The sequence below is a fragment of the Rattus norvegicus genome, chromosome 16, assembly GCF_036323735.1.
Source record: "Rattus norvegicus strain BN/NHsdMcwi chromosome 16, GRCr8, whole genome shotgun sequence".
In the NCBI taxonomy this organism is placed as follows: Eukaryota; Metazoa; Chordata; class Mammalia; order Rodentia; family Muridae; genus Rattus; species Rattus norvegicus.
Window position 1 is genome coordinate 23,205,940 of NC_086034.1, and position 72,089 is coordinate 23,278,028.

The window sequence follows — 72,089 nt, forward strand, 5'->3', positions numbered from 1 at the left end:
CTCAGCTGAGATTTCTCTGTTTAGTTCTATATCCATTTCTCTAATAGGATTATTTGGCTCTCTGGAGTCTAAGTTCTTGAGTTCTTAGTACATATTGGATATTAGACCTCTATTGAATGTAGGATTGGTAAAGACCTTTTCCCAATCTCTTGGTTGCCGTGTTGTCCTAAAGACAGTATCCTTTGCCTTAGAGAAGCTTTGCAATATTATGAGGTCCCATTTGAAAGTCCTTGAGCAGAAGCCATTGGTGTTTCTTTTCAGGAAAATTTCCGCAGAGTCCCTACGTTCGAGGCTTTTCTCCACAGTTTCCCCTCTGGCTTTGAGTGTTTTCTTTTTATGTGGATGTCCTTGATCCACTTGCCCTTGAGCTTTGCACTAGGGAAGAAGATGAATATGCATTCTTCTGGGTGCAAACTTCCAGTTGATCCAGCAACAATTATTGAAAAAGCTATCTTTTTTCTACTGTATGGTTATATTTCCTTTGTCAAACATCAAGGGACCATAGGAGTATTTGTTCATTTCGGTGTCTTCAATTCTATTACATTGATCTACCTGCTTGTCTCTGTTTTTAATACCATACAGTTTTTAAAACTATTGCTCTGTAATACAGCTTGAGGTCAAGGACGGTGATTCTATCTTTTATTGTTATTATTTCTTTATGTTGAGGATAGTTTTCTCTATCCTTTTTTTTTTTGTTGTTATTCCAAGTGAATTTCCAAATTCATCTTTCTGACTCTATGAAGGATTGAATTGGAATTTTGATAGATTGTATTGAATCAGTAGATTGCTATCAGCAAGATAGCCATTTTTTATTTATTTACTTTTACACTTCAGATTTCATTCCCCTCCCAATCCACCCCCTGACAGTTCCACATCTAAATATTGCATACCTCCTCCCCCTACCCCTTGTCTCCTCCACAAGGATATCCCCAGCCCAGCAACTCCACCATATGTATAAGCTTCCTGGAGCCTCTAGTCTCTTGAAGGGTAGACATCTGCTTTACCTGAACCCAGACAGGGGTGTTCAATGACTCATGGCTGTCTGTGTACAAAATTATGGACAGATGCTTAATTACGTTTCCCAACCTATGAGCCTTTGAATACTGTTGCAGATTTCATTATTGCTTTACCTCTATGGTGTATTAACTCCAAATCTGTGTCGGTGAGGGCTCAAGCTGCGCTAATGTTGATGACTGTGCTGACCTACATGGCTCCTTTATATTGACCTATTAAATTAATGATGGATTTCTAAATGTCATTAAAGAATCGTGTTGGTATTCTTAGGGGATTGCACAGACTATCTAGATGAATTTTTGTGTTATGGCCACTGTCTTACGTAGGACTTTAGTTGTGTGAACAGACACCATGGCCAATGCAACTCTTAAAAGGAAACCATTTCATTAGGGCTGGTTTACAGCCTCAGAGGTTCAGACCTGTTATCATCACAGCAGGATCACTGCAGCCACCAATCAGACATGGTGAAGGAGGATCTGAGAGCTGTAGATCTTCATCTGGATGGTCCTGCAGAATACGGCCTTCTAGGCAGCTAGGATGAGTGTGTTAAACCCCTTACACACAGTCGCACACCTACTCCAACAGGGCCACTCCTACTCCAACAGGACCACGCTTCTAATAGTGCCACCCCTGAGCCAAGGAAATATAAACCATCACATCCAACTCCACCATATTAATCCTTCTGACCTAGGAGCATGGGGCTTTTCCATATTACTGTATCTTCTTCTGTTAATTTACATTAAGTTTAGAGTTTTTACTGTACAAGTCATTCAATTCCTTGGTTATATTTAATCTATAATGTCTGTGAGAATCTGTTAGTTTGCTTATTTGCAGAGTGTGCTGGGTATTTGGATTTAGGAAACTAACTTGGTTTTATGCATTGCTTTTCCTCTAATACAATGCTGAATAATTGAATAGCTGCAGGGGAATTTTGGTGGAGGCTTTAGAGTCTTTTGTGTATATCAACCACCCAGGCCTAAATAAAGTGACATTGGCTTCATTCTTTCAAGGGTGTACATCTATCTCATTCACTTGTGCTGTTATTCTAGCTAAGACTTCAATGATTTTATTGAACAGGGGAAGATCAAATATACTTTTCACATTTCTGATTTCTGATTTAGTGTGAATGCTTGGCATAAATATTTTAGAATGATATTTGCTGTGTACCATTCTTATCTTGTCTTTATTATATTGAACTGTATCCTGGGTCTGATGGTTTGTATGTGTGAAGCCGAGGAAGTAGCAGTATTAGAAGTTGTGACCCTGTTGGAATAGGCATGTCACTGTGGGTGTGGGCTTTAAGACCCTGATCTTAGCTGCATGGCTGTCAGTCTTAAACTAACAGCCTTCACGTAAACATGTAGACTACTCAGCTATCAAAAAACAATGACTTTATGAAATTCAAAGGCAAGTGGATGGAACTGGAAAATATCCTGAGTGAGGTAACCCAATCACAGAAAAACACACATGGTATGTATGCACTCATGGATAAGTAGATATTAGCCCAAATGCTCGAATTACCCTAGATGCATAGAACACATGAAATTCAAGAGGGATGACCAAAATGTGAATGCTTCACTCCTTCTTTAAAAGGGGAACAAGAATACCCTTGGGAGGGAATAGGGATGCAAAGTTTAGAACAGAGGCTGAAGGAACACCCATTCAGAGCCTGCCCCACATGTGGCCCATAAATATACAGCCACCAAACTAGATAAGATGGATGAAGCAAAGAAGTGCAGGCTGACAGGAACCAGATATAGATCTTTCCTGAGAGACACAGCCAGAATAAGGCAAATACATTGGCGAACGCGAACAGCAAACCACTGAACTGAGAACAGGACCCCCGTTGAAGGAATCAGAGAAAGGACTGAAAGAGATTGAAGGGAATGAGACGCCATATGAACAACAATGCCAACCAACCAGAGCTTCCAGGGACTAAGCCACTACCCAAAGACTATACATGGACTGATTCTGGGCTCCAACTGCATAGGTAGCAATGAATAGCCTAGTAAGAGCACCAGTGGAAGGGGAAGCCCTTGGTCCTGCCATGACTGAACCCCCAGTGAACGTGATTATTGGGGGGAGGGCAGTAACAGGGGAAGATGGGGAGGGTAACACCCATATAGTAGGGGAAGGGGAGTGGTTGGGGGATTTGGCCCAGAAACCTGCAAAGGGAATAACAGTTGAAATTTAAATAAGAAATACCCAAGTTAATAAAGATGGAGGAAAAAATACTGAATAAAAGAAAGGAATGTAAACCATTGAGGCACGTTGTAAACCTGTCACTAGAATTCATTAATTAAATATTAATTCTATGTGCATATTGTTTAAACATCTGTGTTTCTTTCTTTTTTTTTTTTGAAATTTCAAAGTAGTTTTTATTTGCATTTCCTTGATGCAAAGGATATTGAATGTTTTTTTCTTTCTTTTTTATTTTTTTCTTTTTTTTTTTTTAATTTTTCTTTTTTTTTTATTAACTTGAGTATTTCTTATATACATTTCAAGTGTTATTCCCTTTCCCGGTTTCCGGACAAACATCACCCTCCCCCCTCCCCTTCCTTATGGGTGTTCCCCTCCCAAACCTCCCCCCATTGCCACCCTCCCCGCATAGTCTAGTTCACTGGGGGTTCAGTCTTAGCAGGACCCAGGGCTTCCCCTTCCACTGGTGCTCTTACTAGGATATTCATTGCTACCTATGGGGACAGAGTCCAGGGTCAGTCCATGTATAGTCTTTAGGTAGTGGCTTAGTCCCTGGAAGCTCTGGTTGCTTGACATTGTTGTACTTTTGGGGTCTCGAGCACCTTCAAGCTCTTCCAGTTCTTTCTCTGATTCCTTCAACGGGGGACCTATTCTCAGTTCAGTGGTTTGCTGCTGGCATTCGCCTCTGTATTTGCTGTATTCTGGCTGTGTCTCTCAGGAGCGATCTACATCCGGCTCCTGTCGGTCTGCACTTCTTTGCTTCATCCATCTTGTCTAATTGGGTGGCTGTATATGTATGGGCCACCTGTGGGGCAGGCTCTGAATGGGTGTTCCTTCAGTCTCTGTTTTAATCTTTGCCTCTCCCTTCCCTGCCAAGGGTATTCTTTTTCCTCATTTAAAGAAGGAGTGAAGCATTCACATTTTGATCATCCGTCTTGAGTTTCCTTTGTTCTAGGGATCTAGGGTAATTCAAGCATTTGGGCTAATAGCCACTTATCAATGAGTGCATACCATGTATGTCTTTCTGTGAGTGGGTTAGCTCACTCAGGATGATATTTTCCAGTTTCCATTTGCCTACGAATTTCATAAACTCGTTGTTTTTGATAGCTGAGTAATATTCCATTGTGTAGATGTACCACATTTTCTGTATCCATTCCTCTGTTGAAGGGCATCTGGGTTCTTTCCAGTTTCTGGCTATTATAAATAAGGCTGCGATGAACATAGTGGAGCACGTGTCTCTTTTATATGTTGAGGCATCTTTTGGGTATATGCCCAAGAGAGGTATGGCTGGATCCTCAGGCAGTTCAATGTCCAATTTTCTGAGGAACCTCCAGACTGATTTCCAGAATGGTTTTACCAGTCTGCAATCCCACCAACAATGGAGGAGTGTTCCTCTTTCTCCACATCCTCGCCAGCATCTGCTGTCACCTGAGTTTTTGATCTTAGCCATTCTCACTGGTGTGAGGTGAAATCTCAGGGTTGTTTTGATTTGCATTTCCCTTATGACTAAAGATGTTGAACATTTCTTTAGGTGTTTCTCAGCCATTCGGCATTCCTCAGCTGTGAATTCTTTGTTTAGCTCTGAACCCCATTTTTTAATAGGGTTATTTGTTTCCCTGCGGTCTAACTTCTTGAGTTCTTTGTATATTTTGGATATAAAGCCTCTATCTGTTATAGGATTGGTAAAGATCTTTTCCCAATCTGTTGGTTGCCGTTTTGTCCTAACCACAGTGTCCTTTGCCTTACAGAAGCTTTGCAGTTTTATGAGATCCCATTTGTCGATTCTTGATCTTAGAGCATAAGCCATTGGTGTTTTGTTCAGGAAATTTTTTCCAGTGCCCATGTGTTCCAGATGCTTCCCTAGTTTTTCTTCTATTAGTTTGAGTGTGTCTGGTTTGATGTGGAGGTCCTTGATCCACTTGGACTTAAGCTTTGTACAGGGTGATAAGCATGGATCGATCTGCATTCTTCTACATGTTGCCCTCCAGTTGAACCAGCACCATTTGCTGAAAATGCTATCTTTTTTCCATTGGATGGTTTTGGCTCCTGTGTCAAAAATCAAGTGACCATAGGTGTGTGGGTTCATTTCTGGGTCTTCAATTCTATTCCATTGGTCTATCTGTCTGTCTCTGTACCAATACCATGCAGTTTTTATCACTATTGCTCTGTAATACTGCTTGAGTTCAGGGATAGTGATTCCCCCTGAAGTCCTCTTATTGTTGAGGATAGCTTTAGCTATCCTGGGTTTTTTGTTATTCCAGATGAATTTGCAAATTGTTCTGTCTAACTCTTTGAAGAATTGGATTGGTATTTTGATGGGGATTGCATTGAATCTGTAGATTGCTTTTGGTAAAATGGCCATTTTTACTATATTAATCCTGCCAATCCATGAGCATGGGAGATCTTTCCATCTTCTGAGGTCTTCTTCAATTTCTTTCCTCAGTGTCTTGAAGTTCTTATTGTACAGATCTTTTACTTGCTTGGTTAAAGTCACACCGAGGTACTTTATATTATTTGGGTCTATTATGAAGGGTGTCGTTTCCCTTATTTCTTTCTTGGCTTGTTTCTCTTTTGTATACAGGAGGCAACTGATTTATTTGAGTTAATTTTATACCCAGCCACTTTGCTGAAGTTGTTTATCTGCTTTAGTAGTTCTCTGGTGGAACTTTTGGGATCACTTAAATATACTATCATGTCGTCTGCAAATAGTGATATTTTGACCTCTTCTTTTCCAATCTGTATCCCCTTGATCTCCTTTTGTTGTCTGATTGCTCTGGCTAGAACTTCAAGAACTATATTGAATAAGTAGGGAGAGAGTCGGCAGCCTTGTCTAGTCCCTGATTTTAGTGGGATTGCTTCAAGTTTCTCTCCATTTAGTTTAATGTTAGCAACTGGTTTGCTGTATATGGCTTTTACTATGTTTAGGTATGGGCCTTGAATACCTATTCTTTCCAGGACTTTTATCATGAAGGGGTGTTGAATTTTGTCAAATGCTTTCTCAGCATCTAATGAAATGATCATGTGGTTCTGTTCTTTCAGTTTGTTTATATGATGGATCACGTTGATGGTTTTCCGTATATTAAACCATCCCTGCATGCCTGGGATGAAGCCTACTTGATCATGGTGGATGATTGTTTTGATGTGCTCTTGAATTCGGTTTGCCAGAATTTTATTGAGTATTTTTGCGTCGATATTCATAAGGGAAATTGGTCTGAAGTTCTCTTTCTTTGTTGGGTCTTTGTGTGGTTTAGGTATAAGAGTAATTGTGGCTTCATAGAAGGAATTCGGTAGGGCTCCATCTGTTTCAATTTTGTGGAAAAATTTGGATAATATTGGTATAAGGTCTTCTATGAAGGTTTGATAGAATTCTGCACTAAACCCGCCTGGACCTGGGCTCTTTTTGGTTGGGAGACCTTTAATGACTGCTTCTATTTCCTTAGGAGTTATGGGGTTGTTTAACTGGTTTATCTGTTCCTGATTTAACTTCGATACCTGGTATCTGTCTAGGAAATTGTCCATTTCCTGAAGATTTTCAAGTTTTGTTGAATATTGGTTTTTATAGTAAGATCTGATGATTTTTTGAATTTCCTCTGAATCTGTAGTTATGTCTCCCTTTTCATTTCTGATTTTGTTAATTTGGACGAACTCTCTATGTCCTCTCGTTAGTCTGGCTAAGGGTTTATCTATCTTGTTGATTTTCTCAAAGAACCAACTTTTGGTTCTGTTGATTCTTTCTATGGTCCTTTTTGTTTCTACTTGGTTGATTTCAGCTCTGAGTTTGATTATTTCCTGCCTTCTACTCCTCCTGGGTGTATTTGCTTCTTTTTGTTCTAGAGCTTTTAGGTGTGCTGTCAAGCTGCTGACATATGCTCTTTCCTGTTTCTTTCTGCAGGCACTCAGCGCTATGAGTTTTCCTCTTAGCACAGCTTTCATTGTGTCCCATAAGTTTGGGTATGTTGTACCTTCATTTTCATTAAATTCTAAAAAGTTTTTAATTTCTTTCTTTATTTCTTCCTTGACCAGGTTATCATTGAGTAGAGCATTGTTCAATTTCCACGTATATGTGGGCATTCTTCCCTTATTGTTATTGAAGACCAGTTTTAGGCCGTGGTGGTCCGATAGCACGCATGGGATTATTTCTATCTTTCTGTACCTGTTGAGGCCCGTTTTTTGACCAATTATATGGTCAATTTTGGAGAAAGTACCATGAGGAGCTGAGAAGAAAGTATATCCTTTTGCTTTAGGATAGAATGTTCTATAAATATCCGTTAAGTCCATTTGGCTCATGACTTCTCTTAGTCTGTCTACATCTCTGTTTAATTTCTGTTTCCATGATCTGTCCATTGATGAGAGTGGGGTGTTGAAATCTCCCACTATTATTGTGTGAGGTGCAATGTGTGTTTTGAGCTTTAGTAAGGTTTCTTTTACATATGTAGGTGCCCTTGTATTTGGGGCATAAATATTTAGGATTGAGAGTTCATCTTGGTTGATTTTTCCTTTGATGAATATGAAGTGTCCTTCCTTATCTTTTTTGATGACTTTTAGTTGAAAATTGATTTTATTTGATATTAGAATGGCTACTCCAGCTTGCTTCTTCTGACCATTTGCTTGGAAAATTGTTTTCCAGCCTTTCACTCTGAGGTAATGTCTGTCTTTGTCTCTGAGGTGTGTTTCCTGTAGGCAGCAGAATGCAGGGTCCTCGTTGCGTATCCAGTTTGTTAATCTATGTCTTTTTATTGGGGAGTTGAGGCCATTGATATTGAGAGATATTAAGGAATAGTGATTATTGCTTCCCGTTATATTCATATTTGGAAGTGAGGTTATGTTTGTGTGCTTTCATTCTCTTTGTTTTGTTGCCAAGATGATTAGTTTCTTGCTTCTAGGGTATAGCTTGCCTCCTTATGTTGGGCTTTACCCTTTATTATCCTTTGTAGTGCTGGACTTGTAGAAAGATATTGTGTAAATTTGGTTTTGTCATGGAATATCTTGGTTTCTCTATCTATGTTAATTGAGAGTTTTGCAGGATACAGTAACCTGGGCTGGCATTTGTGTTCTCTTAGGGTCTGTATGACATCTGTCCAGGATCTTCTGGCCTTCATAGTTTCTGGCGAAAAGTCTGGTGTGATTCTGATAGGTCTGCCTTTATATGTTACTTGACCTTTTTCCCTTACTGCTTTTAATATTCTTTCTTTATTTTGTGCGTTTGGTGTTTTGACAATTATGTGACGGGAGGTGTTTCTTTTCTGGTCCAATCTATTTGGAGTTCTGTAGGCTTCTTGTATGCCTATGGGTATCTCTTTTTTTAGGTTAGGGAAGTTTTCTTCTATGATTTTGTTGAAGATATTTACTGGTCCTTTGAGCTGGGAGTCTTCACTCTCTTCTATACCTATTATCCTTAGGTTTGATCTTCTCATTGAGTCCTGGATTTCCTGTATGTTTTGGACCAGTAGCTTTTTCCGCTTTACATTATCTTTGACAGTTGAGTCAATGATTTCTATGGAATCTTCTGCTCCCGAGATTCTCTCTTCCATCTCTTGAATTCTGTTGGTGAAGCTTGTATCTACAGCTCCTTGTCTTTTCTTTTGATTTTCTATGTCCAGGGTTGTTTCCATGTGTTCTTTCTTGATTGCTTCTATTTCCATTTTTAATTCCTTCAACTGTTTGATTGTGTTTTCCTGGAATTCTTTCAGGGATTTTTGCGATTCCTCTCTGTGGGCTTCTACTTGTTCTCTAAGGGAGTTCTTTATGTCTTTCTTGAAGTCCTCCAGCATCATGATCAAATATGATTTTGAAACTAGGTCTTGCTTTTCTGGTGTGTTTGGATATTCCGTGTTTGCTTTGGTGGGAGAATTGGGCTCCGATGATGCCATGTAGTCTTGGTTTCTGTCGCTTGGGTTCCTGTGCTTGCCTCTCGCCATCAGATTATCTCTAGTGTTACTTTGTTCTGCTATTTCTGACAGTGGCTAGACTGTCCTATAACCTGTGTGTCAGGAGTGCTGTAGACCTGTTTTCCTGTTTTCTTTCAGCCAGTTATGGGGACAGAGTGTTCTGTTTTCGGGCGTGTAGTTTTTCCTCTCTACAGGTCTTCAGCTGTTCCTGTGGGCCTGTGTCTTGAGTTCACCAGGCAGGTTTCTTGCAGGGGAAAAATTGGTCCTACCTGTGGTTCCAAGGCTCAAGTTTGCTCGTGGGGTACTGCCTAAGTCCTCTCCGCTGTGGCAGCAACCGGGAAAATCTGTGCCGCTCCTTCCGGGAGCCTCCGTGCACCAGGGTTTCAGATGACGTTTGGTGTTTTCCTCTGGCGCCTGGATGTGCACAGAGTGCAGTCTCTTCTGGTTTACCAGGCGTGTCTGCCTCTCTGAAGGTTCAGCTCTCCCTCCCACGGGATTTGGGTGCAGAGAACTGTTTATCCCTTCTGTTTCCTTCAGGTTCCGGCAGTGTCTCAGGCGCAGGGGTCCTGCCGCTCCCGTGCCCTCCCCTACGGGAACCCAGAGGCCTTATACAGTTGCCTCTTGGGCCAGGGATGTGGGCAGGGGTGGGCAGTGTTGGTGGTCTCCTCCGCTCTGCAGCCTCAGGAGTGCCCACCTGATCAGGCGGTGAGGTCTCTCTCCCACGGGGTTTCCTGTGTTTCTTTCAATGGTAAAATGTGATCATATTCACAATGAGGCATTTCCTTTCATTTTACTGACGTTTCTTGTTGCTATTGTCAATATAATTGAAATAAGGTGAGGTTGGACTCTTGAATGTACACACAAGGCAGGGCCTTGTTTTCACATTACACACTCTTCTGCTTTATCAGGAGCTCTGAAGAATTAGCTACCGTATGCAGAAAAACCGTGGACTAAACCCTTCTGAAAATGTGCTGTCAACAGAAACAAAATCCTGCGCTTCCTTCACTACATGATTTTTATAAAGCTATTAGAATAAATTGATGAAGTTCCTCATCACAAACATCTCCCCATTTGATTTCAAGCAGGCATGGTAACAGGATCGGCTCTGCATGGCAAACCTGAGGTCTGAATGATGTAGGAGGAGGAGCCTGAGGCAGAGATGGATCTTTGCTCTCGGCATGATTTATTGTGTGCTGTCTCCAGGTTTATCATGTCCCTATTTATGATATCAGTGTGTGAGGGTTGTGGATTTTGGAAATTTTTCTGTTTAATCTTAATTGAATACTGTTGGATAATTGAAAGACTGTGTGAATTTTCTCTTGATAACTGACACACTGTTGAAGATTCCTATGCATGATTTACTGGTTGTGTTCATTTCCTTTGTATGCATGACAGGCACTTAGCTTTTCCTATGGATGACTCTCACGCAATGTATGTGATCTGTGGATGACTGACAGACTGTGCGTGTTTCTAATAGATGACTGAGAGGCTGTTGACTTTACTGTGGCTGTTTGAAAGGATATTGAAATTTCTTATAAATGGTTCTAAGGCTATGGGCAATTCCTATGGGTTATTGATAGGATGTAGATTTTTCCCCCAGATGACTACCAAGTTGGGGGTGTGCCATGTAGCTGACAAACAGGCAACTCTTTCCTACACATGATTGACAGGTTGTTGGTTTTTCCTATGAATGCCTTACAGGTTGTGGGTACTTTCTATGGATGATTTCATGTAGCAGTCATTTACCATGGAGGACTGACTGAAAGTCTGTGCATATTTGTTATGCATACTGAACAATGGTAGATACATACTATGTATGGTTGACAGGCTTTGGCTATTTCTTATCAATGATGGACAGGGTGTAGGTATTTCCTATGAATGACAGATAGAGTGTGGGCTTGTCCTTTGGACAAGTGACAAAGTTGGTATATGTTTCCTGGGGCTGAGTGATAGGCTGTTGACACTACCTATGAATAATCCACAGGCTTTGAGATATGTTGTGAAAGACTGACAGGCTGTGGGTCTCTCCATTGAATGACTGGCTATGGGAGTTTCTAATGTATGACTGACCGGCTCTGAGAGGTTTGTATATAAGTTAGTCGCCATGTCCTGTGGGTGATTAACAGACTATGGCCATTTGTTATGTCTGATTGACAGACTGTGATAATTTCTTCTGGATGACTGACAGGTTTTGTGAGTTGCTGGTAGGTGATTGACAGGGTGAGGGGATTTCCAGTGAATGACTGACAGGACATGGGCAATTCTTATGGATGGTAGCCAGGCTGTGGGCTTTTACTTTGGATGATGTAGGTGTTGGGGACAGATTTTTGATAAGCTGTATGACTTGTGGGTGACTGATATGTTGTGCTTCTTAAGCTAGATGATTGATACATCATAGGCATGACCTACAGATGCAGATCTGCAGACCAATTGTTTCACTGTAAATTTTATAAACAAATGAAAATTGAAATCCCCAGTCACCAATACTTTGACTTTTTCAATCCAAATTTCATTTTTTATGCCCATGATTAAGCTTTCTATATTTGCTACCATTAGGATCACAACATATTGCTTAGGTAATAAATAAAGTATCCATGTTAACCCGGGAGCAAAAATGTAGCAAAGCAGGACCTTGCATTTTGTTTTAAAATGGTCAATGTATCCCTGGACTTACACTAAATTTGGTAAATATAAGTAGAAGGAGATAAACTATGGCATCCAATCTCCTATATATGAGATTCAAAAAGGTTTCAGCAAAATGAAATGAGAGTTCCAAAAAGCAAGGGTCATTTCATGCTATATTTACATTTATATGATATAAGGAAGCTTGACTGAGCAAAGAAACATAAAGGTTTAAGAATGGGAAGACCTTGAGTTATATTTTTTTTTCGGAGCTGGGGACCGAACCCAGGACCTTGTGCTTGCTAGGCAAGGGCTCTACCACTGAGCCAAATCCCCAACCTGACCTTGAGATATATTAAAATGTGTATTATACACAATAGACATTTAATTACATGTGAGGAATAAATGGACTGACAGAATGAAAAACTATATTTGGACAAATCAGAGTTTGAAGAAAATATTCAATAAGCATAAGAATATTTTCAAACTATAATTCATTCTTGGATTATTTATATGAAGCTATACCTTAACAACTAATAAACACCTTAAAATAACAAAATGATTAAGAAGCATGTGGACTTCGGAAAATATGCTGGTGTGCCATCAATTCCCCTTCAAGCAAAAAAATATGAAATACGAATGAGGGCCTAGCCCATCACACTGCTCCCTGATCTCAAATCCCATGGAAAAGAGATCTAAACACCAAGAAGTATGGAACATCCTGAGACCACAGGACAGACAGACACATCTGTCCACTTTCAATACCACATTCTCATCAATGGACAGATAAGAGAAACAGAAATTAAACAGCGACATAGAGAAACTAACAGAAGTTATATACTAAATGGATTTAACAAATATTTATAGAACATTAAATAATAAAACAAAAGGATTTACATTCTTCTCAGTACCTCATAGTACCTCCTCGAAAATTGACCATATAATTTGTCAAAAAAATAGGCATCAATAGATACAGGAAGATAGAAATAATTCTATTTGTCCTATCAGATCACCGTGGACAAAGGCTGGTCTTCAATAAAAACAATAATGGCAGAATGCCCTCAGATACATTGAAGTTTAACAACACACTACTCAATGAAAACTTGGTCAAGGAAGAATTAATGATAGAAATTAAAGATTTCTTAGCACTTCCTTCGGATGCAAGTTACTAGATGACTGCTTCTCGGCCTCGCCAGGAAACTATTTATTTCCTCTGGGATCAAATAGAATTTTATAAGAACATAATGGATGGAGAGGAGAAAACCTATGGTGGCTGTGAAGGCCCTGATGCCATGTATGTGAAATTAATATCTTCTGATGGTCATGAATTTATTGTAAAAAGAGAACATGCATTAACATCAGGAACAATAAAGGCCATGTTGAGTGGTCCAGGTCAGTTTGCGGAGAATGAAACCAATGAGGTCAACTTTAGAGAGATCCCTTCACATGTGCTATCGAAAGTGTGCATGTATTTTACCTACAAGGTCCACTATACTAACAGCTCCACTGAAATTCCTGAATTCCCAACTGCACCTGAAATTGCACTGGAACTGCTGATGGCCGTGAACTTCTTAGATTGTTAAATAAGATAAATTATAATAAACTGTTAATTTTTTTCAGTATTTAATACCTGTAGTTCAGTTAGTAATTTTTTCACATATAGCATGTTGCCTTTATGAAATTGAACGCTAAAGTTAATTGCTGAGCAGATTTCTTCTGTCATTTGCATAGCAGAGTTGAAATTTGTTTGCTACATCAACAAATTAAGGAAGTTTCACAAGCCAAAAAATAAATAAATAATGCCAGTTTAAAAAAAAAAGATTTCTTAGAATTTAATGAAAATGAAGATACAACACACCCAAACATTTAGGACACAGTGAGAGCAGTACTAAAAGGAAAACTCATAGCTCTGAGTGCCGCCAAAAGAAACAGGAGAGAGCATACTCAGCAGCTTGACAGCACATCTAAAAAGTCTAGAGCCAAAAGAAGTAAATACACACAAGAGGAATAGAAGGGAAGAAATAATAAAACTAAGAGCTAAAATCATCCAAGTTTAAAAAAAAAAGAGTACACAAAGAATCAACAAAAGCAGGAGCTGGTTCTTCGACAAAATCAACAAGATAGAAAAACCCTTAGCAAGAATACCCAGAGTGTATCCAAATTAAAAAACCAGAAGGGAAAAGGGAGACATAACAAAAAAAATCTGAGGAAATTAAAAATATCAACAAATCCTACTACAAAAGCATATATTCAACAAAACTGGAAAATCTGGAGGAAATAGACAATTTTCTAGACAAATACAAGGTACTAAAGTTAAATCAGAAACAGATAAACATCTAAACAACACCATAATTCCTAAAGAAGTAGAAGCAGTTATTAAGAGTCTCCCAATCAAAGAGAACCCAGGACTCCATGAATTTACTGCAGAATTCTATCAGGCCTTCATAGAAGACCTCATATCAATACTGTCCAGATTAGTTCCCAAAACAGAAATAGGCAGAGCACTACCAAATTCCTTCTTTGAAACGACAGTTACTCTTATAACTAAACCACACAAAAATCCAACAAAGAAAGAGAACTTGAGACCATTTACCCTTATGATTATTGATGTAAAAATACTCAATAAAAATCTTGCAAAGTGAATGCAAGAACACATCAAAATAATCACCCATCATGATCAGTTAGGCTTCAGCCCAAGGATGAAAGGATGGTCCAATATACTAAACGATAACCTGGGCAAGGAAGAAATAAAGAAAGAAATTAAAGACTTCTTAGAATTTAATGAAAATGAAGGTACGACATACCCACACGTATGGGACACAATTAAAGCTGTGCTAAGAGGAAAACTCATAGTTCTTAGTGCCTGCAGAAAGAAACAGGAGAGAGCCTATATCAGCAGCTTGACAGCACACCTAAAAGCTCTAGAACAAAAAGAAGCAAATACACCCAGGAGGAGTAGAAGGCAGGAAATAATCAAACTCAGAGCTGAAATCAACCAAGTAGAAGAAAAGAGGACCATAGAAAGAAACAACAGAACCAAAAGTTGGTTCTTTGAGAAAATCAACGGGACAGATAAACCCTTAGCCAGACTAACGAGAGGACACAGAGAGTGTGTCCAAATTAACAAAATCAGAAATGAAAAGGGAGACACAACTACAGATTCAGAGGAAATTAAAAAAAATCATCAGATCTTATTATAAAAGCCTATATTCAACAAAACTTGAAAATCGGCAGGAAATGGACAATTTCCTAGACAGATACCAGGTACCGAAGTTAAATCAGGAACAGATAAACCAGTTAAACAACCCCATAACACCTAAGGAAATAGAAGCAGTCATTAAAGGTCTCCCAACCCACTCCTGAGGCTGCAGAGCGGAAGAGACCACCAACACTGCTCACCCCTGCCCACATCCCTGGCCCAAGAGGAAACTGTATAAGGCCTCTGGGCTCCCGTGGGGGAGGGCCCAGGAGCGGCAGGACCCCTGCCAGAGACACCGCCGGACCCTGAAGGAAACAGACCGGATAAACAGTTCTCTGCACCCAAATCCCGTGGGAGGGAGAGCTAAACCTTCAGAGAGGCAGACAGGCCTGGGAAACCAGAAGAGACTGCTCCCTGCACACACATCTCGGACGCCAGAGGAAAAAGCCAAAGACCATCTGGAACCCTGGTGCACTGAAGCTCCCGGAAGGGGCGGCACAGGTCTTCCTGGTTGCTGCCGCTGCAGAGAGCCCCTGGGCAGCACCCCACGAGCGAACTTGAGCTTCGGGACCACAGGTAAGACCAAATTTTCTGCTGCAAGAAAGCTGCCTGGTGAGCTTGGGACACACGGAAGCAGAATTTCTCTAGAACCGGGCACGTTCTGTGTTTACTGGAAGTCCCACACCCGCGGATCCCGGCCCGCAGCAGCTCTCTGCTCCCAGACCCGGTGAGAGAGAGACCCAACCGCCTGGTCAGGTGGGCACTCCTGAGGCTGCAGAGCGGAAGAGACCACCAACACTGCTCACCCCTCCCCACATCCCTGGCCCAAGAGGAAACTGTATAAGGCCTCTGGGCTCCCGTGGGGGAGGGCCCAGGAGTGGCAGGACCCCTGCCAGAGACACCGCCGGACCCTGAAGGAAACAGACCGGATAAACAGTTCTCTGCACCCAAATCCCGTGGGAGGGAGAACTAAACCTTCAGAGAGGCAGACAAGCCTGGGAAACCAGAAGAGACTGCTCCCTGCACACACATCTCGGACGCCAGAGGAAAAAGCCAAAGACCATCTGTAACCCTGGTGCACTGAAGCTCCCGGAAGGGGCTGCACAGGTCTTCCTGGTTGCTGCCGCTGCAGAGAGCCCCTGGACAGCACCCCACGAGCAAACCTGAGCCTCGGGACCACAGGTAAGACCAAATTTTCTGCTGCAAGAAAGCTGCCTGGTGAACTCAAGACACAGGCCCACAGGAACAGCTGAAGACCTGTAGAGAGGAAAAACTACACGCCCGAAAGCAGAACACTCTGTCCCCATAACTGACTGAAAGAGAGGAAAACAGGTCTACAGCACTCCTGACAAACAGGCTTATGGGACAGTCTAGGCACTGTCAGAAATAGCAGAACAAAGTAACACTAGAGATAATCTGATGGCGAGAGGCAAGCGCAGGAACCCAAGCAACAGAAACCAAGACTACATGCCATCATCGGAGCCCAATTCTCCCACCAAAACAAACATGGAATATCCAAACACACCAGAAAAGCAAGATCTAGTTTCAAAATCATATTTGATCATGATGCTGGAGGACTTCAAGAAAGACCTGAACACACTTAGGGAAGCACAGGAAAACATTAATAAACAAGTAAAAGCCTACAGAGAGGAATCGCAAAAATCCCTGAAAGAATTCCAGGAAAACACAATCAAACAGTTGAAGGAATTAAAAATGGAAATAGAAGCAATCAAGAAAGAACACATGGAAACAACCCTGGATATAGAAAACCAAAAGAAGAGACAAGGAGCTGTAGATACAAGCTTCACCAACAGAATACAAGAGATGGAAGAGAGAATCTCAGGAGCAGAAGATTCCATAGAAATCATTGACTCAACTGTCAAAGATAATGTAAAGCGGAAAAAGCTACTGGTCCAAAACATACAGGAAATCCAGGACTCAATGAGAAGATCAAACCTAAGGATAATAGGTATAGAAGAGAGTGAAGACTCCCAGCTCAAAGGACCAGTAAATATCTTCAACAAAATCATAGAAGAAAACTTCCCTAACCTAAAAAAAGAGATACCCATAGACATACAAGAAGCCTACAGAACTCCAAATAGATTGGACCAGAAAAGAAACACCTCCCGTCACATAATTGTCAAAACACCAAACGCACAAAATAAAGAAAGAATATTAAAAGCAGTAAGGGAAAAAGGTCAAGTAACATATAAAGGGAGACCTATCAGAATCACACCAGACTTCTCGCCAGAAACTATGAAGGCCAGAAGATCCTGGACTGATGTTATACAGACCCTAAGAGAACACAAATGCCAGCCCAGATTACTGTATCCAGCAAAACTCTAAATTAACATTGATGGAGAAAACATGATATTCCATGACAAAACCAAATTTACACAATATCTTTCTACAAATCCAGCACTACAAAGGATAATAAATGGGAAAGCCCAACATAAGGAGGCAAGCTATACCCTAGAAGAAGCAAGAAACTAATCGTCTTGGCAACAAAACAAAGAGAATGAAAGCACACAAACATAACCTCACATCCAAATATGAATATAACGGGAAGCAATAATCACTATTCCTTAATATCTCTCAATATCAATGGCCTCAACTCCCCAATAAAAAGACATAGATTAACAAACTGGATACGCAACGAGGACCCTGCATTCTGCTGCCTTCAGGAAACACACCTCAGAGACAAAGACAGACACTACCTCAGAGTGAAAGGCTGGAAAACAAATTTCCAAGCAAATGGTCAGAAGAAGCAAGCTGGAGTAGCCATTCTAATATCAAATAAAATCAATTTCCAACTAAAAGTCATCAAAAAAGATAAGGAAGGACACTTCATATTCATCAAAGGAAAAATCAACCAAGATGAACTCTCAATCCTAAATATCTATGCCCCAAATACAAGGGTACCTACATATGTAAAAGAAACCTTACTAAAGCTCAAAACACACATTGCACCTCACACAATAATAGTGGGAGATTTCAACACCCCACTCTCATCAATGGACAGATCATGGAAACAGAAATTAAACAGTGATGTAGACAGACTAAGAGAAGTCATGAGCCAAATGGACTTAACGGATATTTATAGAACATTCTATCCTAAAGCAAAAGGATATACCTTCTTCTCAGCTCCTCATGGTACTTTCTCCAAAATTGACCATGTAATTGGTCAAAAAACGGGCCTCAACAGATACAGAAAGATAGAAATAATCCCATGCGTGCTATCAGACCACCACGGCCTAAAACTGGTCTTCAATAACAATAAGGGAAGAATGCCCACATATACGTGGAAATTGAACAATGCTCTACTCAATGATAACCTGGTCAAGGAAGAAATAAAGAAAGAAATTAAAAACTTTTTAGAATTTAATGAAAATGAAGATACAACATACCCAAACTTATGGGACACAATGAAAGCTGTGCTAAGAGGAAAACTCATAGCGCTGAGTGCCTGCAGAAAGAAACAGGAAAGAGCATATGTCAGCAGCTTGACAGCACACCTAAAAGCTCTAGAACAAAAAGAAGCAAATACACCCAAGAGGAGTAGAAGGCAGGAAATAATCAAACTCAGAGCTGAAATCAACCAAGTAGAAACAAAAAGGACCATAGAAAGAATCAACAGAACCAAAAGTTGGTTCTTTGAGAAAATCAACAAGATAGATAAACCCTTAGCCAGAAACGAGAGGACACAGAGAGTGTGTCCAAATTAACAAAATCAGAAATGAAAAGGGAGACATAACTACAGATTCAGAGGAAATTCAAAAAATCATCAGATCTTACTATAAAAACCTATATTCAACAAAATTTGAAAATCTTCAGGAAATGGACAATTTCCTAGACAGATACCAGGTATCGAAGTTAAATAAGGAACAGATAAACCAGTTAAACAACCCCATAACTCCTAAGGAAACAGAAGCAGTCATTAAAGGTCTCCCAACCAAAAAGAGCCCAGGTCCAGACGGGTTTAGTGCAGAATTCTATCAAACCTTCATAGAAGACCTCATACCAATATTATCCAAACTATTCCACAAAATTGAAACAGATGGAGCCCTACCGAATTCCTTCTACGAAGCCACAATTACTCTTATACCTAAACCACACAAAGACACAACAAAGAAAGAGAACTTCAGACCAATTTCCCTTATGAATATCGACGCAAAAATACTCAATAAAATTCTGGCAAACCGAATTCAAGAGCACATCAAAACAATCATCCACCATGATCAAGTAGGCTTCATCCCAGGCATGCAGGGATGGTTTAATATACGGAAAACCATCAACGTGATCCATTATATAAACAAACTGAAAGAACAGAACCACATGATCATTTCATTAGATGCTGAGAAAGCATTTGACAAAATTCAACACCCCTTCATGATAAAAGTCCTGGAAAGAATAGGAATTCAAGGCCCATACCTAAACATAGTAAAAGCCATATACAGCAAACCAGTTGCTAACATTAAACTAAATGGAGAGAAACTTGAAGCAATCCCACTACAATCAGGGACTAGACAAGGCTGCCCACTCTCTCCCTACTTATTCAATATAGTTCTTGAAGTTCTAGCCAGAGCAATCAGACAACAAAAGGAGATCAAAGGGATACAGATCGGAAAAGAAGAGGTCAAAATATCACTATTTGCAGATGACATGATAGTATATTTAAGTGATCCCAAAAGTTCCACCAGAGAACTACTAAAGCTGATAAACAACTTCAGCAAAGTGGCTGGGTATAAAATTAACTCAAATAAATCAGTTGCCTTCCTCTATACAAAAGAGAAACAAGCCGAGAAAGAAATTAGGGAAACGACACCCTTCATAATAGACCCAAATAATATAAAGTACCTCGGTGTAACTTTAACCAAGCAAGTAAAAGATCTGTACAATAAGAACTTCAAGACACTGAGGAAAGAAATTGAAGAAGACCTCAGAAGATGGAAAGATCTCCCATGCTCATGGATTGGCAGGATTAATATGGTAAAAATGGCCATTTTACCAAAAGCAATCTACAGATTCAATGCAATCCCCATCAAAATACCAATCCAATTCTTCAAAGAGTTAGACAGAACAATTTGCAAATTCATCTGGAATAACAAAAAACCCAGGATAGCTAAAGCTATCCTCAACAATAAGAGGACTTCAGGGGGAATCACTATCCCTGAACTCAAGCAGTATTACAGAGCAATAGTGATAAAAACTGCATGGTATTGGTACAGAGACAGACAGACAGACCAATGGAATAGAATTGAAGACCCAGAAATGAACCCACACACCTATGGTCACTTGATTTTTGACAAAGGAGCCAAAACCATCCAATGGAAAAAAGATAGCATTTTCAGCAAATGGTGCTGGTTCAACTGGAGAGCAACATGTAGAAGAATGCAGATCGATCCATGCTTATCACCCTGTACAAAGCTTAAGTCCAAGTGGATCAAGGACCTCCACATCAAACCAGACACACTCAAACTAATAGAAGAAAAACTAGGGAAGCATCTGGAACACATGGGCACTGGAAAAAATTTCCTGAACAAAACACCAATGGCTTATGCTCTAAGATCAAGAATCGACAAATGGGATCTCATAAAACTGCAAAGCTTCTGTAAGGCAAAGGACACTGTGGTTAGGACAAAACGGCAACCAACAGATTGGGAAAAGATCTTTACCAATCCTACAACAGATAGAGGCCTTATATCCAAAATATACAAAGAACCCAAGAAGTTTGACCGCAGGGAAACAAATAACCCTATTAAAAAATGGGGTTCAGAGCTAAACAAAGAATTCACAGCTGAGGAATGCCGAATGGCTGAGAAACACCTAAAGAAATGTTCAACATCTTTAGTCATAAGGGAAATGCAAATCAAAACAACCCTGAGAATTCACCTCACACCAGTGCGATTGGCTAAGGTCAAAAACTCAGGTGACAGCAGATGCTGGCGAGGATGTGGAGAAAGAGGAACACTCCTCCATTGTTGGTGGGATTGCAGACTGGTGCAACCATTCTGGAAATCAGTGTGGAGGTTCCTCAGAAAATTGGACATTGAACTGCCTGAGGATCCAGCTATACCTCTCTTGGGCATATACCCAAAAGATGCCTCAACATATAAAAGAGACACGTGCTCCACTATGTTCATCGCAGCCTTATTTATAATAGCCAGAAAATGGAAAGAACCCAGATGCCCTTCAACAGAGGAATGGATACAGAAAATGTGGTACATCTACACAATGGAATATTACTCAGCTATCAAAAACAACGAGTTTATGAAATTCGTAGGCAAATGGTTGGAACTGGAAAATATCATCCTGAGTGAGCTAACCCAATCACAGAAAGACATACATGGTATGCACTCATTGATAAGTGGCTATTAGCCCAAATGCTTGAATTACCCTAGATCCCTAGAACAAACGAAACTCAAGACGGATGATCAAAATGTGAATGCTTCACTCCTTCTTTAAATGAGGAAAAAGAATACCCTTGGCAGGGAAGGGAGAGGCAAAGATTAAAACAGAGACTGAAGGAACACCTATTCAGAGCCTGCCCCACATGAGGCCCATACATATACAGCCACCCAATTAGACAAGACGGATGAAGCAAAGAAATGCAGACCGACAGGAGCCGGATGTAGATCGCTCCTGAGAGACACAGCCAGAATACAGCAAATATAGAGGCGAATGCCAGCAGCAAACCACTGAACTGAGAATAGGTCCCCTATTGAAGGAATCAGAGAAAGAACTGGAAGAGCTTGAAGGGGCTCAAGACCCCAAAAGTACAACAATGCCAAGCAACCAGCGCTTCCAGGGACTAAGCCACTACCTAAAGACTATACATGGACTGACCCTGGACTCTGACCCCATAGGTAGCAATGAATATCCTAGTAAGAGCACCAGTGGAAGGGGAAGCCCTGGGTCCTGCTAAGACTGAACCCCCAGTGAACTAGTCTATGGGGGGAAGGCGGCAATGGGGGGAGGGTTGGGAGGGGAACACCCATAAGGAAGGGGAGGGGGGAGGGGGATGTTTGCCCGGAAACCGGGAAAGGGAATAACACTCGAAATGTATATAAGAAATACTCAAGTTAATAAAAAAAAAAATCAAAAAAAAAAAAAAAAAAAAAGGTCTCCCAACCAAAAAGGGCCCAGGTCCAGACGGGTTTAGTGCAGAATTCTATCAGACCTTCATAGAAGACCTCATACCAATACTATCCAAACTATTCCACAAAATTGAAACAGATGGAGGACTACCAAATTCCTTCTATGAAGCCACAATTACTCTTATTCCTAAACCACACAAAGACCCAACAAAGAAAGAGAACTTCAGATCAATTTCCCTTATTAATATAGACGCAAAAATACTCAATAAAATTCTGGCAAACCGAATCCAAGAGCACATCAAAACAATCATCCACCATGATAGGTAGGCTTCATCCCAGGCATGCAGGGATGGTTTAATATACGGAAAACCATCAACGTGATCCATTATATAAACAAACTGAAAGAACAAAACTACATGATCATTTCATTAGATGCTGAGAAAGCATTTGACAAAATTCAACACCCCTTCATGATAAAGGTCTGGGAAAGAATAGGAATTCAAGGCCCATACCTAAACATAGTAAAAGCCATATACAGCAAACCAGTTGCTAACATTAAATTAAATGGAGAGAAACTTGAAGCAATCCCACTAAAATCAGGGACTAGACAAGGCTGCCCACTCTCTCCCTACTTATTCAACACAGTTCTTGAAGTTCTAGCCAGAGCAATCAGACAACAAAAGGAGGTCAAGGGGATACAGATTGGAATAGAAGAAGTCAAAATATCACTATTTGCAGATGATATGATAGTACATTTAAGTGATCCCAAAAGTTCCACCAGAGAACTACTAAAGCTAATAAACAACTTCAGTAAAGTGGCTGGATATAAAATTAACTCAAATAAATCAGTACCTTCCTCTACACAAAAGAGAAACAACCAAGAAAGAAATTAGGGAAACGACACCCTTCATAATAGACCCAAATAATATAAAGTACCTCGGCGTGACTTTAACCAAGCAAGTAAAAGATTTGTACAATAAGAACTTCAAGACACTGAAGAAAGTAATTGAAGAAGACCTCAGAAGATGGAAAGATCTCCCATGCTCATGGATTGGCAGGATTAACATAGCAAAAATGGCCATTTTACCAAAAGCGATCCACAGATTCAGTGCAATCCCCATCAAAATACCAATCCAATTCTTCAAAGAGTTAGACAGAACAATTTGCAAATTCATCTGGAATAACAAAAAACCCAGGATAGCTAAAGCTATCCTCAACAATAAAAGGACTTCAGGGGGAATCACTATCCCTGAACTCAAGCAGTATTACAGAGCAATACTGATAAAAACTGCATGGTATTGGTACACAGACAGACAGATAGACCAAAGGAATAGAGTTGAAGACCCAGAAATGAACCCACACACCTATGGGCACTTGATTTTTGACAAAGGAGCCAAAATCATCCAATGGAAAAAAGATAGCATTTTCAGCAAATGGTGCTGGTTCAACTGGAGGTAAACATGTAGAAGAATGCAGATCGATCCATGCTTATCACCCTGTACAAAGCTTAAGTCCAAGTGGATCAAGGACCTCCACATCAAACCAGATACACTCAAACTAATAGAAAAAAAACTAGGGGAGCATCTGGGACACATGGGCACTGGAAAAAATTTCCAGAACAAAACACCAATGGCTTATGCTCTAAGATCAAGAATCGACAAATGGGATCTCATAAAACTGCAAAGCTTCTGTAAGGCAAAGGACACTGTGGTTAGGATAAAACGGCAACCAACAGATTGGGAAAAGATCTTTACCAATCCTACAACAGATAGAGGCCTTATATCCAAAATATACACAGAACTCAAGAAGTTAGACCACAGGAAGACAAATAACCCTATTAAACAATGGGGTTCAGTGCTAAACAAAGAATTCACAGCTGAGGAATGCCGAATAGCTGAAACACCTAAAGAAATGTTCAACATCTTTAGTCATAAGGGAAATGCAAATCAAAACAACCCTGAGATTTCACCTCACACCAGTGAGAATGGCTAAGATCAAAGATCAAAAACTCAGGTTACAGCAGATGCTGGAGAGGATGTGGAGAAAGAGGAACACTCCTCCATTGTTGGTGGGGTTGCAGACAGGTACAACCATTCTGGATATCAGTCTGGAGGTTACTCAGAAAATTGGACATTGAACTGCCTGAGGATCCAGCCATACCTCTCTTGGGCATATACCCATAAGATGCCCCAACATATAAAAAAGACACGTGCTCCACTATGTTCATAGCAGCCTTATTTATAACAGCCAGAAGCTGGAAAGAACCCAGATGCCCTTCAACAGAGGAATGGATACAGAAAATGTGGTACATCTACACAATGGAATATTATTACTCAGCTATCAAAAACAATGACTTTATGAAATTCGTAGGCAAATGGTTGGAACTGGAAAATATCATCCTGAGTGAGGTAACCCAATCACAGAAAAACACACATGGTATGCACTCATTGACAAGTGGCTATTAGCCCAAATGCTTGAATTACCCTAGATGCCTAGAACACATGAAACTCAAGACGGATGATCAAAACGTGAATGCTTCACTCCTTCTTTAAATGTGGAACGAGAATACCCTTGGCAGGGAATAGAGAGGCAAAGATTAAAACAGAGACAGAAGGAACACCCATTCAGAGCCTGCCCCACATGTGGCCCATACATATACAGCCACCCAATTAGACAAGATGGATGAAGCAATGAAGGGCAGGCTGACAGGTGCGGGATGTAGATCTCTCCTGAGAGACACAGCCAGAGTACAGCAAATACATAGGCGAATGCCAGCAGCAAACCACTGAACTGAGAATAGGACCCCATTGAAGGAATCAGAGAAAGAACTGGAAGAGCTCGAAGGGGCTCAAGACCCCTTATGAACAACACTGCCAAGCAACCAGAGCTTCCAGGGTCTAAGCTACTACCTAAAGACTATACATGGACTGACCCTGGACTCTGACCTCATAGGAAGCAATGAATATCCTAGTAAGAGCACCAGTGTAAGGGGAAGCCCTGGGTCCTGCTAAGACTGAACCCCCAGTGAAGGTGATTGTTGGGAGGAGGGCAGCAATGGGGGAAGGATGGGGAGGGGGAACACCCATAGCGAAGGGGAGGGGGAGGGATTAGGGGGATGTTTGCCCGGAAACCGGGGAAGGAAATAACACTCGAAATGTAAATAAGAAATACTCAAATTAATAAAAAAAATTTGACTTCAACAAGTATCTAACCCCAGGACCATTTCTAAAATTCAAAGATTGTTTTCTCTACTATAAAGTATATGTTATTTAATGGTTTTATCTTATAATTATTATATAACTTCTATCCATTATATGATAATGAACTCATCTTTTTCAGTAGCACATACATTTTATACTTTATTATGTAAAAGGTATTGCTCAGGTACAATATTTCATTGCATAAATGTTATATTTTGTAATAAAGAGAAAACAACAACAAAAAAGTCCTGGAAAGATCAGGAAATCAAAACCCATAACTAAACATAGTAAAAACAATATACAGTGAACCAGTAACTAACATCAAACTAAATGGAGAGGAACTTGATGAAATCCCACTAAAATCAGGGACTAGATAAGGCTGCCTGCACTGTAACTACTTATTCAATACAGCCCTGGAATTCCGAGCCAGAGCAGTCAGACAACAAAAGGAGGACAAGGGATACAAAGTGGGAGGGAAGATGTCACAATATGGCTATTTGCCAACGATAGGATATATTTAAGTGTAGATAGGATATATTAAGTATATTTAAGTGACGCCAAAAGGTCCACCAGAGAATTACAAAACCTGATATTAACTTCAGCAAATTTTTGGGTACAAAATGACTCAAAAAAAATTAGTAGCCTTCCTCCACTCAAAGGAAAAACAGGCAGAGTAAAATTAGGGAAATGACACCCTTCACAATAGTCGCAATAATATAAAATACCTCAGTGTGACTTTAACGAAATAAGTGAAAGATCTGTATAACAAGAACTTCAAGTCTCTGAAAAGACATTGAAGAAGATATCAGAAGATGGAACGGCCTCACATTCTCATGGATTAGCAGGATTAATATAGTAAAAGTGGCCATTTTGCCAAAAGCAATCTACAAATTCACTGCAATCCCCATCAAAAATCCAACTCAATTCTTCAGACATAGAAAGAGCAATTTACTAATTCATTTGGAATAAAAAAAAACCAGGATAGCAAAACCTATACTCAATGATAAAAGAACTTCTGGGGAAATCATCATTCCTGACCTCAAGCAGTATTACAGAGCAATAGTGGAAAAAAAGCTGTATGGTTTAGTAACATAGACAGCTAGACAGATCAGTGAAATATAATTGAAGACCCAGACCTGAACCCACCCACCTTTGGTCAATTGATCTTTGACAAAGAGCAAAAACCATCCATTTGTAAAAAGATAGCATTTTCAATAAATGGTGCTCATTCAATAGGTTAGCATGTAAAAGATACAAATCAAACAATTCTTATCTCCCTGTACAAAGCTTAAGTCCAAGTGGATCAAGAACATCAACATTAAAACATATACACTGGAACTAATAGAAGAAAAACTGGAGAATAGACTCACACAAATGGGCACTGGGGAAATTTTCCTAAACAAAACAACAATGGCTTATGTGCTAAGGTCAAGAATTGACAAATGGAACCTCATAAAACTGCAAAGCTTCTGTAATGCAATGGATACTTTTCAATAGAACAGAACAGCAACCAACAGATTTGGAAAAGATCTTTACCAATATTACATCTGATGCAGGGCTAATATCGAAAATATACAAAAAAACAAAAAACAAAAAACAAAAACAAGAACTTAGAGTCCAGAGAGCCAAATAACCCTACTAAAATTTGGGTTCAGAGCTAAACAAAGAATTCTCAGCTGAGGAATATCAAATGGCTGAGAAGCACCTATAGAAATGTTTAGCATACTTAGTCATCAGGGGTGTACAAATCAAAAAACCCTGAGATTCCACTCACACCAGTAAGAATGGCTACGATAAAAAAACTCAGGTGACAGCAGATGCTGGCCAGGATGTGGATAAAGAGGAAAACTCTTCCATTGTTGGTAGGATTGCAGACTGGTACAACCACTCTGGAAATCAGCCAGGAGGTTCCTGAGAAAATTCCACTACCTGAGGACCCAGCCACGCCTCTCCTGGGCATATACCCAATAGATGCCCCAACAAACAACCAGGAAACACGCTCCACTATGTTCATAGCAGCCTTATTTATAATAGCCAGAAGCTGGAAAGAACCCAGATGCCCTTCAACAGGGGAGTGGATTCAGAAAATAAGGTACATCTACACAATGGAGTACTACTCAGCAATCAAAAACAATGACTTCATGAAATTCATAGGCAAATGGAATGAACTAGAAAATATCATCCTGAGTGAAGTAACCCAATCACAGAAAAACACACATGGTATGCACTCATTCATAAGTGGATATTAGCCGAAAACCTCGAATTACTCTAGATGCAATCCACAGACCACATGAAGCTCATGACAAAGGATGAATAAAATACAGATGCTTCCACTCCTTCTGAAATGGGATAACAAAAATATCCATAGGAGGGAAATAGAGGCAAAGTTTAGAGCAGAGCCTGAAGGAACAGCCATTCAGAGCCTGCCCCACATGTGGCCCATACATATACAGCCACCAAAACTACATTTGACTGATGAAGCTAAGAAATGTGTGATGACACGGACCGGATATAGATGTCTCCTGAGAGACACACAGAGCATGTCAAATGCAGAGGTGAACACTAACAGCAAACTACTGAACTTAGAACAGGACTCCCTTTTGGGGAATTAGAGAAAGGATTGAAAGAGCTGAAGGTGCTTGCAACCCGATAAGAACAACAATGTCAGAGATGCCCAGGGACTAAACCACTACCCAAAGAGTATACATGGACCCAGGGCTCCAACTGCTTATGTATCAGAGAATAGACTTGTTGAACACTAGTGGAAGGGGAAACCCTTGGTCCTACCCTGGGTGGACCCACAGTGCAGGGGAATATAGGGGTAGGTTGTAAAGGGTGTGGGTTTGGGGGGAGAATACCCTTATAGGGAAGGGGGAGGGGACGGGGGCATATGGAGAGGAAACTAGGAAAGGGAATAAAGCAGCAGCAGCAGCAGCCTGAGGAGGAGGAGGAGGAGGAGGAGGAGGAGGAGGAGGAGGAGGAGGAGGAGGAGGAGGAGGAGGAGGAGGAAACAGACTGGAGGAGCTGAAGGGGTTTCAACACCACAGGAAGAACAACACTATCAACCAACCAGAATCGCAGAGTCCCCAGAGACTAAAACACCAACCAAAGAGTAGCTTGATACTCATGTATTGCTTTTCTAGGTATCACATTATCTATTTACTGACTAACTGATTTATGGGATTTTGCTGTTCGTGGTTTGTTTTAGATACGGGCACTGTAGAATAGGATAGAAGCCTCCAAAAGGGCTTTTATCTGTCCCTCTTGAGACACTAATCCTGTCTAGCTCCAGATGGCTCCAGAACATTAATTAGCTCAGTAATGCCACTGTGTTCTCACAGAAAGGGATTGATTCAAAATTGCCAACATTATCTCTGGAGCTAGTTAAGTTTGCCACAGTCAAAACAAATCTAAATAAACTTGTATCTAATAAAAGCTATAATATATTTAAAGTTAAAAAAAAAAGAATGAAGGCTAGCCTTCATTTTAAAAGTCTTGGAAAGATCAGGAATTCAAGTCCCAAATCTAAACATAGTAAAAACAATATACAGCAAACCAGTAGCCAACATCAAACTAAATGGAGATAAACTTGAAGAAATACCACTAAAATCAGTAGCCTTCCTCTATTCAAAGGATAAACAGGCTCAAAAAGAAATTAGGGAAATAATGCACTTCACAATAGTAACAGATGTTAAAAAAATACCTCGGTGTTACTCTAACCAAGCAAGTGAATGATCTCTTTGACAAGACCTTCAAGTTTCTGAAGAAAGAATTTGAAAAAGATCTCATAAGATGGGAAGATCTCCCATGCTCATGGATTGACGGGAATAAAAATGTAAAATGGCCATCTGACCAAAGGGAATTTACAAATTCAATGTAATCCCCATGAAAATTTCAACTCTATTCTTCATAGAGGTAGAAAGAGCAATTTGCAAATTCGTTTGAAATGACAAGAAATCCAGGATAGTGAAAACTATCTTCAACTATAAAAGAATTTCTGGGAGAATCACCATCCCAGGCCTCAAGCTGTATTATATAGCAATAGTGATAAAACCTGTATGGTTTGGTACAGATTCAGACAGGCAGATCAGTGGAATAGAAGTGGAGACCCAGAAATGAGCCCACACACCTTTGGGCCCTTGATGTTTGACAAAGGACCTAAAACCATCCACTGGAAAAAATATAGCATTTTGAACAAATGTTGCTGGATCAACCAGCAGTCAGCATGGACAATGCAAATCAAATGTTTCTTATCACCCCGTACACAGCTAAAATCCAAGCGAATTGAGGATCTCCACATAGAAGAAGATACACTCCAAATAATGAAAGGAAAATTGGGGAAGACCCTGGAACACGTGGGCACTAGGGAAAATTTCCTGAATAGAACACCAATAGCTTATGCTTTAAGATCAAGATTCAACAAATGGGACCTCAAAAAATTGCAAAGATTATGCAAGGAAAAGGACACTGTCATTAGGACAAAATGGAAAACAACAGATTGGGAAAAGATCTTTACCAATCCTATATCTGATAGAAGGGTAATATGTAATATATATAAAGAAATCTAGAAGTTTAGACTGCAGAAAATCAAATAACTCTACTACAAAATGAGGTACAGAGCTAAACAAAGAATTCTAAGCTGAGGAATATCAAATGGCCCTGAAGCTCCTAAGGAACTATTAAACATCCTTAATCATCAGCAAAAATCAAACCAAAAAAATGCTCAGATTTGACCTCACACCACTCAGAATGACTAAGGACAAAATCTAAGGTGACAACAAATGTTGACGGGGATGTGGAGAAAGAGGAACACTCCTCCACTGTATGTGGGAGAGCAAGCTGGCAAAATAATTCTGGAAATTAGTTTGTAAGTTCCTCAGAAAATTGGACATAGTACTACCTGAGGACCCAGCTATACCCCCTAGTGGGCATATACCCAAAAGGGGCTCCAAAATATAGCAAGGAAACATGCTCCATTTTGTTCATAGAACCCTTATTTGTAAATGCCAGGAGCTGGAAAGAATTCAGATGTCCCTCCATCTACAGAGTACATATTGGCTGACCCATGCCTCAGGTGCATATGTAGCAGAGGATGGCCTTGTTGGGAACTAATTGGAGGAGAAGCCCTTGGTCTTGCCAAGGCTCTATCCCCCAGTGTAAGAAAATGCTAAAGCAGTGAGGTGGGAAGAGGTGAGTAGATGGGTGGGGGAAAACCCACATAGAAATTGGGAAGGGGCGATGTGATAGGCTGTACAGGGATGGGAAACCAGGAAAGGAGATAACATTTGAAATGGAAATAAAAAAAATCAAACAAACCCCTCCCAAAAAAATGAAGGGTTGTGGTGGCAGGTAAAACTCACTTGGTAAAACATTTGCCCTGAGAAACTGACTGTAGATGTGGATCCCCAAAGGGGAGCCCCAAAGCTTACTTGCCTGCAAGTGTGAGTGTCAATGTGCTCCAAGATAGTAAATCAATCACACCAGGAACGTGGGTGAGTAAAGTTTGTCTCCAGAACAGAGGGACTAGAGGTGGAACCCACAGGGCGGCCTGATGGCCTGAGTTCAGTCCTCAGAAGCCACAATGTGGTAGAACAGAACCGTCAGTTGGCTCTGCCCTCTGACCACTACACACTTAGCTCCACGTGTATGGAAAGTGAGAGGAAGTCAATGGCAATCTCTGACCATCACAAGTATATCAGTGCAAAATCAACAGTACAGAAGGTCCTCACTCACCTTCTGTGAGGGGGCATGGTCACAGTTCCTGTTCAAAATGTCTTTTATCCATTAGCAAACAGGTAATATTGATCTAATATTCATTATTGATATTTTTGTCCCAAAGTTGACAATTTGTCTTATGATTAATTTTCCAGTACTGTCTATTAACATTAATGCTCTATATATTAAGAAAGTCTTCATAGAATCAGGGGTTGTGGAGAGGAATGGGAGAGGCAAAGAAGGGGATAACATTTGAAATGTAAATACATAAAATACACAAACACCTCCAGCAAAGTGGCTGGGTATGAAATTAACTCAAAGAAATCCGTAGCCTTCCTCCATACAAAAAAGAAACAAGCCGAGAAAGAAATTAGGGAAATGACACCCTTCATAATAGTCCGAATTGATATAAAATAACTCGGTGTGACTTTAACCAAGCAAGAGAAAGATCTGTATGATAAGAACTTCAAGCTTCTGAAGAAAGAAATTAAAGATGAGCGATGCTCTACTCAATGATATGCTAGAAAAGGAAGAAATAAAGAAATTAAAGACTTATTAGAATTTAATGAAAATGAGGGTACAACATACCCAAACTTATGGGACAAAACGAAAGTTGTGCTAAGAGGAAAACTCATAGCTCTGAGTGCCTGCAGAAAGACACAGGAGAGAGCATAGGTCAACAGCTTGACAGCACACCTAAAATCTCTAGAACAAAAAGGAGCAAATACACCCAGGAGGAGTAGAACGCAGGAAATAATGAAACTCAGAGCTGAAATCAGCCAAGTAGAAACAAAAAGGACTATACAAAGAATCAACAGAGCCAAAAGCTGGTTCTTTGAGAAAATGAACAAGATAGATAAACCCTTAGCCACACTAACAAGAGGACACAGAGAGTGTGTCCAAATTAACAAAATCAGGAATGAAAAGGGAAACATAACAACAGAATCAGAGGAAATTCAAAAAATCGTCAGATCTTACTACAAAATCCTATATTCAACAAAACTTGAAAATCTGCATGTAATAGACAATTTCCTAGACAGATACCAGTTACCAAAGTTAAATCAGGAACAAATAAACCATTGAAACAACCCCATAACTCCTAAAGTAGTAGAAACAGTCATTAAAAGTCTCCCAACCAAAAAGAGCCCAGGTCCAGACGGGTTTAGTGCAGAATTCTATCAGACCTTCATAGAAGACCTCATACCAATACTATCCAAATATTCCAGAAATTTGAAACAGACATAGGGCTACCGAATTCCTTCTGTGAAGACAGAATTACTATTATACCTAAACCACACAAAGACCCAACAAAGAAAGAGAACTTTAGATCAATTTCCCTTACGAATATCGACGCAAAGATACTTAATAAAATTCTTGAAAACCAAATCCAAGAGCACATCAAAACAATTATCCATCATGATCAAATCAGCTTCATCACAGAAATGCAGGGATGGTTTAATATACGAAAAACCATCACCGTAATCCACTATATAAACAAATTGAAAGATAAAAACCACATGATCATTTCATTAGATGTTGAGAAAGAATTTGACAAAATTCAACACCCCTTCATGATAAGAGACCTGGAAAGAACAGAAATTCAAGGCCCATATCTAAACATAGTAAAATTCATATATACCAAACCAGTAGCTAATATTAAACTAAACGGAAATAAACATGAAGCAATCCCACTAAAATCAGGGACTAGACAAGGCTGGCCACTCTTTCCCTACTTCTTCAATATAGTTCTTGAAGTTCTACCCAGAGCAATCAGACAAGAAAATAATATCAACGGGATACGGATTGGAAAGGAAGAAGTCAAAATATCACTATTTGCACACGATAAGATTGTATATTTAAGTGATCCCAAAAGTTCCACCAGACAACTACTAAACCTAATAAACACCTTCAGAAAAGTGACTGGGTATAAATTTAACTCGAATAAATCAATAGCCTTCCTCTAACACAAAAGAGATACAAGCCAAGAAAGAAATTAGGGAAAAGATACCCTTCAAAATCGTCCCAAATGATATAAAATAACTTGGTGTGACTTTAACCAAGCAAGTGAAAAACCTGTATGATAAGAACTTCTAGCCTCCGAAGAAAGGAATTGAAGAAGATCTCAGAAGATGGAAAGATCTCCCAGGCTCATGGATTGGCAGGATTAATATAGTAAAAATGGCCATTTTACCAAAAGCAATCTACAGATTCAATGCAATCCCCATTAAAATACCAATCCAATTCTTCAGAGAGTTAGACAGAACAATTTGCAAATTCATCTGGAATTACAAAAAACCCAGGATAGCTAAAACTATCCTCAACAATAAAAGGACTTCCAGGGGAATCACTTTCGTGAACTCAAGCAGTATTACAGAGCGATAATGATAAAAACTGTATGGTATTGGTACAGAGACAGACAGATAGACCAGAGGAATAGAATTGAAGACCCAGAAATGAAGCCACACACATATGGTCACTTGATTTTTGACAAAGGAGCCAAAACCATCCAATGAAAAAAAGCATTTTTCAGCTAATGGTACAGGTTCAACTGGACGTCAGCATGTAGAAGAATGCAGATCAATCCATGCTTATCACCCTGTACAAAGCTTAAGTCCAAGTGGATCAAGGACCTCCACATCAAACCAGATACACTCAAACTAATAGAAGAAAAAGTGGGGAAGCATCTTGAACACATGGGCACTGGAGAAGATTTCCTGAACAAAACACCAATGGCTTATGCTCTAAGATCAAGAATGGATAAATGGGACCTCATAAAACTGCAAAAACTCAATAAAACTCTTGCAAACTTAATCTAAGAAAACATCCATCATCATCAAGTAGGCTTCATCCCAGGCATGCAGGGATGGTTTAATATACGGAAAACCATCAATGTAACCCACTATATAAACAAATTCAAAGATAAGAAGCACATGGTCATTTCATTAAATACTGAGAAAGCATTTGACAAAATTCCACACTCCTTCATTATAAAATTCCTGGAAAGATCAGGAATTCAAGGCCCATATCTAAACATAGTAAAAGCAACATACAGCAAACCAGTAGCTAACATCAAACTAAATGGAGAGAAACTTGAAGCCATCCCACTAAAATCAGGGACTACACAAGGCTGCCCACGCTCTCCCTACTTATTCAATATAGTACCGGAAATCCTAGTCAGAGCAATCAGACAGCAAAAGCAGGTCAAAGGGATACAAATTGGAAGGGAAGAAATCAAAATATCACTATTTGCAGATGATATGATAGTGTACTTAAGCGAACACAAAAGATCCACCAGAGAACTCCTTAACCTGATAAACAACTTCAGCAAAGTGCCGGGGTGTAAAATTAACTCAAACAAATCAGTAGCCTTACTCTACCCAAAGGATAAACCGGCTGAGAGAGAAATTAGGGAATGGCTCCCTTAACAATAGTCCCAAATAACATAAAATGCCTTGGTGTGACGTTAACCAAGCAAGTGAGAGATCTGTATGACAAGAATTTCAAATCTCTGAAGAAATTGAAGAAGATCTCAGAAGATGACAAGATCTTCCATGCTCAAGGATTAGCAGGATTAATATGCTAAAGTTGGCCATTTTGCCAAAATCAATCTTCAGGTCAATGCAATCCCCATCAAATTTCCTACTCAATTCTTTATAGAGATAGAGAGAGCAATTTGCAAATTCATTTGGAATAACAAAACCCCAGGATGGCGAAAACTATACTCAACAATAAAAGAAATTCTGGGGGAATCACCATCCCTGACTTCAAGCAATATTACAGAGCAATAATCTTCAAAACTTTATGGTATTGGTACAGAGACAGGCAGGTAGATCAGTGCAACAGAATTGACGATCCAGCAATGAACCACACACCTGTAGCCTCTTGATCTTTGACAAAGGAGCTAAAACTGTCCAATGGAAGAAAGATAGCATTTTCAACAGATGGTGCTGGTTCAACTGGAGGTCAGCATATAGAAGAATGGAAATGGATCCATTCTTATCACCCTGTACAAAGCTTAAATCCAAGTGGATCAAGAACCTCCACATCAAACCAGATACACTCGAATTGATAAAAGAAAAATTGGAGAAGAGTCTCAAACACATGGGCACTGGGGAAAATTTCCTGAACAAAACAAAAATGGCTTATGCTCTAAGATCAAGAATCAACAAATGGGACCTCACAAAACTACAAAGCTTTTGTAAAGCAAAAGACAATGTCATTAGGACAAAACAGCAACCAGCAGATTGGGAAAAGATCTTTACCAATCCTACATCTGATAGAGAGCTATTATTAATCCAAAATATACAAAGAACTCAGGAGGTAGACTCCAGAGAGCCAAATCACTCTATCAAAAAATAGGGTACAGAGCTAAAGAAAACATTCTCAGCTGAGGATTATCAAATGGCCAAAAAGCATCTAAAGAAATGTTCAACATCCTTAGTCATCACGTGAATGCAAATCAAACAGCCCTGAGATAAAAAAAAAAAAAACTCAGGTGACAGCAGAAGCTGGTGAGGATGTGGAGAAAGAGGAACACTCCTCCATTGTTGGTGGGATTGCAAACTTCTACAACCTCTCTGGAAATCAGGCTGGAGGTTCCTCAGAAAATTGGACATTACACTACCTCAGGACCCAGCTCTACCACCCTTGGGCACATACCCAAAAGATGCTCAAACATACAACAAAGACACATGCTCCACTATGTTCATAGCAGCCTTATTTATAATAGCCAGGAGCTGGAAAGAACCCAGATGCCCTTCAACAGAAGAAAGGATTCAAAAAAAAATGTGGTAAATCTACACAATGAAGTATTACTCAGCTATCAAAAACAATGACTTCATGAAATTCATAGGCAAATGGAATGAACTAGAAAATATCATGCTAAGTGAGGTTACTCAATGACAAAAAACACACTTGTTATGCACTCATTGATAAATGGATATTAGTCAAAAACCCAATTTCCCAAGACACAATCTACAGACCACAGGAAGCTCAAGAAGAAGGATGACCAAAATGCAGATGCTCCTACATTTTCTTAAAATTGGGGAAAATATTCATGTGATGGGATATGGAAGCGAAGTTTAGAGCAGCGACTCAAGAAATGGCTGTTCAGAGCTTGACACACATATGGCCCATGTATATACAACCACCAAAACTAGATAAGATTGATGAAGCTAAAAAGGGACCGGATATAGATCTCTCCTGAGAGACAATCCAGAGCATGTCTAATACAGAGGTCAATGCTAGCAGCAAACCACCAAACTGAGAAGAGGACCCTGTTGGGCAGAATTAGAGGAAGTATTGAAAGATTTGAAGGAGCTTGCAACCCCATAAAAACAAGAATGCCAACCAACCAGAGCCTCCAGGGACTAAACCATCACCTAAAGACTATACATGGACTGACCCAGGTCTCCAGCTGCATATGTAGCAGAGAATAGCCTTGTTGGGGCACCAGTGGAAGGGAAAGCCCTTGGTCTTGCCACGGTTGGACCGCCAGTTCAGGGGAATATGGGGGAGGGCAATGAGGGGGATGTATAGGAGGAATACCTGTATAGGGGAGAAGGAGGGGAAGGAATGTGGGCTTATGGACAGGAAACCAGGAAGGGGAATAACCTTTGAAATGTAAGTAAAGAAACATATAATAAAAATTAAAAATAAATAAATTTAAAAATAAGTAAATAAATAATAAATAAATAAATAAGGCTGCAATGGAACATAGTGGATCATGTGTCCTTGTTAAATGTTGGGGAATCTTTGTAGGTATATGCCCAGGGTTATATATCTGGTTCTGAGGCACGGTGTCCAGTTTTCTGAAGAACCTCCAGCCTGATTTCCGGAGTGATTGAACAAGCCTGCAATGCTAACAGCAATGGAGGGCTGTTCCTCTTTTTCCACATCTTGGCCAGCATATGCTGTCACATGAGTTTTTACTCTTTGCCATTCAGACTGATATGAGGTAGAATCTCATGGTCATTTTGAGTTTCATTTCCCTCATGACTAAGGATTTTGAACACTTCTTTAGATGCTTCTTGGACATTTGAAATTCATCAGTTGAGAATTCTTTACCTCTGTACCCCATTTTTAATAGGGTTATTTTTCTCTCAGGAGTTTAACTTCTGGGAATTCCATGAAGCCACAGTTATGTTGATAACTAAACCACACAAAGACTCAAAAAAGAAAGAGAACTTCAGACCAATTTTTCCTACGAATATCGAGGCAAAAATACTCAATAAATTTCTAACAAACCTATTTCAAGAACGCTTTAAAATAACCATTCATCATGATAAAGCAGAGTTCTGCCCAGAGACGCAGGGATGGTTCAATATATGAATATCAATCAACATAATCTACTATATAAACAAACTAAAAAATACATTATCATTAAAAGCCTTGGGCAAAATACACCACCCCTTAATGTTAAAAGTCTTCAATAATCAGGAATTCACGGCCCAAATCCAAACATAATAAAAGCAAGGAACAGCAAACCAATGGGCAATATCAAACTGACAGAACGTTCACATATTCATGGAAGTTGAACAACTCTATCCTCAATGACAACTTGGTCAAGGAAGAATTAAAGAAATAAAGACTTCTTAGAATTTAATGAATATGAAGATACAACATATCGAAATATAAGGGACACAATGAAAGCAGTGCTAAGAGTAAAACTCATAGCTCTGAGTGCCTGCAAAAGAAACAGGAGAGAGCATACTCAGCTACTTGACAGCACACCTAAAAGCTCTAGAACAAAAGAAACAGATACACCCAAGTGGTATATTTGTAGAAGGCAGCAAATAATCAAACTCCGGGCTAAAATTAAGCAAGTAGAAACAAAAAAGGATTACATAAAGATTCAACAAAACCTGGAGCTGTTTCTTTGAGAAATCAACAAGATAGATAAACACTTAGACAGACTAACCAGAGATCACAGAGAAGTGTAGCCAAATCAAAAAAAAATCATAAATGAAAAGAGAGACATAGCAAAATCTGAGTAAATTAAGAAAATCATTAGATCATCCAACAAAAGCCTATATTCAGCATAACTGGAAAATCTGGAGGAAATGGACAATTTTCTAGACAAATACCATTTACCAATGTTAAATGAGGAACACATAAACCATCTAAACAATCCTGTAACTCCTAAAGAAATAGAAGCAGTGATTAAGAGTCGCCTAACCAAAAAGAGCCCAGGACGAGATGGATTTAGTGCAGAATTCTATCAGAATAGAAGATATCACAGCAATACTATCCCGATTATTCCCCCAAATAGAAACAGATGGAGCACGCCCAAATTCCTTCTATGAAGCTACAATTACTCTTATACAGAAACCACACAAAGACCCCATGAAGAAAGAGAAGTTCAGACCAATTTCTTTTATGAATATTGACACAAAAATACTCAATAAAATTCTTGTAAATGGCAAACAGAATCAAAGAACACATCAAAACCATCATCCATCATGATCAAGTAGGCTTCATCCCAGGCATGCAGGGATGGTTTAATATACAGAAAACCATCAACATAATCCACTATATAAACAAACCGAAAGAACAAAACCACATGATCATTTCATTAGATGCTGAGAAAGCATTTGACAAAATTTCAACACCCCTTCATAATCAAAGTTCTGGAAAGAATAGGAATTGAAGGCCCATACCTGAACATAGTAAAAGCCATATACAGCAAACCAGTTGCTAACATTAAACTAAATAGACAGTAACTTGAAGCAATCCCACGAAAATCCCAGGGACTACACAAGGTTACCCACTCTCTCCCTACTTATTCAATATAGTTCTTGAAGTTCTGGCCAGAGCAATCAGACAACAAAAGGAGATCGAAGGGATAAAGATTGGAAAAGAGGAAGTCAAAATATCACTATTTGCAGATGATATGATAGTATATCTAAGTGAACCCAAAAGTCCCACCAGAGAACTACTAAAACTGATAAACACCTTATGCAAAGTGGCTGGGTATAAAATTACTCAAATAAATCAGTAGCCTTCCTCTACACAAAAGAGAAACAACCGAGAAAGAAATAGGGAAATGACACCCTTCCTAATAGTCCCAAATAATAAAAAATACCTCGGTGTGACTCTAGCCAAGCAAGTGAAAGATCTGTATGATAATAACTTTAAGCCTCTGAAGAAAGAAATTGAAGAAGACCTCAGAAGATGGAAAGATCTCCCATGCTCATGGATTGGCAGGATTAATATAGTAAAAATGGCCATTTTACCAAAAGCGATCTACAGATTCAACGCAATCCCCATCAAAATACCAATCCAATTCTCCAGAGAGTTAGACAGAACAATTTGCAAATTCATCTGGAATAACAAAAAACCCAGGATAGCTAAAACTATCCTTAAAAATGAAATCACTTCCAGGGGAATCACTATCCCTGAACTCAAGCAGTAATACAGAGCAATAGTGATAAAAAAAAAAAACTGCATGGTATTGGTACAGAGACAGACAGACAGACAAGTGCAATAGAAGTGAAGACGCAGAAATGAACCCATACACCTATGGTCACTTGATTTTTGACAAAGGAGCCAAAACCATCCAATGGAAAAAAGAGCATTTTCAGCAAATGGTGCTGGTTCAACTGGTGGTCAGCCTGTAGAAGAATGCAGATCAATCCATTCTTATCACCCTGTACAAAGCTTAAGTCCACATGGATCAAGGACCACCACATCAAACCACATACACTGGAAGTTATAGAATAAATAGTGGGGAACTGTGTCAAACATGTAGGGACTGAGAAAAATTTCCTGAAAAAATGCCAATGGCTTATGCTCTAAGATCAAGAATCAAGACATGGGACCTTATAAAACTGCAAAGCTTCTGTAAGGCAATGTACACTGTCATTAGGACAAAACAGCAACCTATAAATTGGGAAAAAATCTTTACCAATACTACATCCGATACAAGGCTAGTATCAAAAATAGATGAACTCAAGAACTTAGGCTCCAGAGAGCCAAATAACACTATTTAAAAATGTGGGGCAGGCTCTGAACGGTCATTCCTTGTGTGTCTGTTGTAAAGACTGCCTCCATATCCCCTCCTATGAATACTTTTTCCCCCCATTTTAAGAAGGATTGCAAGCGTCTGCATTTTGCTCATCCTTCTTCTTGAGCTTCATGGGGTCTGGGGATTGCATCTTGGGTAATTTGAGCTTTTGGGCTAACATACAATTATCACTGAGTGTAGACCATGTGTGTCTTCCTGTGAATGGGTTAACTCACTCAGGTTGATATTTTCTAGTTCTTTCCATTTGCCTCTGAGTTTCATGAAGTCATTGTTTTTGATAGTTGAGTAGTACTCCATTGTGTAGATGTACCACATTTTCTGAATCAATTTCTCTGTTGAAGGCATCTGAATCCTTTCCAGTTTCTGGCTATTATAAATAAGGTTGCTATGAAAATAATGGAGCATGTTTTCTTGTTGCATGTTGGAGCATCATTTGGGTCTACGCCCAGGAGAGGTATAGCTGGGTCCTTAGGTAATGCAATGTCCAATTTTCTGAGGAACCTCCAGACTGATTTCCAAAGTGGTTATACCAGTTTGCAATTCCACCAACAATGGAGGAGTGTTCCTCTTTCTCCACATCCTCACCAGCATCTGCTGTCACCTGAGATTTTTATCCTAGCCTTTCTGACTGGTGTGAGGTGGAATCTCAGGGATTTTTTGATTTGCATTTCCCTGATGTCTAAGAATATTGAACATTTCCTAAGGTGCTTCTCGCCCATTCGATATTCCTCACCTTTTAATTTGTGTGTGAGTGTGTGTGTGTGTGTGTGTGTGTGTGTGTGTGTGTGTATCCACCAAAACTAGATAAGATTGATGAAGCTAAGAAGAGCATGCTGACAGGAACCAGATATAGGTCTCTACTACAGACACAACCAGAGCATGTCAAATACATAGGTAAACACTAGCACCAACCCACTCAACTGAGAACGGGACTCCCTTGGGGAAATTCCAGAAGGAATTGAAAGATCTGAAGGTTCTTGCCACCCCATAAGAATACCAAGGCCTACCATCCAGAGCTTCCAGGGACTAAACCACTACCCAAACACCATACATGGACTGACCCAGGACTCCAAATGCATATGTTGCAGAGTTGGAATATCATTTCTTAGGCACCAGTGGAAGGGGAAGTCCTTGGTCCTGCCAAGGTTGGACACCAGAGCGGGGGAATGTCTGGGGGTGTAGAACGGGAGAATGAATGGGAGGGCCTCAGTTATGGTGAAGGAGGAGGGGATAGGAGGCTTATGGATAGGAAAATAGGAAAGGAATGTACATCTGAAATGTAAATGAAGAAATATATCCCATCAAAAAAAAAAGAGAAGAAGAAGAAGAAGAAGAAGAAGAAGAAGAAGAAGAAGAAGAAGAAGAAGAAGAAGAAGAAGAAGAAGAACAAGAAGAAGAAGAAGAAGAAGAAGAACAAGAAGAACAAGAAGAACAAGAAGAACAAGAAGAAGAAGAAGAAGAAGAACAAGAAGAAGAACAAGAAGAAGAACAAGAAGAAGAACAAGAAGAAGAAGAACAAGAAGAAGAAGAAAAAGAAGAAGAACAAGAAGAAGAAGAACAAGAAGAAGAAGAACAAGAAGAAGAAGAAGAAGAAGAACAAGAACAAGAAGAAGAACAAGAAGAAGAAGAACAAGAAGAACAAGAAGAAGAAGAACAAGAACAAGAAGAAGAACAAGAAGAAGAAGAACAAGAAGAAGAAGAACAAGAAGAACAAGAAGAAGAACAAGAAGAAGAACAAGAAGAAGAACAAGAAGAAGAACAAGAAGAAGAAGAAGAAGAAGAAAAAGAAGAAGAAGAAGAAGAAGAAGAAGAAGAAGAAGAAGAAGAAGAAGAAGAAGAAGAAGAAGAAGAAGAAGAAGAAGAAGAAGAAAAAGAAAACGGACTGGAGGAGCTGAAGGGGTTTCATCCCCATAAGATTAATTACAACATCAACCATTCAGACCCTCCAGAGCTCCCAAAGACTAAACCAGCAACCAAAGAGAAGCTTGACACCCGTGTGTTGCTTTTCTAGGTATCACACTATTTATTTACTGACTAACTCATTTATGAGATTTTGCTTTCTTTGTTTGTTTTGAATACGGGCACTGTAGGATAGGCTGGAAGCCTCCAACAGGGCTTCTAGCTGACCCTCTTGACACACTAAACCTGTCTAGCTCCACATGGCTCCTGGCACTTAGAGAACTTTAATTAGTCCAGTAATGCCACTGTGTGCTCACAGTTAGTGAATGATTCGAAATTGACAACAATGTCTGTGGAGCCTGTTAAATTACAACAGTCAACACAAATCTAAGTAATCTTCCATCCAATAAAATCTATAATATATGTAAAGTAAAAAGTGAGGGCTAGCCTTCATTTTAAAATTCTTGGATTGATCAGGAATTCAAGGCCCATACCTAAACATAGTAAAAACAATATACAGCAAACTAGTGGCCAATATCAAACTAAATGGAGAAAACCTTGAAGAATTAGCACTAAAGTCCACGGCCTTCCTCTATTCAAAGGATAAACAGGCTCAGAAAGGAATTAGGGAAATGACACCCTTCACAACAGTAACAAATGATATAAAATACCTCGCTGTGACTCTAATCAAACAAGTGAATGATCTCTTTGACAAGAACTTTAAATTTCTAAAGAAAGAACTTGAACAAGATCTCATAAGATGGAAAGATTTCCCATGCTCACATATTGGCAGGATTAAAATTGTAAAAATGGAAATCTGACCAAAAGCAATCTAAGATTCAATGTAATTCCCATGAAAGTTCCAACTCTATTCCTCATTTAGGTAGAAAGAGGAATGTGCAAATTCATTTGGAATAATAAAAAATCCAGGGTAGTGAGAACTGTCCTCAAAAATGAAAGAACTTCTGGGAGACGCACCATCCCAGGCGTCAGGCTGTATTACATATCAATAGTGATAAAAACTGCATGGTTTGGTACACAGACAGGCAGGTTGATCAAGGGAGTAGAATTGGAGACAGAGAAATGAACCCACACAACTTTGGTCACTTGATGTTTGACAAAGACACTGAAATCATCCAGTGGGAAAAAGACAGCATTTCCAGCAAATGCTGTTGAATCAACTGGCAGTCAGCATGTAGAATGCAAATCAAACTTTTCTTGTCACCCTGTACACAGCTAAAGTCCACGTGAATTGAGGATCTCCACATAGAAGCAGATACACTCAAAATAATAAAAGGAAAATTGGGGAAGAGCCTGGACCACATGGGCACTGGGGAAATTTTCCTGAATAGAACACCAATAGCTTAGGCTCCAATTTCAAGTATCAAAAAATGAGACCTCAAAAAATTGCAAAGATTATGCAAGGAAAAGGACACTGTCATTAGGACAAAATGGAAACTAACAGATTAGAAAAAGATCTTTACAACTCCTACATCTGATAGAAGGCTAATATGCAACGTATACAAAGAAATCTATGTTTAGACTCCAGAGAATCAAATAGCTCTATTACAAAATGAGGAGATGCAAACTTAAATAAAGAATTCTAAACTGAGGAATATCAAATGGCCCAGAAACTCCTAAGGAACTATTGAATATCCTTAATCATCAGGGAAATGTAAATCAAGAAAATGAAGAGATTCCACCTCACACCAGTAGAATGACTAAGAACAAAATCTCAGGTGACAACAGATGTTGGTGAGGATGTGGAGAAAGAGGAACACTCCTCCTTGTAGGTGGGAGAGCAAGCTGGTACAACTCTAGAAATTACTTAGCATGTTCCTCAGAAAATTGGGCATAGTACTACCTGAGGACCCAGCTATACCCCATCCTGGGCATACATCTAAAAGGGGCTCCAACATATAACAAAGACACATGCTCAAATTATGATCATAGCACCCTTTTTGTAATTGCCTGGAACTGGAAAGAACCCAGATGTCCCTCCATGTACAAAGTACACATTGACACACTCATGTCTTCAGGTCATATGTAGCAGAGGATGACCTTTTTGGGAACCAATGAGAGGAGAAGCCCTTGGTCTTGCCAAGGCTCCACCTCCCAGTGTAAGGGAATGCTAAGACAGGGAGGTGGGAAGGGGTGAGTGGATGGGTGGGAAAACACCCTAATAGAAGAGGGGGAGGGGCAAGGTGATAGGCGGTTCATGGATGGGAAACTAGGAAAGGGGATAACATTTGAAATGGGAACCAAAAATATCAAATAAAAATCCCCCCACCCCCAGAATAGGGAGGCTAAGTTTAGAATAGACGCAGAAGGAACATCCATTCAGAGCCTGCCCCACATGTGGCCCATACATATACAGCCACCAAACTAGATAAGATGGATGAAGCAAAGAAGTGCAGGCTGACAGGAACCAGATGTAGATCTCTCCTGAGAAACACAGCCAGAATACAGCAAATACATAAGTGGATGCCAGCAGCGAACCACTGAACTGAGAACGGGACACCCGTTGAAGGAATCAGAGAAAGGATTGAAAGAGCTTGAAGGGGCTCAAGACCCCATATGTACGACAATGCCAAGCAACCTGAGCTTCCAGGGACTAAGCCACTACCTAAAGACTATACATGGACTGACCCTGGGCTCCAACATCATAGGCAGCAATGAATAGCCTAGTAAGGTCATCAGTGGAAGGGGAAGCCATTGGTCCTGCCAAGGCTGGACCCTTAAATAATGGGATTCTTGGGGTGAGTTAATGGGCGGAGATTGGGGAGGGGAACACCCATATAGAAGAGGAGGAGGACGGGTTCGGGGGATGTTGGCCTGGAAACTGGGAAAGGGAATAACAATTGAAATGTAAATAAGATACATCCCATTTAATATTGACCGAGAAAATAAAAGAAAAGGAAAAAATCGCCCCCCCCAGAAAAATAATGAAGCGCTTTTGCGGTTGGTAAACCTCACTTGGTAAAACATTTGCCCTGAAAACCCGACTGTAGATGTGGGGATAAGGGGAGCCCCAAGGCTTACTTGCCTGCAAGTGTGAATATCAATGTGCTCCAAGATAGTAAATCAATCACACGAGGGACCTGGCTGGGTGAGGTTTGTCTCTAGAACAGAGGGACCAGGGGTGGAACCCACAGGGAGGCCTGATGGCCTGAGTTCAGTCCTCAGAAGCCAGAACAGAACCATCAGTTGGCTCTGTCCTCTGACCACTACACACTTAGCTCCACATGTGTGGGGCACTGGAAAGTGAGAGAAAGACAATGGCAATCTCTAACCTTCACATGTATATCAGTGCAAAATCAACAGAACAGAAGGTCCTCACTCACCTTCTGTGAGGGGGACATGGTCACAGTTCCTGTTCAAAATGTCTTTTATCCATTAGCAAACAGGTAATGTTGATCTAATATTCATTATTGATATTGCCCTAAAGTTGACAATTTGTCTTATGATAAATTTTCGAGTGCTGTCTATTATAATTAATGCTCTATATATTAATAAAGTCTTCATAGAATCAGGGGTTATGGAGGGGGAATGGGGATAACATTTGAAATGTAAATACATAAAATACCCAATAAAAAAGAAAAAAGAACAAAAAGAACAAAAATAGGAAAAACAAAAAGAAAATCTACATGGGGGCATGGCAGTGACCAGCTCTAGTTTTGGTTTGAATAACACTCAGTTCTGATTGCTAGAACACACAGGGCAGCTCACAACTGTTTATGGCTGCAGCCCCAGGGGAACCAGCACCATGTTCTACCACACATGGTACACAGAAAATACACAGAGGTAAAACGATTGTGTGTGTGTGTGTGTGTGTGTGTGTGTGTGTGTGTGTGTGTGTTTGCCCGTGTGCATGTGTGTCTGTATCTGTGTGCCTTTTTGTATGTTTACACAACTTAAGTTATACATAAAAATAAAATTAGGTAGTTTCATTAAGGCCTAGGACCTGCTGTCACACAGGGTGGATGTCCCATATGACTAAGAGCATTCAGCAGGTATAGACTCAGGAGTCCCCAGGCTTGGGCTCTGTCTTCAAATCATGGGTCACCTGGTACCCATCATGAAAAGGATGCTTAGGGATCCTGAAGAAAGACAAGCAGCTAGGGAGAGCAGCAGAACGCCTTGACTTGCTGTTTGGCAAATGGTGCTGCAGAGACTTGTGAGATTGCCTGGGCTCTGTTAATGTTTTGGGGGTTTTACTTTGGTTTGGTGTTTTGAGCCAGGGTTTCTCTGTAGACCAGGCTGCCCACAAAGTGAGATTCTATCTCAGAAGTAGTAAGTTACCTTCCCAGAGACGGTGTCATCTGCTTCAGATGTCTTCTGTGAGCCCTTGTAGAAAGGTTGCTGACTGATTTATGTGATGCTACAGAGCTGTTTGTAATGAGGCAGGAAAACAGGGGATGTATGTGAGGGCTGCCTTTGCTCCTTGTGTATCACAGGCCAAATCCTTCCTTCCTAAACTCCAGACTTGCGCGCTGCCCCTTTACCTCTTGAGCAGATGAAGTCCTTGTGGAGATGACCGCAGCTCCATCCTGCAGTTGTTGGTTCTGACAGACAGCCCCGAGAGACCACAAAGCCTTTAAGGATAGGGCGTGTTCTGGAAGTCCGCTGATGTGGGGTTCACCCACACTGGACAGCCCAGACGGAGCAAGTCTCACATCCGCCATCTTGGTGAATGCCCACAACAGCTCCAGGAAGCAGAAGTACATGGATGGGGGGAGGAGTCCTCCAGCACTGGTTAGAATGGACAGTCTCAAAACGGCCAGGGAGGTAAACGCCCCAAGCATGTCCAGGATCGAGGCCACTTCTCTTTTCATCACCGAGAAGTCTCTGTGACCTCTGTCTCAGTACTTTTCTCCCTGACAGGATTTATTAATACATGTATGTTATTTTGTGGTTATTTATTTTTCCACTACTGTCAATGCCAGTCACCTTAAAAGGCAATCATTCACCTATTCCAAAAACACTGTGGGTTTATTCTACATTTCTCTCAGCGAACAAAAGCAAAAAGTGCCAAGTATAACAGTTTAATATTTGTCACCAAGTTAAAAAAAAAACAAATGAAAAAAAATACATATATAAATACATATATATACACATATATATTTTTATATATATATGCATGCATGCGCCAAGGGAATACATACGGAGCCAAAAACTAACAGAGGACACAAGGCTCCACCTAGACATCTTGTGTCACACAATTTCACCTCCAGTAACAGGAATGGGTAACAAACTGCTGAGTCCTTAACCATAGGGTCCTATAGGAAGCCTCAACTGTCACAGGCTTGTGTCAAGACTATTGGTTGGTCTACACAATCTGATGTTCAGGACTGATTTCTGATGGTAACACTTCTGTCATCACAGTGGGAGAGGTTGAGCCGGGGTCTAACTAGACTCTTCACCCTACTAACCAGAGTTCATAATACTGGAAGGTACCCTGTCTGCTACTGGAGGGCAAAGGTAATCCTCAATATCTGTCACCTACAAACCCTGCAACCTACAACGACACCTACATGGAAGCCCAAAAGCATCTTCAAATCTAATTCCAGGTGATCTAGACCCCTCTTATATCTTCACAGGCCCAGACATGCATGTAGTGCACCGACAGACACATAGGCAAATCATTCACACATAGGAAATAAGCATAATGTTTCAATAATAATAGGTTCACAGGTATGTAGTAAACTTATGTGCTAAGTTCATTACTTACAAGCATACAATGTAGTAGTGGTTTCTTAGTATTTTATTAAAGTCATGCTCCCATCACCCTATTGTTTTAAAAACATTCTCATCTTTGACAGGAAACCCTGGGCCATTACAAGTTACTCTTTTTTACTCCACAGCCTACCCCCTATCAACTTTTTAGGCACCAGTTCCAACTATCCCTCTTTGATGATAGAAGTATGACCTTCAAATATAGAACCTTAAAACCAGGTTGTGTACAGCTCCAGTGCCATTGCAATAGCCCATAATATGAATGGTTTTCTGAGGGGCCCTTTGATTAATGAGGAAACAAGCTGGTACCCAATCTAACTTCTGCTTTACGTTTCTCATTCTGTTAGTGTTTGTTGTTGCTGTTGTTGCTGCTGCTGCTGCTGCTGCAGTTGTTGTGTTTAATTGATTGATTTCTTTTTGTTGTCTTGTTTTTGAGGTGTTTGATTGATTTATTGATTGATTGATTGATTGATTGATTGTGTGAGTGCGTGTATGTCCGTGTGTGTGTGTGTGTGTGTGTGTGTGTGTGTGTGTGTGTGTGTGTAGCATCCCTGGCTGTCCGATACCTAACTCTGTAGACCAGGCTGGCTTTAAACTCATGGAGAACTACATGTCTCAGCCTCTTGAGTGCTGGGATTAAAGGCATATGTCACCACCAACCAGTTCATTCTAGGTATTTAATAGAAATTAATGATCTAATATAAAAATAAAGCTTTTTGGTCATTAAAAATGCTATTTTCACTGAGTTTACGGATTGTAATGTGTTTTCATGTTTTAGGATTATTATGAATACCTCTTGTCATTGCTAGATACTAGTCCATTGTATTGATATGCCACACTTTGTTTACCTATTCATCACGCTATACTTCTTGGGGTTCCTCCCTTTTGTCATTTATAAGTTCTGTGCACATTCAGCTGCTTGAGGCTGAACCATTTTATATTTATAGTTCCAACAGTAATATAGAAGGTTGCTATTTCTCAGTTCCTTTACAGTCTCACATGTGCCATACAAGTGCTCCACCACTGACCTACACACTCAGCATATGAATATATATATATATCATTTTATTATACTATATGTTATATATAAATGAGAAACTTATAAGAGTATTTATAAAATGTATGTGTCAACTACACTCCAGTGCTCTGTGAACTGAGCTATAGAAGTCTCTTCAAAACAACTACAGAAAATACTTGCAAAGTAGGTTTTATACCAGGAAAGCAGGGATGGTTCAGTTACAAACACTCAACAAGTCATCTGCCATATAAACAAACTGAAAGAAAAAATCAGCAATTGATGACAGAGTGGAGACTGAGGGAATAGACAGTTAATTACTAGCCAAACTTGATACCCATCCGTGGGCAAGCACCAATCCTTGACATTTCATAATACTCTATAACAGAGTATTTTATAACAATTATAACAATTACAGACAAGTGTTTAGCATGGCTGTCCTCTGAGAGGCTCCACTGAACAGCTTACTCAGACAGATGCAGACATCCACAGCTAAACACTGGGTAGAACTTAAGGACTCATATACAAGATTCAGAAGAAGGATTGCAGCCCTCAAGGGGAATGAAACTCCATAGGCCGTCCAGCAGAGTTAACTAAACTTGACACTTTGGGCTCTCAGCATCTGAACCACCAGCAAAAGAACATACAGGGGTTGGAGACAGGCCTCCCAGTACATGTGTAGAAGATATGCAGCTCGATATTCATGTGTGGCCTGAGCAACTGGAGCAGGGGCTGGACCAAAAGTTGTTGCTTTTCTGGTTGGTATGTTCTTCTAGCTAGGTATCTAGCTGGAAATCTCTGGAGAAAGGTCTTGAAATCCATTGCCCATGCTGACCTTTTACTGTTGAGATTTTAGACATCTTTATATATTTTGGACAAAAAATTGCTATAAGCCTATACCTTTACATAATTTCTGGAAATATTTCAAACAGCAGGAAAAACACACTGACTTCTTCTGGACACAAATGAATTAAAAAAATCAGGAACTTGAGTGTCAGGCCCTTGTGTCTTATACAATTATTTATTGTACTAAAAATTATTTACTTCCCTTAAAATGTTGTGCTTGTCTTCACAGTTCGAGAGCTGCCTTCCATGTGTGAAGCAAACTCGCACTGCCTCTAAAGTACTTGCACATCCTTACGTGTTCCTTAATATTGTCTAAGATTTGATGTACTTAGAAAGTGACAGAAATATTAGAAATGCTTCTGCTTTTTAAATGAAAAGAATGTCAATGGGAAGAAATTTGTAGGAAAGCAACCATTGAGATGACACAGCACCTAAGATCATTTTCCATTCAAGCCTGATGACCTGCAATCTTGGTAGGAGGATCAAACCAATTCTAAGACATTGCACTCTCACCTCTACATATGGACTTTGTCACTTACACACACACACACACACTCAGAGAGAGAGAGGGAGAGAGGGAGAGAGAGAGAGAGAGAGAGAGAGAGAGAGAGGGGAGGGGCAGAGATTACTGCCTTGTTCACATGATTTGCTCAACCTGTTTTCTTTTTTTTTTTTATTTTTCCGGAGCTGGGGACCGAACCCAGGGCCTTGCGCTTCCTAGGCAAGCGCTCTACCACTGAGCTAAATCCCCAGCCCCTCAACCTGTTTTCTTATACAACTGAGGCCCATCCACCCAGAAGTACCAACATCTAGTATCACCACCTACAATTACAGGGGACATTCTACCTTAACCACAGAAAATGACCCACAGACTTCCTTCAAGACAATGTGATGGAGAAGATACCTCTACTCTGATTCAGTCTTCCCAGATTATATGTAGATTTATGGAAAGTTCATTAAAATCAAGCAGCACAACATCCTCCAAGGCTCAGGTACTGTTGTGGAAGAGGGAGTCAGAAAAGATATAAGGACAAAATGTGGGGAGACGTGCTGTGAAACTAGGTCTTCTGGATGTGACAAAGTAATGACAGTCATGAATATAATAAGGGTGATTTCCTCAAAACGCCCTACACGAGAATGGAGCATCACCATCATCTCAGGTATTTGGAATGGCTCATAAAGTCACCATTAATGGCCACTTGTGGAGGGAGCAGAATAAACGTTTTACAAAAATAAAGAAAGAAAAAAAGGAAAGAAAGGAGGAAGGAAAGGAAAGAAAGAAAATTCAGAGAAGCCACATTTCAACTGTCTTCTCTTTGCCAACTAATAACACATGACTTGATAATATGAGAAGTAAGAGTAGGGTTAAAGATTGTTTTCCCTTGAAAATACACTAAAAAGCTACTGATGCAATAAAAATTTTAAAATGCAAGACTTTCACTTTGAACATTTTAATGGGAAACTCTTACAATTAAGAGGCAAGCAGTTTAATTCAAAACACATATGCTAAGTCCCTTGGACAAACAATACAGTCTGTGACACCAAGGTGTTCTATTTAGCAACTTTATGATATATCCTCACAAATCAGAGGGACAGGCAATGTACACTCCCTTCACATATTAAGTGCATGTAGTATATATCGGGAAGAGATTTAACTGAAAGACAGAGTTAGAGGTCAGTGTTTGGTCAAACTATAGGCTCTATGGTGGAGGGTTACAGTGAAGACAGCACAAACCAGAAACCTAGAAGCACTACATACAAACAGCTAAAGGCAAGAAGGCACATGTGTGATGGGAAGCTACAAAGGAGTGGACTGAGAGTCTCTGAGAGATTAAAATGAATACTGAACAGTGGCCTGATTGATAAGGTTGGCTTAGTGCAGGCTGTGGACACTGACAACTAACCCAAAGGAAGGGCTAAGTCCTGAGGAAGCAGTGCATGAGCCTAAGTGGTATCTGATTTTGTGCAAAGGGGGACAGAGCTGCCATCTCAACAATGCAACACATTGACCTCTGTTGAAACCCTGGGCAGATAGCTACATGGTTACACATCTGGGTCCATTGATCTCCTTGGACTGTTTTTCTCACAATGCTCTGCTGCCTTTCCTTTACAACTTTATAACATGTGAAGACCTGACTCCATAAAATACCATTTCTCCAATTGTCATCTGCTGTTCATGATGTCACTTATCTCTGAAAAAATTTAATTCAATTGGATATATATATATAGTCATTCTTGTTACTGGCCTGCTACCTGCCTAATCACGAAAAAGCAGAAGAAATGAGTCATTTTCAGGATAATGTGGTCTCACAGAGACATGGATTCTCCTTGATCGGGGGTCAAGTCTCCTGGATTGTGTGATCTGGTAAGTGCGTGAGAAGTATTTGTTCTTTTCACACATAAAATCCTGTTCACCAAAATCAGTGAGTGCACAGTGCACCCTTCAGGTGCAGACCTGACCTATTAGACTGAGAATAAATTTTAACAAACATCCATGCTCAGTGGAATCCAAACATCACATCTGTCCTCCCAAGTGGAGGATATTTATACTCATTAAATTGCAGATATTACTAAAATACCTAAATACTGAAGGGAAACCCAGGGTGGCTGGTGCCATTGTGCCGTCCTTAGGTGATGCTCCCACAGGTCCTCTGAATGCACGAAAGGGAAAGTACTGACCTCTACCTTCATCCACTCAGCAATTCCTTGTTTGAATCCTATTGACTTCTTAGTATTACTTCTCAGATTCCATGTTGTTTTTTCTTCTCTTTTACTAGTTACTTGGTATTATGTCGGTAAGTCACTCACTACAGTAATCTATCACCCCAATCTCTTAGAATCTCTACGTTTATTTGCTATAGAGATAATGAAGTCTTGAGGGAGAGACGTAAAGGAGTCATCCCATTTAAAATGGAGTTACCACCTTCTCTGTACACTTTCCAGGTTGGGGTCTCTGTGTTAGTGTCTATAGCCTACAAGAAGATGATGCTTTTCTAATGAGGGTTCCAAACACAGATCTATAGCTATGACAGTCATTTCATTGATACGGATAAGAGTACTGAGTTTTCCTTTTGGCTCAGGACATATCTACTCTTAGGATTTTGGCTGCTTTAGCAGTTTCAGGCCTGGCTTCCATCATATAGAGTGTGTCTGAAATAGAATCAGGAAATAGAATTATTTCCATAATATGTGTTCCACTACTGTACCAGAACATCTTAAGAGCCAGTAACTGGTTTACTTTGCAGTATTTGTAGCTTTGGGATAACCATGTTTGCATTTCTGTTCTGAAATCATGCAGACTACTTTACGTATCATGAATGCTACTTGGTAGGTGTGAAGCTTAATAGATAAGGTTTATCTTGGTTTGTATTGTAAATATACTTATTTTTATAAGAATCTATTAAGATTTTTACGAATGGCAGAGGCATCATATTCAGTCAAATGATGATGATCATTGATTTATGCCATGTTTTAAATTTCAGGAGGTATGATTTATGAATGGTTGCTTTTATTCTCTGTGCTATAGGACTAATGTTCAGGAATTACCATTCTGTACAGTAAAGTCAAACATATTTCCTACTTTCTCCTCTGCCACATTTGTTGTGTGAAGTATTATGCAGATCCGTATGTATGTGATGTATGTGGCATTGACTTCTGTGCTTGGTGTTGAAATGGACTAAGTTTCTGTCTTCTGCATGCAGTTATCTCTATGGATCAGTGTAATTTGATAAAGTGCTGTCAATTCCCCATATACTGTGGATGTTTTCTTTATTTTTATTTTGATTTTTTAAATTTATTTATTTATTTATACTTTTCTTCAAACCCTTCTCCAAATTTTGGCTTCATATTTCCTACTATAAATATTTTTGTTCCCCCTTCTAAGAAATACTGACACATAGACATTTTGGTTGTCCTTCTTCTTGAGCTTTATGTGATCTGTGGATTGCACCTTGGCTCATCTGAGCTTCAGGGCTACTATTCACTTATCAGTGAGTGCACACCATCTGTGTTATTTTCTGATAGGGTCACCTCACTCAAGATGATATTTTCTAGTTCCATCCTTTTGCCTATGAATTTCATGAAGTCATTGTCTTTTTAATAGCGGAGTAGTACTGCGTTTGTGTAATTGTACCACATTCTCTGTATCCATTCTTTTGTTGATGGACTTCTGGGTTCTTTCCAGATTCTAGCTATTAAAAATAAGGCTTCTATGGACTTACTGGAGCATGTTTGTCTGTTATATGTTGGAGCATCTATTGATTCTATGCCCAGGAATGAGTATACCTGGGTCCTCAGGTAGTACTATGTCCAATTTTCTGAGGAAACTCCCAACTGATTTCCAGAGCAGTTGTACTGGCTTGCTATCCAAGTAACAGTGGAGGAGTGTTCCTCTTTCTCCACATCCTTGCCAGCATCTGTCATCACCTGAGTTTTTGTTCTTAGCCATGCTGAGGGGTGTGAGGAGGAATCTCAGCTTTGTTTTGATTTGCATTCCCCTGATGACTAAGGTTGTTGAACATTTCTATAGGTACTTCACAGCCATTCAATATTCCTCAGCTTAGGACTTTAGTTGTGTGAACAGACACCATGGCCAATGCAACTCTTAAAAGGAAACCATTTCATTAGGGCTGGTTTACAGCCTCAGAGGTTCAGACCTGTTATCATCACAGCAGGATCACTGCAGCCACCAATCAGACATGGTGAAGGAGGATCTGAGAGCTGTAGATCTTCATCTGGATGGTCCTACAGAATACTGCCTTCTAGGCAGCTAGGATGAGTGTGTTAAACCCCTTACACACAGTCGCACACCTACTCCAACAGGGCCACACCTACTCCAACAGGACCATGCTTCTAATAGTGCCACCCCTGAGCCAAGGAAATATAAACCATCACATTCAACTCCACCATATTAATCCTTCTGACCTAGGAGCGTGTGGCCTTTCCATGTTACTGTGTCTTCTTCTGTTAATTTACATTAAGTATAGAGTTTTTAACTGTACAAGTCATTCAATTCCTTGGTTATATTTAATCTATAATATCTGTGAGAATCTGTTAGTTTGCTTATTTGCAGAGTGTGCTGGGTATTTGGATTTAGGAAACTAACTTGGTTTTATGCATTGCTTTTCCTCTAATACAATGCTGAACAATTGAATAGCTGCAGGGGAATTTTGGTGGAGGCTTTAGAGTCTTTTGTGTATATCAACCACCCAGGCCTAAATAAAGTGACATTGGCTTCATTCTTTCAAGGGTGTACATCTATCTCATTCACTTGTGCTCTTATTCTAGCTAAGACTTCAATGATTTTATTGAACAGGGGAAGATCAAATATACTTTTCACATTTCTGATTTCTGATTTAGTGTGAATGCTTGGGCATATATATTTTAGAATGATATTTGCTGTGTACCATTCTTATCTTGTCTTTATTATATTGAACTGTATCCTGGGTCTGATGGTTTATATGTGTGAAGCCCAGGGAATAGCAATATTCCAAGTTGTGACCATGTTGGAATGTGTGTCACTGAGGTGTAGGCTTTAGGACCCTGATCCTAGCTGCATGGGAGTCAGTCTTAAACTAACAGCCTTCACATAAAGATGTAGTCTCTCAGCTCCTCCTGCACCATGTCTCCCTGGATGCCACCATACCCCTACCTTGATGATAATCAAGTGAACCTCTGAACACATAAACCAGCCCCAATTAAACGTTGTCCTTCATAAGATTTGTCTTGGTCATGGTGTCTATTCACAGCAGTAATACCCTAACTAGGACACTGGGTATCCCTATTCTCTCAAGGATGTCTTTCAATACTAACGTTGAATAATTTCAAAACCATTTTACCTCTCCTCAGTTGGTCATATAGACTCTGACTTTAATAATGCAATAAATAATATTTAATCCTCTAGATAGACAAGATCTTATCTGCATCTCTAGGATCATGAGAGCTTGATAATGGTGAATTATCATTTTGATGTAGATATGAATAATTTCTTAAAGGGTTATACTGACAATTTTACATCTACAAAGATCCAAAGAATTTTTAATTAGTAAATAAATTAATCAATTTTACACTCTAGATATTATTCCCCTCCTGGCCCATTCCCCAAGAATTCTGGATCCCATAACCCCCCGCCAATTCTACTGGGGATATCCACACCCACAAAACGTCTAAACTTCCTGGGGCCTCCAATCTCTTGAGGATTAGTGGCATCTTCTGTGACAGAAGCCTGACCAAGGGGTCCTCTGCTATATATTACATATACTTTTGTTTTATTTTTAATATTTTTATTCACTTTATATCTCAATCATTGCCCCCTCTGAGACCATCCTAACACCATTCTTCCTTCCATCCCACCTCTCCTCCTCCTCTAAGAGGTTGAACTCCCCAGCCCCGTGAGTATTCCCGCAGCTTGCCACATCAAGAAACAGCAGGATTACATTCATCCACTCCTACTGAGTCTAGAAAAAGTATCAGATTTCACAGACAAGAAAAGGCTTTAAAAAGAGCTCCCACCCCACTTTTAGCACTGGAAATAAAGTGTGAGCTGCACATCTTCAACAAATGTGTGTCAGACAAGGTCTGCTTCATGTACTACATTGTTCAGTCTCTGAGAGGTCCCAAAGGTTCAGTTTAGATGACTCTGTTGGTATTCTGTGTAGTTGATGTTCTGTTCCAGGCCCTCACTCATTCCCCTAAATCTCCCATAAGAGTCTGTAGGCATGATACAATGTTTCACTATGGGTTTCTGAATCTGTTTCAGTCAGCTGCTAGGTAGAACCTGTCAGCGCAGGATTCAGTGATTCCTTTGTCTTCTAGTATAACAAAGTATCATTAATATTGTCAGGAACTTGTACTTGCCTGTGGATGGGTCTAAACTTAGGACCTTTATAGGTTGTCCATTCCCATAGTCTCTGCTCCACATTTCTCTCTGCATTTCTTGTAGGAAGGATAAACTTGGGGTCAAAAGTTTTGTGTCTTCTTGTGGGTTGTTGTCCTTATATTCCCACTGGAGTTCCTGTGTGGCTACAGAAGTGGCATCTTCAGTTTCCATATCCCCACTGCCAGGAGTATCAGCTAATGTCACCACTATTTACCGTGGGAAATGTCCCACTCCAGGTGTCTGGTATATCCTCAATATGTTCCCACCTTCCGCACCCCCCAACTCTGTCTCTCTCTGCCTCTGTCTGTCTCTCTCTGTCTCTCTGTCTCTGTCTCTCTCTCTGTCTGTCTCTCTGTCTCTCTGTCTCTCTGTCTCTCTCTCTCTATCTCTCTCTCTCTCTCTCTCTCTCTCTCTTATTCTCTCTCTCTCTCTCTCCCTCTCTCCAGCTATAGGTTTTCATTTACACTTCTGGTTCTCCAGCCCTCTCTTCTGTCTCTCCTCAAACTTCATACTCAACTCATTCCCTATTCCTCTTCCTATCCCTCTCTTACTCAGTTCTCTCCCTACATATTTCTCCTATGACTATTTTATTCCCCCTCCTAAGTGAGAATCAGGTATTTTATATTGAGCTTTCCTTCATATTCAGTATCTTTCTGTATATACGGTATATTATGATTACACTGTAATTTTGACTAATAAGCACTTATAAGTCAGTACATTAAATGCATGTTTTTGGGTGTGGGTTACCTAACTCAGGATGATATTCTCAATTTCCACCTATTTGCTTGCAAAATTCAAGATGTCTTTGTTTTTCATAGCTGAATAGTATTCTACAGTGCAAATGTACCACATTATTTTTTATCCATCCTTGTTTTAGGGGCAATTGAATTGTTTCTAGTTTATGGGTATTATGAACAAAGCTACTATGATCATAGTTGAGCAAGTGTCCCTGTTGTATAGTAGGTAACCGTTTGTGTAAATGCCTAGGAGTGGTATAGCTATGTCTTGAGGTAAAATTATTTTGAGTATTCAGAGAAAATGCCAAATTAATTTTCCAAATTGATTGTACAAATTTCTACTCCAGCAACAATGAAAACATCTTTTCTGTGCTCCACATCCTTACCAGCATGTACTATCACTTGAAATTATGGACTTAGCCTTTCTAACAGTGTATATGAAATCTCAGCATCATTTTGATTCTCATTTCAAAGATGGTTAAGGACTTTGAAGATTTCTTTAAGTGCTTCTTGGCCATTTGAAATTCCTTTGTTGAGAATTCTCTGCTTATCTTTGTACCCCAATTTTAATTGATAAACCCAGGGACCCGAAAGCCTGACCTGGGAGGGCTTAAGAAGTAGTGCTCTCTTGAAGAGCTCCAACTGCCATGGACAAAAACAAAGCAAAATTACACCATAAAATAGGGAAAATCAATGTGGGGCTTAGAGGAATGACTCAATATTGATAAGGGTTGGTTGCATTTTCCAACAACCTATTTCTATTCTCAGAATCATCCAGTGCCTAAGAGCACTTACATCTCTGGGACCTGAACCTCTCTTCTGGACACTATAGGTGCAACATAGGTGGTAAAAACAGACACCCATGGGTAAGTATGTATTATTTTGATATTTGACCTGTATAGATTCTTAGCATGTATTTCTGTGCACCAAATGAATGTAGTGTCTGTAGCATCCAGAATAGAATTCCACATCCCCTTCAAACTGTAGTTACACACAGTTGAAGGCCAAAATGTACAGCTGCATATTAGACTCAGGTCTCCTAGAAGTGCAGTTAGCCACTGCTCTTAACGACTGAGCCATATCTCTAGACCTAAAAATATTCCAAAGGATAAAATACTATAGAATCAATTTTTAAAGTGCACTGAAAATCTCAGAGTTGCAACAGAGTGTAGGGGGATGCAATTGTTGCAACCAAAGTAACAACAAAGAAGTTCTAGACTCATAAACAGTGAATTTAGAAGGAGAGAACTATTTTCTTGATCAGTAAGCATGAAAGAGTAGGAATTAGGTGGACATCGCTCTCCTACAGGATTAAGAATGGAAAAAGAGTCAGTTTTAGAATTCAGAAGACAAAATTCTCTTCAACATACAACATGGAATGTTTTGAGGTCACTTACCATCTTCTAAATTTCCACAGACATTTTCTTCTTTAAACTGCCCTCAGAAAATATTTATTTCCATTGACTTCCAGTTTTTATAGGAATAGCCCTCTACTCTTTTTCATTTCATTTGTAAGATTTTTTATTTACATATGAAATGATTCCCCTCCAGAAAACCTCAGCCCATCACATCACCCCACACCATGCCTCCATAAGGGCACTCCCCACCCTCCCACCCACTCCCACCTGCTTCCCTGCCCTGGCATTCTCCTTCACTGGGGCATTGTGTCTTCACAGGACCACAGGCTTCCCTTCCCATTGATGCCCAACAAAGTCCATCTTCTGCTCCATATTCTGCTGGAGCCAGGGGTTGCTCCATGTGTATGCTTTACTTGGAGCTTTAGTCCCTGGAAGCTCTGCGGTATCTGGTTGGTTGACATTGTTTTTCTTCCTATGGGGTCCTTTCTCTAACTCCTCCATTGTGGTCCCACTTCTCAGTCCAATGGTTTGTTGAGAACATTGCCTCTAAATTTCTCAGGCTCTGGCAGAGCCTCTCAGATGACACCTATATCAGGCTCCTGTCAGCATGCACCTCTTGGCATCCCCAAGAGTGCCTGAGTTTGGTGACTGCATGTGGGATGGATCCCCTTATGTTGCACTCTCTGGATGGCCTTTCCTTCAGTCTCTGCTTCACACTTTGTATTCCCTCCTATGACTATTTTATACTCCCTTTGTGTAGGTGTGTGTGTGTGTGTGTGTGTGTGTGTGTGTGTGTGTGTGTGTCTTTCATTCAGGAATGTAAACAATTGAGGCATGCTGTAAACCTCTCACTGGGATTTATTAAATAAATATTAATTCTATGTTCATATTGTGTAAACATTTGTGTTTATATCCTTGGTAAACTGTGATCATATTCACAATGAGGCATTTCCTTTCATTTTTCTGACGTTTCTTGTTGCTATTGTCAATATAATTGAAATAAAGTGAGGTTGGACTCTTGAATGGACACACAAGGCAGGGCCTTGTTTTCACACTTTTCTGCTTTATCAGGAGCTCTGAAGAATTAGCTACCGTATGCAGAAAAACCGTGGACTAAACCCTTCTGAAAATGTGCTGTCAACAGAAACAAAATCCTGAGCTTCCTTCACTACATGATTTTTATAAAGCTATTAGAATACATTGATGAAGTTCATCATCACAAACATCTCCCCATTTGATTTCAAGCAGGCATGGTAACAGGATCGGCTCTGCATGGCAAACCTGAGGTCTGAATGATGTAGGAGAGGAGCCGGAGGCAGAGATGGATCTTTGCTATCAGCATGATTTATTGTGTGCTGTCTCCCAGGTTTATCACGTCCCTATTTATGTTGTGAGTGTGTGGGGGTTGTGGGTTTTTGAACATTTCTATGTTTAATATTTAATAATACTATTGATATTTACTTTGTATAATTGACAGACTGTGTGAATTTTCTCTTGATAACTGACAGACTATTGGAAATTCCTATGCACAATTGGCTTGCTGTGGTCATTTCCTATGCATGCACGGCATGCACTTAGTTTTTCCTATGGATGACTCTCAAGCAATGTGTGTGTCCTCTAGATGACTAACAGACTGTGTGTGTTTCCAATAGATGACTGAAAGGCTGTTGACTTTCTCTGTGGATTTTAGAGGATATGGGCATTTTTTAGAAATGGTTCTAAGGCTGTGGGCAATTCCTATGGGTGTTTGATAGGCTGCAGGTTTTTCCCACAGATGGTTGCCAGGTTGGGGGTCTGCCATGTAGGTGACAAACAGGCTGTAACTCCTTCCTACGGATGATTGACATGTTGTAGGTCCTATGAATGCCTGACAGGTTGTGGGTACTTTCTATGGATGATTTGCAGGTAGCAGTCAGCTAATATGGATGACTGACTGGAAGGCTGTGCATGTTTGCTATGCATATTGAACAATTGTAGATGTGTACTATGTATGGTTGACAGGCGTTGGGTGTTCCTTATGAATGATGGACAGGGTGTGGGTATTTCCTGTGAATGACTGACATAGTGTGGGCTTGTACTTTGGACAAGTGACAAAGTTGGTATGTGTTTCCTACGGTTGAGAGACAGGCTGTTGACTCTACCTATGAATAATTGACAGGCTCTAAGATATGTTATGAAAGACTGACAAGCTGTGGGTCTCTCCATTGAATGAGAGGCTATGGGAGTTTCTAATGAATGACTAACAGGCTCTGAGGGGTTTGTATATAACTTTGTGGGCATGTCCTGTGGGTGATTAATAGACTATGGCAATTTGTTAGGTCTGATTGACAGACTGTGATAATTTCTTCTGGGTGACTGACAGGTTTTGTGAGTTGCTGATAGATGATTGACAGGATGAGGGGGTTTCCAGTGGATGACTGACAGGACATGGGCAATTCTTATGGATGGTTGCCAGGCTGTGGGCTTTTCCTTTGGATAATTAACAGGCTATGTAGGTTTTAGGGACAGATTTTTGATAACCTGTATGACTTGTGGGTGACTGACATGTTGTGGGTCTTATGCTAGATGACTGACACAACATAGGCATGACCTACAGATGCAGATCTACAGACTATTTGTATCTCCATAAATTTTAGCAACAAATGAAAAATTGAAACCCCCAGTCACCAATACTTTGACTCTTTTCATTTCCAAATTTCATTTTTTTACACCCACGATTAAGGTTTCCATATTTGCTGCCATTAGGATCACCACATACTGCTTAGGTAATAGATAAAGTATTCATGGTAACACAGGGGCTAAAAGGTGTAAAGCAGGACCTCAGGCTTTATGGTAAAATGGTCGATGTGTCCCTGGACTTACAACAAATTTGGTAAATATAAATACAAGGAGATAACCTATGGCATCCAATCTCCTATACATGAGAGTCCAAAAGGTTTCAGCAAAAAGAAACGAGGTTTCCAAATAGCAAAGTTCATTTCATGTTATATTTACATTCATATAATGTAAGGAAGCTTGACTGGGCAGAGGAATGTAAAGGTTGAGGAATGGGAAGATCTTGAGATATATTAGAATGTGTATTATACACAATAGATATTTAAGTTACATGTGGGGAATAAATGGACTGACAGAATGAAAAAGTAAAGTTGGACAAGTCAGAGTTTTAAAGAAAATATTCAATAAGCAAAAGAATATTTTCAAAATATAATTCATTCTTGCATTATTTACATGAAGCTCTACCTTAACAACTAATTAACACCCTAAAATAACAAAATGATCAAGAAGCATGTGGACTTCAGAAAATATGCTGGTGTATCATCAATTCTCCTTCAAGCAAAAAAATAGGAAATGAGAATGAGAGTGTAGATCCCTAATCTCAAATCCCGTGGGGAAGAGAGCTGAAAACTGAGAAGTGCAGAACATCCTGAGACCGCAGGACACTTCTGCTCACCTCTGCTCACATCCCTGGTCAGACAGGAAACTGCATAGTTCCTCTGGACACAGTAATATAGGAACTGTTAGCAGCAGGTACCTGCAGTTCTGGTCGGTGCCCAGAACTGAACTGAATGAGTCAAACAGCTCCCTGCTCCCAAATCCTGTGGGGGAGAGAGCTGGACCCTCAGAAGTGAGGACACTCCTGAGAAATCAAAGGAGACTACCCTCTGCCCACATTCCCAGCCCAAGAGGGAATGGTCTAGTGTCATCTCTGCCTGCTGGGTGCAGGGACATAGGAGCAGTCGGGGGTGGGGGATCCTTCCAATTCCTACCTGTGCCAAGAGCTCAAAGACAGTCACCAGGAGCACCTCCATACCTGAGAGCAGAGCACCTCTTCCCAGAAATGGCTAAAAGAAAACAGGAAAACAATTCCACCTGAGTGATGACACAGAGGCCCATTGAAAGAACAAAAAAACAAGAATAGCAAAAACTATACTCAACAATGAAAGAACTTCCTGGGGAATCACCATCCCTCACCACAAACAGTATTACAGAGCAATAGTCATAAAAACTGTATGGTATTGGTACAGAGACCTGCAGATAGATCAGCGAAATAAAACTGAAAATCGAGAACTGTTTCCACACACCGTTGGTCACTTAATCTTTGAAAAAGGAGCTAAAATCATCCAATGGAAAAAAAAGCGTTTTCAACATATGGTTCTAGATCAATGGAGGACAGCATGTAGAAGAATGCAAATAGTTACGTTCTTTTTTTTTAAATCTTTTATTAGATATGTTTCTTTATTTACATTTTAAAAGTTATTCCCCTTCCCGGTTTCCGGTCCATCTGCCCCCATCCCCTCCAATATCCTCCCCCATATGGGTATTACCCCATACATTCCCCTTACTGCCCCCCCCACATACCCCTGCACTGGGAGTCCAACCTTCGGAGGACCAAGGGCTTTGGGTCCATTCTTATCTCCCTATACAAACCTTAAGTCCACATGTATCAAGGACCTCCAAATCAAACCACATGCACTGAAAGTAACAGAAGAAAAAGTAGGGAACTGTCTCAAACATGTGAGAACTGGGAAAAATTTCCTGAACAAAACACCAATGGTTTATGCTCTAAGATCAAGAATCAACAAATGGGATCTCATAAAACTACAAAGCTTGTATGAGGCAAAGGACACTGTTGTTAGGACAAAATAGAAATCGACAAATTGGGAAAAGATCTTTACCAATACTACATCTGATACAGGGCTAATATCAAAAATATAGAAAGAACTCAAGAACTTATGTTCCAGAGAGCCAAATAACACTATCAAAAACTGGGGTACAGAGCTAAACAAAAATTCAAAGGTGAGGAATATCGAATGGGTGAGAAGCACCTTAGGAAATGTTCAACATCCTTAGTCATCAGGGCAATGCAAATCAAAACAACCCTACAATTTCACCTCACACTAGTCAGAATGGCTAGGATAAAATCTCAGGTGACAGTAGATGCTGGTGAGGATGTGGAGAAAGAGGAACACTCCTCCATTGTTGGTAGGATTGCAAACTGGTACAACCAATTTGGAAATTAGTCTGGAGGTTCCTCAGAAAATTGAACATTCCACTACCTGAGGACCCAGCTACACCTCTCCTGGGCAAAGACCCAAATGGTGCTCCAACATATAACAAAGACACATGCTCCACTATTTTCATAGCAGACTTATTTATAATAGCCAGAAGCTGGAAAGAACCCAGATGCCCTTCAACAGAGGAATGGATACAGAAAATGTGGTACATCTACACAATGGAGTACTACTCAACTATATGATTTCATGAAATTCAGAGGCAAATGGATGGAACTGGAAAATATCAACCTGAGTGAGGGAACCCATTCACAGGAAAACACACATGGTCTACACTCAGTGATAATTGTATGTTAGCCCAAAAGCTCAAATTACCCAAGATGCAATCCCCAGACTCCATGAAGTTCAAGAAGGATGACCAAAATTCAGATGCTTGCAATCCTTCTTAAAATGGGGAACAAAAATATTCATAGGAGGGTATATGGAGGCAAACTTTACAGCAGACACTCAAGAAACGGCCATTCAGAGCCTGCCCAACATGTGCCCCATATATATATATACAGAAATACACACACACACACACACACAGAGAGAGAGAGAGAGAGAGAGAGAGAGAGAGAGAGAGAGAGAGAGAGAGCGCCACCAAAACTAGGTGAGACTGATGAAGCTAAGAAGAGCATGATGACAGGAACCGGATATAGGTCTCTCCTGAGAGACACGAGCTGAGCATGTCAAATACATAGGTAAACACTAGCAGCAACCTACTCAACTGAGAATGGGGCACCCTTGGGGAAATTACAGAAGGGACTGAAAGATCTGAAGGTTCTTGAAACCTCATAACAATACCAAGGCCTACCATCCAGAGCTTCCAGGGACTAAATCACTACCCAAAGACATTACATAGACTGTCCCAGGACTCCAACTGCATATGTTGCAGAGTTGGAATATCATTTTTGGGCACCAGTGGAAGGGGAGGTCCTTGGTCCTGCCAAGGATGGACCCCAGAGCGGGGAAATGTTGGGGGCATAGAAAGGGGGAGTGAATGGGATGGCCACAGTTATGATGAAGGAGGAGGGGATAGGAGGCTTACGGACAGGAAAATGGGAAAGGAATGTACATTTGAACATAAATAAATATATCCAATTAAAAAGAAGAAAAATAAAACAGACTGAAGGAGCTGAAGGGGCTTTCAATCCCATAGGAATAACAACAACATCAACCATCCAGACCCTCCAGAGCTCCCAGAGACTAAACCATCAACCACTAAGCCACTACACAAAGACTATACATGGACTGACCCTGGTCTCCAACTGCATAGGTAGCAATGAATAGCCTAGTAGGGCACCGGTGGAAGGGGAAGCCCTTGGTGCTGCCAAGACCTAATGCCCAGTGAACAGGATTGTTGTGGGGAGGGTTGTAAGGTGAGGAGGATGGAAAGGGGAACACCCATATAGAAGGGGAGGGGAAGGGGTTAGGGGGATGTTTGCTTGGAAACCAGGAAAGGTAATAACAATTGAAATGTAAATAAGAAATACTCAAGTTGAGGAAACAGACCAGATAAACAGTTCTCTGCACCCAAATCCCGAGGGAGGGAGAGCTAAAACTACAGAGAGGCAGACACGCCTGGGAAACCAGAAGAGACTGCACTCTGCACACATCCAGACGCCAGAGGAAAACACCAAACGCCATCTGGAACCCTGGTGCACAGAGGCTCCCGGAAAGAGCGGCGCAGATCTCCTCGGTTGCTGCCGCCGCAGAGAGGACTTAGGCAGTACCCCACGAGCACACTTGAGCCTCGGAACCTCAGGTAGGACCAACTTTTCCCCTGCAAGTGACCTGCCTGCTGAACTCAAGACACAGGCCCACAGGAACAGCTGAAGACCTATAGAGAGGAAAAACTACACGCCCGAAAGCAGAAAACTCTGTCCCCATAACTGGCTGAAAGAAAACAGGAAAGCCGGTCTACAGCACTCCTGACACACAGGCTTATAGGACAGTCTAGCCACTGTCAGAAATAGCAGAACAAAGTAACACTAGAGATAATATGATGGCGGGAGGCAAGCGCAGGAACCCAAGCAACAGAAACCAAGACTACATGGCATCATCGGAGCCCAATTCTCCCACCAAAATAAACATGGAATATCCAAACACACCAGAAAAGCAAGATCTAGTTTCAAAATCATATTTGATCATGATGCTGGAGGACTTCAAGAAAGACGTGAAGAACTCCCTTAGAGAACAAGTAGAAGCCTACAGAGAAGAATCGCAAAAATGCCTGAAAGAATTCCAGGAAAACACAATCAAACAGTTGAAGGAATTAAAAATGGAAATAGAAGCAATCAAGAAAGAACACATGGAAACAACCCTGGATATAGAAAATCAAAAAAAGTGACAAGGAGCTGTAGATAGAAGCCTCACCAACAGAATACAAGAGATGGAAGAGAGAATCTTGGGAGCAGAAGTACCCTAGAAATCATTGACTCAACTGTCAAAGATAATGTAAAGCGGAAAAAGCTACTGGTCCAAAACATACAGGAAATCCAGGACTCAATGAGAAGATCAAACCTAAGGATAATAGGTATAGAAGAGAGTGAAGGCTCCCAGCTCAAAGGACCAGTTAATATCTTCAAAAAATCATAGAAGAAAACTTCCCTAACCTAAAAAAAGAGATACCCATAGGCATACAAGAAGCCTACAGAGCTCCAAATAGATTGGACCAGAAAAGAAACACCTCCTATCACATAATAGTCAAAACACCAAACGTACAAAATAAAGAAAGAATATTAAAAGCAGTAAGGGGAAAAGGTCAAGTAACATATAAAGGCAGACCTATCAGAATCACACTAGACTTTTCGCCAGAAACTATGAAGGCCAGAAGATCCTGGACAGATGTCTTACAGACCCTAAGAGAACACAAGTGCCAGACCAGGTTACTGTATCCTGCAAAACTCTCAATTAACATAGATGGAGAAACCAAGATATTCCATGACAAAACCAAATTTACACAATATCTTTCTACAAATCCAGCACTACAAAGGATAATAAATGGTAAAACCCAACATAAGGAGGCAAGAGATACCCTAGACGAAGCAAGAAACTAATCGTCTTGGCAACAAAACAAAGAGAAGAAAAGCACACAAACATAACCTCATATCCAAATATGAATATTACAGGAAGCAATAATCACTATTCCTTAATATCTCTCAACATCAATGGCCACATCTCCCCAATAAAAAGACATAGATTAACAAACTGGATACTCAACGAGGACCCTGCATTCTGCTGCCTACAGGAAACACACCTCAGAGACAAAGACAGACACTACCTCAGAGTGAAAGGCTGGAAAACAACTTTCCAAGCAAATGGTCAGAAGAAGCAAGCTGGAGTAGCCATTCTAATATCAAAAAAAATCAATTTTCAATTAAAAGTCATCAAAAAAGATAAGGAAGCACACTTCATATTCATCAAAGGAAAAATCCACCAAGATGAACTCTCAATCCTAAATAACTATGCCCCAAATACAAGGGCACCTACATACGTAAAAGAAACCTTACTAAAGCTCAAAACACACATTGCACCTCACACAATAATAGTGGGAGATTTCAACACCCCACTCTCATCAATGGACAGATCATGGAAACAGAAATTACACAGAGACGTAGACAGACTAAGAGAAGTCATGAGCCAAATGGACTTAACAGATATTTATAGAACATTCTATCCTAAAGCAAAAGGATATACCTTCTTCCAGCTCCTCATGGTACTTTCTCCAAAATTGACCATATAGTTGGTCAAAAAACGGGCCTCAACAGGTACAGAAAGATAGAAATAATCCCATGCGTGCTATCAGACCACCACGGCCTAAAACTGGTCTTCAATAACAATAAGGGAAGAATGCCCACATATACGTGGAAATTGAACAATGCTCTACTCAATGATAACCTAGTCAAGGAAGAAATAAAGAAAGAAATTAAAAACTTTTTAGAATTTAATGAAAATGAAGATACAACATACCCAAACTTATGGGACACAATGAAAGCTGTGCTAAGAGGAAAACTCATAGCGCTGAGTGCCTGCAGAAAGAAACAGGAAAGAGCATATGTCAGCAGCTTGACAGCACACCTAAAAGCTCTAGAAAAAAAAGAAGCAAATACACCCAGGAGGAGTAGAAGGCAGGAAATAATCAAACTCAGAGCAGAAATCAACCAAGTAGAAACAAAAAGGACCATAGAAAGAATCAACAGAACCAAAAGTTGGTTCTTTGAGAAAATCAACAAGATAGATAAACCCTTAGCCAGACTAACGAGAGGACCCAGAGAGTGTGTCTAAATTAAAAAAATCAGAAATGAAAGGGGAGACATAACTACAGATTCAGAGGAAATTCAAAAAATCATCAGATCTTACTATAAAAGCCTATATTCAACAAAACTTGAAAATCTACAGGAAATGGACAAGTTCCTAGGCAAATATCAGGTACCGAAGTTTAATCAGGAACAGATAAACCAGTTAAACAACCCCATAACTCCAAAGGAAATAGAAGCAGTCATTAAAGGTCTCCCAACCAAAAACAGCCCAGGTCCAGATGGGGTTAGTGCAGAATTCTATCAAACCTTCATAGAAGACCTCATACCAATATTATCCAAACTATTCCACAAAATTGAAACAGATGGATCACTCCCGAATTCCTTCTATGAAGCCACAATTACTCTTATACCTAAACCACACAAAGACACAACAAAGAAAGAGAACTTCAGACCAATTTCCCTTATGAATATCGACGCAAAAATACTCAATAAAATTCTGACAAACCGAATCCAAGAGCACATCAAAACAATCATCCACCATGATCAAGTAGGCTTCATCCCAGGCATGCAGGGATGGTTTAATATACGGAAAACCATCAACGTGATCCATTATATAAACAAACTGAAAGAACAAAAACCATATGATCATTTCATTAGATGCTGAGAAAGCATTTGACAAAATTCAACACCCCTTCATGATAAAAGTCATGGAAAGAATAGGAATTCAAGGCCCATACCTAAACATAGTAAAAGCCATATACAGCAAACCAGTTGCTAACATTAAACTAAATGGAGAGAAACTTGAAGCAATCCCACTAAAATCAGGGACTAGACAAGGCTGCCCACTCTCTCACTACTTATTAAATATAGTTCTTGAAGTTCTAGTCAGAGCAATCAGACAACAAAAGGAGGTCAAGGGGATACAGATCGGAAAAGAAGAAGTCAAAATATCACTATTTGCAGATGATATGATAGTTTATTTAAGTGATCCCAAAAGTTCCACCAGAGAACTACTAAAGCTGATAAACAACTTCAGCAAAGTGGCTGGGTATAAAATTAACTCAAATAAATCCGTAGCCTTCCTCTACACAAAAGAGAAACAAGCCGAGAAAGAAATTAGGGAAACGACACCCTTCATAATAGACCCAAATAATATAAAGTACCTCGGTGTGACTTTAACAAAGCAAGTAAAAGATCTGTACAATAAGAACATCAAGACACTGAAGAAAGAAACTGAAGAAGACCTCAGAAGATGGAAAGATCTCCCATGCTCATGGATTGCCAGGATTAATATAGTAAAAATGGCCATTTTACCAAAAGCGATCTACAGATTCAATGCAATCACCATCAAAATACCAATCCAGTTCTTCAAAGAGTTAGACAGAACAATTTGCAAATTCATCTGGAATAACAAAAAACCCAGGATAGCTAAAACTATCCTCAACAATAAAAGGACTTCAGGAGGAATCACTATCCCTGAACTCAAGCACTATTACAGAGCAATAGTAATAAAAACTGCATGGTATTGGTACAGAGACAGACAGATAGACCAATGGAACAGAATTGAAGACCCAGAAATGAAGCCACAGACCTATGGGCACTTGATTTTTGACAAAGGAGCCAAAACCATCCAATGGAAAAAAGATAGCATTTTCAGCAAATGGTGCTGGTTCAACTGGAGGTCAACATGTAGAAGAATGCAGATTGATCCATGCTTATCACCCTGTACAAAGCTTAAGTCCAAGTGGATCAAGGACCTCCACATCAAACCTAATACACTCAAACTAATAGAAGAAACACTAGGGAAGCATCTGGAACACATGGGCACTGGAAAAAATTTCCTGAACAAAACACCAATGGCTTATGCTCTAAGATCAAGAATCGACAAATGGGATCTCATAAAACTGCAAAGCTTCTGTAAGGCAAAGGACACTGTGGTTAGGACAAAATGGCAACCAACAGATTGGGAAAAGATCTTTACCAATCCTACAACAGAAAGAGGCCTTATATACAAAATATACAAAGAACTCAAGAAGTTAGACCACAGGGAGACAAATAACCCTATTAAAAAATGGGGTTCAGAGCTAAACAAAGAATTCACAGCTGAGGAATGCCGAATGGCTGAGAAACACCTAAAGAAATGTTCAACATCTTTAGTCATAAGGGAAATGCAAATCAAAACAACCCTGAGATTTCACCTCACACCAGTGCGAATGGCTAAGATCAAAGATCAAAAACTCAGGTTACAGCAGATGCTGGAGAGGATGTGGAGAAAGAGGAGCACTCCTCCATTGTTGGTGGGGTTGCAGACTGGTACAACCATTCTGGAAATCAGTCTGGAGGTTCCTCAGAAAATTGGACATTGAACTGCCTGAGGATCCAGCTATACTTCTCTTGGGCATATACCCAAAAGATGCCCCAACATATAAAAAAGACACGTGCTCCACTATGTTCATCGCAGCCTTATTTATAACAGCCAGAAGCTGGAAATAACTCAGATGCCCTTCAACAGAGGAATGGATACAGAAAATGTGGTACATCTACACAATGGAATATTACTCAGCTATCAAAAACAACGGCTTTATGAAATTCGTAGGCAAACGGTTGGAACTGGATAATATCATCCTGAGTGAGCTAACCCAAACACAGAAAGACATACATGGTATGCACTCACTGATAAGTAGCTATTAGCCCAAATGCTTGAATTACCCTAGATGCCTAGAACAAATGAAACTCAAGACGGATGATCAAAATGTGAATGCTTCACTCCTTCTCTAAATGGGAACAAGAATACCCTTGGCAGGGAAGAGAGAGGCAAAGATTAAAACAGAGACTGAAGGAACTCCCATTCAGAGCCTGCCCCACATGTGGCCCATACATATACAGCCACCCAATTAGACAAGATGGATGAAGCAAAGAAGTGCAGACCGACAGGAGCCGGATGTAGATCTCTCCTGAAAGACACAGCCAGAATACAGCAAATACAGAGGCGAATGCCAGCAGCAAACCACTGAACTGAGAATAGGACCCCCGTTGAAGGAATCAGAGAAAGAACTGGAAGAGCTTGAAGGGGCTCGAGACCCCATATATACAACAATGCCAAGCAACCAGAGCTTCCAGGGACTAAGCCACTACCTAAAGACTATACATGGACTGACCCTGGACTCTGACCTCATAGGTAGCAATGAATATCCTAGTAAGAGCACCAGTGGAAGGGGAAGCCCTGGGTCCTGCTAAGACTGAACCCCCAGTGAACTAGACTGTTGGGGGGAGGGCAGAAATGGGGGGAGGGTTGGGAGGGGAACACCCATAAGGAAGGGGAGGGGGGAGGGAGATGTTTGCCCGGAAACCAAAGAATTATTATTGAGTATTAAATAAATTTAAAAAATAATAATTTGACAGATAAAAAAAAGCCAGAATCCTATGAATTAAAACGTTGACTAATCGAAAAAAAAAAAAAGAAATACTCAAGTTAATAAAGATGAAAAAATTATAAAAAAAATTCTAAAAAAAAGTAAATAAGAAATAACCAATTTAATAAAGATGGAGAAAAGGAACAAAAACACACACGATCATTTCCTTATATGCTGAGAAATTATTTGAAATAATTAATCAACCTTGATGATAAATGTCCTGGAAATGTCAGCAATCAAGGTCCATATCTAAACATAGTAAAACCATGTACAGCAAACCAGTAACTAACACCAAACTAAATGGAAAGGAACTTGAAGCAATCCCACCAAAATCAGGGACTAGATAAGGCTGTCTACTCTCTAACTACTTATTCAATATAGTACTGGAAGTCCTAGCCAGAGCAATCAGACAACAAAAGGAGGTCAAAGGGATACAAATTGGAAGGGAAGAAGTCAAAATATCACTATTTGCAGATGATATGATAGTATATTTAAGTGACCCCAAAAGTTCCACCAGAGAACTACTAAACCTGACAACAACTTTAGCAAAGTGTTGGGTATAAAAATAATTCGAACGAATCAGTAGCCTTCCTCCACTCAAAGGATAAACAGGTTGAGAAAAAAAATTAGGGAAATGACACCCTTCAAAATTGTCCCAAATAATATAAACTAACTTGGTGTGACTTTAATGAAATAAATGAAAAATCTGTATGACAAGAACTTCAAGTCTCTGAAAAGACATTGAAGAAGATACCAGAAGATGGAACGGCCTCCCATTCTCATGGATTGGCCAGATTAATAGAGTAAAAATGGCCATTTTGCCAAAAGCAATCTACAGATTCACTGCAATCCCCATCAAAAATCCAACTTGATTCTTCAGAGATAGAAAGAGCAATTTACTAATTCATTTGGAATAAAAAAAAAAACCAGGAT

At 40.1% G+C, this 72,089-nt stretch overlaps 1 protein-coding gene across 1 annotated transcript; it reads left to right on the forward strand.

Moving 5' to 3' along the window:
- The first annotated feature begins 12,915 nt into the window (after window positions 1–12,915).
- On the forward strand, window positions 12,916–13,333 carry LOC134482347 (elongin-C-like). The gene has a single exon (XM_063275839.1). It carries the CDS (start codon window positions 12,968–12,970, stop codon window positions 13,304–13,306), a length of 339 nt encoding a protein of 112 aa, XP_063131909.1. The 5' UTR covers window positions 12,916–12,967; the 3' UTR covers window positions 13,307–13,333.
- Window positions 13,334–72,089: the final 58,756 nt, after the last annotated feature.

Bases quoted from the DNA above. Each gene is read 5' to 3' on its own strand.
- LOC134482347 (XM_063275839.1), top strand. From the start codon at position 12,968: ATGGATGGAGAGGAGAAAACCTATGGTGGCTGTGAAGGCCCTGATGCC.